This window comes from Nicotiana sylvestris, chromosome 12 (genome assembly GCF_000393655.2).
Source record: "Nicotiana sylvestris chromosome 12, ASM39365v2, whole genome shotgun sequence".
Classification (NCBI taxonomy): domain Eukaryota; kingdom Viridiplantae; phylum Streptophyta; class Magnoliopsida; order Solanales; family Solanaceae; genus Nicotiana; species Nicotiana sylvestris.
In genome coordinates, this window is record NC_091068.1 from 105,999,570 (window position 1) to 106,071,658 (window position 72,089).

The 72,089-nt window shown below is 37.3% G+C and overlaps 2 protein-coding genes across 6 annotated transcripts; one reads left to right on the top strand and one right to left on the bottom strand.

Moving 5' to 3' along the window:
* The first annotated feature begins 17,599 nt into the window (after positions 1-17,599).
* Positions 17,600-27,969, top strand: LOC104213662 (B3 domain-containing protein At2g36080). Its single transcript, XM_009763193.2, has 3 exons — positions 17,600-18,320; positions 19,613-19,884; positions 27,517-27,969. Exons 1-3 carry the CDS (start codon positions 17,666-17,668, stop codon positions 27,565-27,567), a joined length of 978 nt encoding a protein of 325 aa, XP_009761495.1. The 5' UTR covers positions 17,600-17,665; the 3' UTR covers positions 27,568-27,969.
* Positions 27,970-28,649: 680 nt separating this feature from the next.
* LOC104213661 (uncharacterized) lies at positions 28,650-46,964 on the bottom strand. Of its 5 annotated transcripts, none has more exons than XM_070163190.1 (6): positions 46,791-46,958; positions 43,150-43,327; positions 34,301-34,455; positions 34,043-34,199; positions 30,058-30,274; positions 28,650-28,891 (listed from the first exon to the last, which is right to left on the bottom strand). In XM_070163190.1, exons 2-5 carry the CDS (start codon positions 43,175-43,177, stop codon positions 30,075-30,077), a joined length of 540 nt encoding a protein of 179 aa, XP_070019291.1. In that variant the 5' UTR covers positions 43,178-43,327; positions 46,791-46,958; the 3' UTR covers positions 28,650-28,891; positions 30,058-30,074. The 5 variants fall into 5 exon arrangements, with proteins under 5 accessions (XP_070019291.1, XP_070019293.1, XP_070019292.1 ...); XM_070163192.1 differs by lacking the exon at positions 28,650-28,891 and adding an exon at positions 41,785-41,831 and having other exon boundaries at positions 29,682-30,274; positions 43,154-43,327; positions 46,791-46,953; XM_070163191.1 differs by lacking the exon at positions 28,650-28,891 and having other exon boundaries at positions 29,682-30,274; positions 43,154-43,327; positions 46,791-46,964.
* Between the last annotated feature and the right edge of the window lie 25,125 nt (positions 46,965-72,089).

Here is a 72,089-nt window from a genome sequence, read left to right on the forward strand (position 1 = left end):
ACCAGTATGACTTTGATCTTCATCATATTTAAAAGCAATAATACGTTTTTGCATACAAAAATTATCATCTATCCAATGGCATGTAACAGTCAAATAATCATTTCCATTCACAGCACGACCAATATCAGAAGTAAGAGAAACTTTACAAGGAAGACTTGCGAACAAATAACGTATATATGTCTGATATTGTCCAAAAAGCCTAAAGATATCAGCTCTACAAGTACTTCTAGGAATACCTTTAAACATAGGGTTATAAATTCTTTGAATATAAGTAACAAGATACGGTGAAGAAGCAAAACTAAAAGGTAAACAACCTAAAACAATCATTTTAGCTAATTCTTCTCGATCTTTCTTAATATCGTATTTCCCAAATAACCTACCAGTACTCGGGTTAAGTCTTTGTTGCCCAGATAACTCATCTACTCCCCATTCAAGAGGGTGTTTCTCTTCCATATGCCTACGAAGTTGACCCATTCCCCCTCCTTTACCGGGCTCATGTTTATAATGTTCACTTCAAATTTTACATTTTACATATTTTTTTGATCTTCTAGTCTTTCAAAAAACATCCAACACTTACTTCTTAATCGTCGATTCTTCTTAATAGGGAGAGGAGGCCTACTTGTTGCACTTGCACCCCTAACATTTTGAGTTTAACTAGCATTACCAGGTGTAGGTGGTGGTGTGTCAAGATTATCGGGTGATTGAATATCATCTAACAAAGCATCTAAATCATCATCTACACCATAATTTTCTTGCATTCGCTCATAATCTACATTTAAATTTTCAGGTGAACTTTCAGAAATATGTGTAAAACTACTAGAAGAACCAACACCACCTCTTGTTCTTTTTGAAGTTTTCTTACTACCACCTCTAGTGCACGCTTTTTTGGCCGCTCTAAGTAAATCTATTATATAAATTAAAGTAAGAAATTAAATTAAGAAATTTAAGTAAGAAATTAAATTAAGAAACTAAATTAAAAAACTAAATCAAGAAACTAATTAATAAAATAAGTGTACACCAAATAAGAGAAAGAGATGGAACAAGTGTACCGGGATTCCTTATGCCGCACTAATTTTGAATTTTTGATATCAAAATTCAAACTTCAATTGATAGACCGAAACTTGATAGTTGATAATACTTGAATACTTGATAATTGATACCTCACTTCACTTGAATAATTAATATTTGATAATAATAATTTTGTAATGACTAAAATAAATAATTGATGAAACTTGAAATAATAAATAATTGAGAATTTGATACTTGAGAGAGAATTAGAGTAATAAGAGAGTGAATTTGTGAGAAAAAATGAAGAAGAAGGGGGGCTATTTATAGATTTTGGGGTGGGAGGGCTATATTATTAATGAGGGGGCCGAAATTGGCCATTTCTGCAATTTCTGGCCGTTCCCCAACGGTCATTTCTGAATTTGACCGTTGGGAACGGTCCAATATAATTAAAAAAAAAATTCAAACGGAAACCGGGCTGCTAACGGGCTGCAGCCCGTGTTCAGCCCGTTAAGGAAATTCGGGTTTAACGGTTTCAGGGCACCGTTAGTCTAAACGTGAACATACACAACCCGGCCCTCGTCCCAACCCGTCCCAACGTGAACAGTAGCGGGCTGAACCGGGCTAACCCGGGTTGAAGCGGGCTAAAAACGAGTCAGCCCGGCCCGATAAACACTCGTAGTTGAGGCTCCTGCTGATGATGTTGCTGCTGATATGGCAAGTGGCATGCATGAGACGGACATGCCGTCTTACAACCTTGGAATTTATCGCACTCCAGTGCCATCGCAGGTGACCCCATCGGGTCAATTATTGATCATGGGCTCGGATATTCAAGGAGTGGATTGGGGTAGATACTTTCCAGACCCGTCTACCACTGATGAGGATCGACCGACCCGAGAATTTTATAGTGGGTGATCACAGCAGACTCAACCTAAGGATGAGTGGGCGCTAATACCTTTACCCAATAGCGATATCGGGGTCGATTTTCCACAGGGAACTTCAAATTGGAGTCGAGTATTTGTATGGTCTAAGATAGTATTTTAGCTCATAATTGATCTTCTAACATTTTTGGTTTTCTTTTGTTTAAGAGCTACAATTTATCAACTACAGTTGTAAAACTAGGTTATGCTAAAATTATGATTCTAAATTGTATGCAAGATAGATAAAAGCACTAGGGATGCAGCATTTACCTAGGTGGTCCACTAACGGGTAGAAATTTCTAATGCAAGAATGACAAATATGGGGCTTATGTTATAACCGTTGCACCTTTTACACACTCTCACACCTCTCGGTAGAGAGAGTGATTTTGCCCAATTGACTCTCTCGAGACCAATCGGGTAGGCTAATTTGCCCAAGCAACTTATGGTTCAAGTTGGGTAATTACTCTCTCGAGGTCTAACCCGTTAATTGGGACTACCATTCTCATGGGTCCATCCCGGTTCCTTGTTGGAGTTAATCTTGAGGTCATAGACTCTCTTTCTCAAGGAGAGTCAAGACCCACTAAGCTAGACTTAGTGTTTGGAACCACCAAATCTTAGTGAAAACTTAAGATTAATTCAAATAGCAAACACCCACATCATTCATGCACTAAACAATCACACCCATCAATTTCCCACACTAGGGTTGAGCCACAACCCTAGCTAATAGGTTTAGCTAGACATAGTAGTAACAAAAATCAAAGAAATAATAGATGAAATTGACAAAATAGTTAACTACAATGTTAATCTACTTGATTCCCCTTTAAAACTAGAAGAAATGGCCCAAAATAGGCTGATAATAGGGTAACACGAGTTCAGCTGCTCTCTACTCTCGAACTGCCTTTTTCCCCAAAAAAACCCATACTAAAAAGTAAAATGTTCTATTTATACTTCACAGGAAAAACCGGACAAAAATACCCCTGAGGGTCTGGCGCGGACCGCACACAAATGACGCGCGACCGCGTAGGGCTCTGGGTCTTCATTACTTGCAACTGGTACTGGGGGGCGCGGACCGCACAAAAATGACGTGCGGCCGCATGAACTTCATCCACGCGGACCGCACTGATTAGGTGCGCGGCCGCATGATCTTTTGTCTCGAGTGATTGCTTCTCTGATTCTCTTAGGTGCGGACCGCACAAAAAGGGACGCGGACCGCATTGGAACTGGGTGCGGACCGCGCGAGAAGAGGCGCGGACCGCACAGCTTATCTTAAAAATATCATGGCCTCTGAACTTTCCTGCGCGGCCGCGTGGCAAAATAGTGCGGTCCGCGCAGGTTGAACTTGGATATGCCCAGCTTCTGAACTCTCCTGCGCGGCCGCGTGACAGAACAGTGCGGACCGCGCAGGGCCTTTTTATCCCCCCTTTCAGTTGTCTCTTGACACTCGACAGATTTCACTCCTTTTTGAGCTGATCTTTAGTATTTGTCATCTTGTCGCTCAAACCTGCAATCAAGTGTCATTTGTAAGCATTTTGGGACTATATATGGCAATAAATGCACAAAGCTCAGGTAAGAATGGGTATAAAAAACATGCAGAAATCGCAGTTATCAGTGGGCGCCGACTGAGTTATGGCTCCACATCACATGCGCAGGTATGAGTTTATTAGTATTGAATTTGAATTTGTTTTAACTGTAACTTATTTATTTTCTTTAACTTTATTAATTTTCTTTTTAAGGCTTCATCCGATGCTGCGACAGATGACTACATTCAGGATCCAGACATGATGATGGTAAGAAAATATAAATTGTTGTGAATTGTTCTGTAGTTTTCTGTACTAAGTTTCATATTATTATGTAGCCTTCTATTGGACCTGACAACACCACCGATACATGTCATCCTGCGCCGCATCCGGCTATAAGGAGACGACTTGATAGTGATGATCCTGATAGCGCACCCGGGTGGGAGGGGATGCGCCTCAGGCCAGCGGCTGCATTGAGACACACTGAATGCGGGACACATTGATTCGGCCTTCCTTTTTTTTAGTTGGTGTAAATAATATTTTTGTATACATTAACAGCAATATTTAATTGAATATACCCATTACTTTTTTTAGTTCCCCATTCGTTTGATAGTTTCATATAACAACACAAGCACTTAAACTTAACTTTCACTTCAATTAAAATAAAATTTAGTACGACAAACAAGAAAAACATTACTACAAGCACAAACACAAACATAGCAGGCCAACATAATAAAAATACATGAAATATGAAAAATACACTAAACACATACATGCCAATGTTTAGCCCCGGTTGCCATTTATTCTCCGCTCCAACCACTTAAATCGTTCTACCAGTTGTTCTTTTTCTTCTTCTACCTCTTTCAGTTTCGCCTTCACCTCTGCAAGTTCCCGTTTATATTTTTTTTACGTTCCTTTTGTGCTTCACAATTCCATTGTGTTTTCCATTTTTCTTTTCTCACTCCTTCAGTTTCGCCCTCAAGTCTGCATTAATTTTATTGCTTTCATTTTCATGTTCCGTTGTCTTAAACACACATTATGAAGATATTGCAGTTGTTCTCTGTAGCATTCCTGATAACATGGTTCATCAACCCATTCCTCAAAATCACAAATAGGTTCGCCGGGAACCTTGTAAAACTGGTTCATATAGTGCCAGTAGCGGTGTCCAACTTCACCACCGTCCCAATAATTTTGCATCAAGCATGCTTTTCCACACTTTCACTTTGGTGGACGAAGAGGTTGAGCCATTTGTGAAATATTTGCTTTTAGTAAAAAAACCTTATTTTTAATGAAATATTTGCTTTTAGTAAATTTTGAGCACACAAAATAACTACAATGAGCCCGTTATTTATAGACGAGACAACACCCACATAATGTAGTGTTTAACCGGGCTAAATACATAACGTACTATGTAATGGCGCTATATTTTGTGTGTTAAATATCATAATGTTGACAAGACAATTTTATGTCAGTTGGTCAGCTTTTTCAGTTTGACAAGACAACACACACATAACGTAGTGTTTAACCGCGCTAAATGCATAACGTACTATCTAATGGCGCTATATTTTGCGTGTTAAATATCATGATGTTGACAAGACAACTTTATATCAGTTGGTCAGCTTTTTCAGTTCGACAAGACAACACACACATAATATAGTGTTCAACCGCGCTAAATACATAACGTACTATCTAATGGCGCTATATTTTTCGTGTTAAATATCATGATGTTGACAAGAGAACTTTATGTCAGGTGGTCAGCTTTTTCAGTTCGACAAGACAACACACACAAAACTGTATATTTAACCGCGCTAAATATACAGATAATTTTATTAAATTATTATTTAAATAGGTAAAATGGGAAAGTACAAATCATAATTAACAAGCATAATTTTATTTCATAAATCTTGCAACATAGACATAACAACTAATTATTACAACATTAACTCATGGGTAGTTAGGTATACTAGAAGAACACCCACCACGAGCTTGATTAGTTTTGCCACCCAAACCAGCTGAAGGACATTTATGACGGTCATGTCCTGTTTGCGAACATATACCACATTTGCGCGCATAAACGGTATCACTAACATCCATTTGGTTCCGTATATGTGTTTTCTTCTGCACCTGTATTTTACACAAATAGGACTTGTTATACACCATTTTAAATGGTTCCGGAGGCCAATAATGCTCAGCACCCACTAACTGCAACTGACCACTATATGTGTTTAGGTACTTGGAAATACTATATTGTTGATCAACATAGTTGGTCTCCGCATAACCAACACGTTGAAAACACTTGATGGCATGTGAGCAAGGCATGTGGTAGATGGACCATTTCCCACAGGAGCATAACCTTGCAGATTCATTTATAGTATGTACATTATTACCCCGATTATTATGGATAGCGGTGCGAACTTCAAAAACACCTCTTTCGTTATCATACTGCAAAATAAATGCCAATGTGCTCGCCGTCTGTATTTCTCAAATCTCTGCATCGACACTGGCATAAATTTAACACCCCTTTCTATCAATTCCGTTGCAACTGCAGACCGTTCAACAAACATCTCCGCCATCTGCTTGAACGACATCCGCACTATGGCTGTGACGAGCAATCCTCTTGCCGACTTCAATAACCCGTTGAAGGACTCTGACAAGTTTGTAGTAAGAATTCCCCATCGTCTGCCACCATCCGCATGCAAAGACCACTTTTCCGAGTGATGTCACATTAACCAACAATAGGCTGCCTCGTCTTCTTGCCTGATAGAATCCATATGCCTCCGGAATTTATGCTGTTGGTGGTCTGTTACTGCTATCCACATCAAATCATGTAGATCCTTGTTAGGATGTGCCTTCTAGAAATTGGCCTTAAAGTGCCTCACACAGTAACAGTGGTATGCATAAGGTTCTTGCCATGCAGGCAAGTTCTCCACAGAACTTAATATACCACTGTGCTGATAAGATATTAGACAAATACCTGAACGCTGTTTGACAACGTGCTCTTTCAGGTGGTTCAAAAATAGCGTCCACGTCTCTGTGCTTTCATTGGCACAAACAGCAAAAGCTAGAAGAAATATCTGTCCATTAGCATCCACTGCCACCGCTATCAATAGCTTGATATCGTACTTTCCATAGACATGAGTTCCGTCTACGGATATTGCGGGCCGGCAATGCAAAAAACCATCAATTGCTGGCTTAAATGACCAGAACACGTAATTGAATATGTATTCTGGTGTTCCCAGACTCCGCTCAAGCTTCCATTCAACAACTGTCCCGGGGTTAAAGTGCTACAGTGCGACCATGTACTTTGGTAGAGATACAAATGACTTATCCCAATTACCGTAGACAATTTCAAACGCTCGTTTGCGCCCGAGAAATGCCTTTCTTTTCGTAATGGTATGGCCATATTCCTGGTGGACTGATGTAATGCACTCTTTGATTTTATACCTTATGGACGCTTCGAGGTGCAGAATAAGTACAAGAGAAATCAAGTCAATATCCAAGTTGAAGTGATTCCCGTTGAATGTGTCCATTTCGCATGTGTGGATGGGAATGTATTTACCCACTTTCCACATACCTGTGTTCTTCTTGGTAGCACGCAACATCCAATTACATGGCCAAAACCACCTACGGCAAACAGCCTTGTATACCATTGGACTTGACTCCCATACCTGCATCTCACTACACTCTTTTACGTTGTGCATTTTACAAGCCCTACTTATGCACGCTTTATCATGAAAAAGCATTCCTTTTGCAAGCACCGTTGGTTTAGACTCATCCCACATTGCTGTCCGGATTTCATCAAAATCCCTTGTGATAGCTTCCACATCCGGCACGGTTGGCAAGTTATCAATGTAAGGAATCTCCCTTGAATGAAAAGGCACTTCAGACTCGTACACTCTTCGTCTAGGGGGGTCTCTCTTCAAATCAGGTCCTTCCTCCTCATCCTGCGCATCACCATCCTCACGAGGAAAGGGTGTCTCATCTCCGGATTCATCGGCATTGTTATCGTAATCACTGTTCCGTTCCTCACTCTGTACATCTGCCAGATCCCGATGAAATACATTGTTTTTGGGCAATTAAGTGAGTACGGGTGGTTCAACTTGCTTGTTTTCACTGCACAACCAACAAAAATATAACCTACTGAATTAATAAATGCTTTCCATATGGCTATATCACTTCACTTACAAGTCGTAATGTGATGAAATTCCATGATAGACGTTTTCAATTAGGTGATGACTACCGGATGAGCCATTTGTAAAATTCATATCCGGCCAGTACCCCCTATTAAATATATGAGCGTTAATACAAATTCAATACACCAAAAAATACACATAATTAACACAAATGAAAATTGAAGTTTACCACTCGTCTTGTGAATTATGGAAAGCAGGGTATAAATTATTTTCTCGCTGCTCATTCGCCGGCAGTGATAAGTTTAAATCAAGGAAAACTCTTTCATCCGGAACCTGTCCGGCAAAAACTGCTCTAGAATAACCACCCGATGACTGGGGGTTATCTCTACTACGCACAACCTCATTTTTTAGAACGTCTTCGACCTTCACGTACATCTCCAACATTGTGATTACAAGAAATTTCCAGCATTCATCCGGAGTCCTCAGAAAATCACTCAAAGTTTCATCATCGTCGATGTTAAACTCCGAGTAAAAAGCAACCCCTTGCGGAGTGACAGAATACGAATATCTTCCGGTTACTTTAAGTATCACTGAACGTTTCCTCAGACTCATTTTTTTGCATAACAACGATATCAATTTATCGTACTCCATTGTAAGTGGCAATTTAACATGACACTGAGCAGGTAAACGTAGCCCACAGAGTTATTCTCCATCATAATCTCACCCCCCAATATAATGAAACTCTTATTCTACGCTTTTCAGACATAATGAAAAAATGCTAGAGAAATTAACAACAATAAACGTTTCAAAAAGAGTATGGAAATGGCTAGCCGGGAAATTTCTACGCTATACATCTTTTGAATGAATTTCTATACAATCCTAACCTCTTTATATAGGAAATGGCTAGCCCGGATTTTTTTTATATAGCGCCCAAAAAGTGAGCACTATACGCTTTTGAATTATTGAAGTCATGAATTATTGGTGGGGCCAGGAAAAAGGTGCATAGCGCCCAAATACTGGACGCTATACATAAAGTTTTATGTATAACGTCCAGTATTTGGGCGTTATACCTATTAGTGTCAGCTTTCTTTATATAGCGCCCAAATACTGGGCGCTATACATTAACGGCACAGTTAACATTAATGTATAGCGCCCAGTATTTGGGCGCTATATATAAAAATGTCATCTTTTTTTTACACCTATTAAGGTGCTACTTGTCCAAAAGAATCACATTTTGGTTCCGGACTCCAGGAAAGGTTGGGATTCTGAATCTACCTGGAATTTGAGGTGTGATTTGTTACACCTCATGTTTTTATATGTGAAAATACGCCATAAATAAAGTGATGGAATTTCGGAAATGAGATGTTGCATCCCGCATTTTTCATACGATAAGGTTTTGTCTTAAGTTATCGACGTAAGTTCGGGAATGAGATTATTTTGAGATTATAAGCATTATGCTATTTTAAACACGTGATGAGTAAATTCGTGAAGGAGAAAGGGTAAGCAAATCAAAAGAAATGAATCTCGTCGAAATTTGACATTTTGGGATAAAATACGATCCGAGCTAAAATACCCGATATTTATGGACTAGTACCATGCAAGGTACCACATGACCATGATAGTGAGGTGTATAAGGTTTGTTAAAAGTGAGTAATATTTTAAGTAATTCGAGATAATTCTTAATTATGTGGATAATTAGTTAATTACTGAATTAGTGGGGATTAATGAGTTAATTAAGGAATTAGGCGGATGATTTTTAAATAAGCCTTATAACCATTTATGTGGCAGCCATAGAGGTCTTGAATGATGACTCTTAATTTCATATGAAAGGTGCCAAAGATGGGAGAAATTATTGGCCAACTAAGCCATAAAGTGGGGTCCACTCCTAAAGGTTAAGAAAACCTTTCCAAATTCATTTTCTAGTCTCTACAATGACATGAAAGCTTCAGCAACTCAATCAACATGTTAGCAACATGAGTTTTGCTACAAAAATCACATGACACTACGTTATGTTATAGCGACGGGATTTTGCGATTCTAAAGGAGTACGGTGCAATCTTTCTCAAGAATATCATATGGATTTCCCCCAACTTCGATCTGCCGATACGTGTTGTCGGAATTAACAGGTGTTAAAGGGATTGTCAAGAGAATCGGTTCAGGTATGTTAAGGCTATCCCTTCTTTCTTTTGGCATGATCTATACGACACGAACGAAATAAGCAAATACACAGTTTCCATAAATGAATCTATTCATAGAAATACTAGAGATGCTTATGTTCTTGATTCCCCATGTGTCATATTATTATATCATCTGTTCATGAGTCTCAGCAAATACGTAAGTTGATAAAGTTTATTTCATAATATTACTCGAAGGCATAATGGTCTTATGACATTCCAAGAGATTTGATTGACGTACTTCTCATGCATTGCATTCATGTACATTGATCCATGACCAGGTGATGTTATATACGTGGGATATGAGAAAAGGTTATGGCGTTATATACGCACCACCACCTGATCAGCTGGTATACGTTGATGATTTGCGTACAGTGGCGGAGATGATATGATGGGATGCCCTCAGAGGCTTGATGATGTTATGAACGCATATACCCCTACATAGTATGAAATTTATAAGCATATGCACGATATTATAATATTAAATAATTTACAGAGTTATTCAGATATACATGTTGAGTCTTTTACTCCATGTTTCTCTCTTGTCTACTAGTTACTAATTTTTATTCCTTACATACTCGGTACATTGCTTGTACTGACGTCCCTTTTCCCTGGGGACAATGCGTTTCATGCCCGCAGGTCCTGATAGACAGGTCGAGAGTCCTCCAAGTAGGCTATTAGCTCAGCGGAAGGTGTTGGTGCGCTCCATTTGCTCCAGAGTTGCTTCTTTGGTTAGTATGATTAGTACATCAGATTGGTATGGTGGGACCATGTCCCGACCTTTATGATATTATGTATTCTTAGAGGCTTGTAGATAGATATCATGTACGTAAAAGATTGTATGGCCTTGTCGGCCTATGTTCAGTATACAAGTGGATATTTGGTTTTATAGGCCCGTATGTCTTATGCATAAGTTGGTATCTCACATTATATTCTACTTATATCACGGCAGCCTTCCAGCTCAGTTATCTACGATAGTATGATACGTTTTGTTGGTACTCGATTGAGTACGGTACCAGGTGCCCGTCGCGGCACATCGGTTTTGGGTCGTGACACGATTTGTCTCAAACTTGCATAGCAAAATTAACTGGAAAATTCTTAAAACGGGAACAAAAATTTCCAACTATAGTACATGTCAACGGTGTTTGATGACAGGAATAGATTTTTACGCCTCAAACTAAGGACCCGTTTGGCCATAAATTTTGCCAAGATAAATTTGAATTTTATTTGACAAATACATGTTTGGCCATAGATTTTGCCTATATTTTGGCAAAATCTCAAATCCCAAATCCCAAAACCAACTCAATAGCTGGTTTTGGGCCAAATCCCTAATAATACATGTTTTTCCAAAATAAATTTGGGAAATATGTTTTGAAAATGTATGTCCAAACACACTCATCTTCAAACTAAATTTCACCCAAATCAGATTTTTTAAAATAAATTTGGGAATGTATGGCCAAACGCTAGCCAAGTAAGTTGAGGTCGATTATTTAAATCTTAATTGTTCATATCATTCAATTTAAATTCATTTCAATCCAACATTATAAGAGTTAGAGAGTGGATTTATATTTAAAAGAAGGATGCGATCACTTTATTCTCTAGGTATGGCATAAAGAAGGATAAGGTTGCGTACAATGAACCTTTGTGGTCCGGCCTTTTTCTGGACTCTGTGGATAGTGGAAGCTTAGTGCAACAGGTTGCCTTTTTATGTAAGACAAAGAAGATTATGTGAGATCTGCCTTATGTCTTGGTGAGATACGGGTTCGATCGAACTCAGTATCTTATTTGGTCCAAACTCTGCATTTGTTTTAAAAATTCTATTACATATGTATAAATTTTAATTTAAAACCTAGTAATTTAAATATACTATAATCTCGAACCATAAAATTTAAATACTGGCTCCGCTCCTTCTTAAAGAAACAAAGCTGAAGATGTAAGTTAAGTCGTACAAAGCTCAAAGCTGCAAGATAAGTCGTCATCTCCTAATTTATCCTGTGAATCAAACCAGTGTAATCAAACTCATTTTACCTTATGTATCAAGCTCGTACAATTCTCCAAATCTAAATTTCATAAATTCAATACCTCCTAAACCAAATATAAAGAAATGTCAAGCAAATAACGGAATTTTAAAAAAAAAAAAAAAAAACAGGAAACTGAAACAAGTGAGTGTGATAACATGACGAAAAGACAAGTGGAGGAAATTGAAACACGAAAGCAAAAAGGAAATATGCAGTCTACCATTGGACAAATCTTATCTCTTTATTAAATTTCCTTGTGCTTATTGGAAAGTGAAGTAGATCTGGGGATTTCTCTATTTAATTTTTCGTCTCTTTTTGCCTCCTTTTTGTTATTTTCCTCATCCTATCATATCTCATAACATTAATTATAGAACCAGGAAAGTCCAAATGTCAATGATGTTGCTGTCATGCACGTGGCAAAATTTACCACTAGTATTCCAATTTTTCATCCTTGATAAAATTTGTGGAATTTCTTTTTACCCTTTTACATGTTAGTACTTTTTTTTCCCTTTCTGTTTTAGCACTTTCTTTATCTAACTTTGAAATTGTTGAGCAAGTGGTACTATTATATTTCTGCAGGGAAATAGCAAAATTTGTTTCTACAAGTAGATCTACTGAAAAAAAAACATACAAGTTGTTGCTTTATGATTGACGCCTGTATTTTTGAATCAGTCTTATGATTATTTATGGCATATATGACAGCACCATCTTTCTTGAAGTTCTCCTACTTTTGTTTGCTAATAGTAATAGGTCATCCTACCAAGAAAAGGGCATTTTGGAATCTACCTGCCCAAATAAGTTTATTCACTCAAGTAAAGCTGCTCTCCAAATATATATATATATATTATATAAATTATACAAATTTTATATACTTTTTTGACTATCAAATAAAAATAATTTTAGCGGGGGCTAAAAGAGAAAAAAACCCTTTTAGGTGGTTGATGGGCTATGACTATATATTAAAAAAGGAAAATTTTACCTCTTATAGCAAAAGTATATACCCTTTTTATTATAAACCAAAATTATTTTAAAATATTATTTTCTATAACTACCTTTTATATTTTATAGCAAAATAGGTATTTATTGTATATACTACCATTGAAGCATGAATAACGCTATTTATGTTCTTCCTCTCTCTTTCTTTCAATTAACACAAGATTATCTCTCAGATTTTTTCTTCTTTCTTTCTCTCTTCCTTCTCTCTCTCCGAGCAACTCAAGCCCTAATATTGATGGCCGACGAGAAAGAAGAATCTCTCTCTCTTTAAGCAACTCAAGATACACGCCCTAGTATCGATGGCCGACGAGACATTAGAATAGAGTAAAAGGCAGTTAGAAAACAGAAAATAGTGAATATTTCGAACGGAAGAAGCAATGTGATGAACTCTTATCATAAAATTGTTGTACATATCCGGCGAACTTTCGTCTCTTCTTGGACGGAAAACGCCATCTCCGACGAACTTTATTCTCTTTTTTGCTATTTAGTCACATACAATGATACAAATACATTGTATTCTGTACAAATTCACTCAAACACATTTTTTTTATATAAATATATTTTTTTGCTTGTATTTATGTATTTCGAAGATCTGTATTTTTTCAATACAACTGAATACACATGTATTCATGCATACTATATACAATATACATGAATACAACGTACAAACATCCAAACACACTGAATACTAACATTAAAATAGAACAGAATATAAACAGTGAATACATTTAATTTTAAAATAGTGAAATACAGTAAAATACATTAAATACAAATAGAAATACAGTGAATACAATCAATGAAATATATTGAGTACAACAGTAATAACATGTATTAGGAATAACTAAAATACTGTTAATACAAATACATTTGAATATATTGAATATAAAATAGTGAATACAGTAAATACAAACGTTGAATATAATGAATGCAACAATAAATAAAGAATAGTGAAACACACTAAATACAAAAGTTAAATACAACAGTTATATACAACTGAAAAATTATTCTAATTAATTGGGTTGATAATGAGACATGTTAGAATAGATTTTGTTGAGTTATATTAAGAGTGTATCACGCTAATTGATATTATTTCCGTTATTAGACACGCGAACATACCTATTTTTAAGGTGATTGTCGTTAATATATTCATGAACACATGGCGCGAATACATTTGAAACATGGGCGTACAACTGGACTGCCCTAATTTTAGGCGCTTTTTGCTGCTGTATTCATGAATATAACAGCACAAATACAGCGAATACACTACCGTAACAACTGAATAGTAACTACAGGAAATAATTATGTATATAATAGCTATAAGAAGTTAATAGCCACTAAATAATAATGGTTACTGAAAATTCCCCTAGAAGAAATGGTAGAACACATTGAAATGGCAATTCGTGAATTGTGCACTACTTATTCTACAATATTTCATGTTTTAATTATGGAACATGGTTCCACAACTAGCACTAAGTGTAGTTATGCAATCCTCTAAAATATCAAATGTAACACAATAATATGAAGCCCAAAAACTTGGAATAATTATGCACACCGACTTCGATCGGTCTATTATAACTTTTATAAGTGGTCCATTGTGTAAGCAGGGAAAGCATGTTCAATTTTCACTGCTCTTTTGTCTTTCTTCAATCTCCTATGTGCTGGTTTGGTAGGATGTATAAGAATAATGTGGAGTAAGGTGTATTAGTAATGCATGGATTAGTAATGCATGTGTTAGTAATGCAAGCATTAGTTGTGCATATATTATTTCTTATCTACTGTTTGGTATGGTGTATTAAAATTATAATGCATTGCATAATTTTTAAAAAAAATAGTTGTTTACAAAAATTCTCTCCATATTCTCTAACTTTAAAGGACTTTAAGGACAATTTTGTCTTTAAACATACTAATGCATGCATTAATAGCCTTGGTATTACTAATGCCATGATTTTCTATGCATTACTAATGAATAGGATAATACCAAGTATGATGTATAACTAATACACATGTTGAAAAAATGTAAAAAGCAAAATATTAGTAATGCATAGAGTTAATGCTTGCATTACCTTTTTCTAATACCTCCAACCAAACGACCCCTATGTGATGGAATAAACTATAGAAAAAAAGAACACACACGCAACCTCAGGAGGCCCCCTCTGCTTCTGGGTATGCCCCCAGCCTTGCCCTGCCGATGGATAATAGTAGTAGGATTTGGTATAGTGTCAGCTGGCAGTCCCTACCCACTTCCATCATCTGTTTGTTTGGTTTAAAGAACAAAGCCTTATGCCAGCCAGCAAACATAGTAACATGGTCCTGTTTCTTTGCCAAAGAATTTACTCTGATATTCTATCCTTGTATTTCACTATTTTTACCCATTCTGCATGAAAATATTTTTATCGGATCCTCCAAAAATACATTGCTTTTGGAGGATTTAGCACGCTCTTCGAAGAATCCGAGCAATAAAATTTCTGCTGCTGCTAAAAGAAATCTAAAATCTCATATTCGTAAAAATACTTGTTTTGCCCAATTTCAATGCCACCAGAAAACGTGTGTAGTTCGAATTCACGATCCTTAAGTGTGACTAATAGGAATTGAACTAGCAACCTCCAGTGGCGGAGCCACTCATTGGCAATCCGTCACTCATCGAGCGAACTCTCTAAAATGATTCATTTATATTTGTGTTGAATTTTTCAGAAATATATTACTTTTAGAGGATGCCCGATGATTTTCAAAGGATCCCAGCAATATAAATTTCCGTTGTTGTTAGAACAATCTTAAGTCTCATATTTATAAAGATTTATACATGTTATGTCAATTCCAATGCCACCAGAAAACGTGTATAGTTCGAATTCACGAACCTTAGTTATCAGGGGCGAATCTATGTACGGCCAAAGATGGTTAACTGAACATCCTTCATCGAAAAATTATATTATGAATAAAGTAAAATATTTTATTAAGTAAAAAATAAACTTTAAACACCCTTATTGAATTTTCTGGTTTCGCCACTATTAATCATAATGTCATATACTCGAATCATCAGTTGGGTTCACGTAGAATCTAAAAGAAATACTATCTACAATTTCTGTCCATTGTTTATTTTCATAATTAATCAAAGGGTCTGATAATATCTATGAGTGAACCTGTAATTTTCACCAAATTGTGTATCTAAGAGAGTGAACCTATAATTTTCACCTTGTTGTGTATGTATTATAATATGTGGACCAAGCACGTATAACAACAACAACAACAACAATAACCCCTACCCTGGAGTAAAGAGGCTGTTTTCAAATAGACCTCCGGTATCCTTCACTCCAAAAACTTCCCACCTTGTTCTTGGGGAGACTCAAACTCACAACCTCTTGGTTGGAAGTGGAGGTTGCTTAACATAAGAGCAACCCCTCTTGTCTAATGGACCAAGCACGTACGTGGATATAATTTTGATCCTCAGATCTTTACCCGCTCTTATATTATATTGAACTGTACGAACTTTTGTTAAAAATAACAGACTTTTAATTACTTAATTATATGTCCATATGTATTTACCTATGTTTTTGTACTTGCCAAGCAGTAAATTGCACCGAATACAAATGATTGATTTTGCTTATCTCCACACCTAAAAACCATAATCACACACCCGCTATTCAAATACATCCCTCCTACCTGCCCCTTCCACGTTCCTACATCACTGCATAGGTAATTTATAAGTATTTAAGTTAGTGTGTAATTTTTTTACATTATTAAACCTCGTAGTACAGGGATAAGGAAAAATTAATCTCAAAATTAAATTTGAGATTAATTTATTCCATGTTTGGTAGGAATAAAATTATGGTATAAGGGCATCTCCAACCTTTACCCCATTTTTGGTCCCCAAAATAGAGATTTCCCTATTTTTGGTCCCCAAAATGGGGAAATCCCCATTTTGGGGACAACTTATTCCAATCATTCCCCCATTTTTTCCCCAAACTTTTTTATATTCTTCTCTCTCTTCTATATTATATTATTATCTTTCATTTCAATTTCATTTGTTAATTTCCATTAAACAAATTCCATATTTTATTTTTATTTAATTTGTAATTTCCATAATTAAAACAATTCTACAATAAAATTAACTTATAATTTTACATAAAAATAATAAATGCACGAAAGTTAATTTATCAAAATTATACACCAAAGTTAAGATATAATATTAATATTATAAAGACATTACATAAACATAATTAGATATATATAAGAGATAAATTAAAAGATTAAATAATAATAAAAATTGATGAATAGTAATGAGGGAGATGAATAGTGTACCCCATATTTGAGGGAACACTATTCATCCTCCATTTTGGGGACAAAAATGGGGGAGAGTTGGAGCTAAATTCCCCCAAAAATTTCCCCCATTATGGGGGATGGGGGCAAGGTTGGAGATGGCCTAACTAATCCTGTGATTAGGTATCCCAAGATAGTAGTGTTATTTTAATCCCTATGGGAAGGTAGCTAAGTGAGATAACAATCCCAGGATAATTAATCTTGTGATAACTTGTTTACCAAACAAACCTTTAGTACTCCCTCTGTTTCAAGTTAGATGACACACTTTCTTTATTAGTTCGTTCCAAAAAGAATGACACATTTATATAATTGAAAATAATTCAACTTTAAACTCTTCATTTTATCCTTAATGAGAAGCTTTTATAACAATGCAAATGTCATAGTCCCACAAAACTTTTATTCTTTAAACTTTTAAGACCACAAATTTCAAAATTCTTTTTTTCTCTTAAACTTTAACTACCTCATCTAAATTGAAACTGAGGTAGTATAATAGTATTATAATTATCTTTTAAGTGATTTAATTGTATAAATATTTGGAGCAAATATGTGAAGCTCCATTTATAACCCATTGCTCTCTCTCTTTCCAGAGATGTCCATAAACCATTGTCCTTCACAACTTACAGAACCATTCTGGTGTAAAACAAAACAACATTATATCATGGAATCAACTAGAAAATCCTCATCTCCAAATCACCAAAACCAAACTACACCTACTTCTCTCTGTCCTAATAGCAACCAATTAGAAGAAAATGAAATCCCAAAAGAACACTTGTTTGAAAAGCCATTAACACCAAGCGATGTAGGGAAGCTCAACAGATTAGTCATCCCAAAACAACACGCGGAAAAATACTTCCCTATTAATGGTACCCAAAATGACTCGGGCGAAAAGGGATTTTTACTGAATTTCGAGGACGAGTTAGGGAAATTATGGACTTTTAGATATTCATATTGGAATAGTAGTCAAAGTTATGTATTAACTAAAGGATGGAGCCGTTTTGTGAAGGAGAAAAAATTAGACGCTGGTGATTTTATTTTGTTTGAGCGCCACCGGTTAGACGGCGACCGGACATTTATTGGGTGGAGGAGGAGGAATACCGCCGCTGGAGCCACCGTTTTGGAGCAAGAAAGTGGGGTTGCTCCGCCGGGAGGCGGTGGTGGTGGGTGGGGCCAGGTGTACTACGGTGGGTCTGGGCATCCTTATCCGTCGGCAGGTGTTCCATACCAACCTGACTGTCTTCATGCAGGTATTATTTTCTTTTACTTATCTTCTTTTTTATTTTTTTCTTCATTTTCGATGTAGTACTGTACCTACATGCAGACAAATACTACACGTTTCTATCTTTTCCGTATTGCTGGTATAGTTATATTATTTTCCAGTATGTATATATTTAATTTTTCTGTGTAAAGAAATACTTTACATAAATGAATAAATTTAACAACAACCAAAAATAATACGTGACAACAATAATAATAATAATAATACTTTTTATAATTGGCGATTTTATTGGAGTAAAGTTAGTAAATTAAGAATTTTCATCAAAATTCAACTTGTCTTAGGGAGTGGAAACATTTCTTTTCTTTCTTTTTGTGGCCTTGTTGTGAAGAGTTGTACATTTTTGACACATTGTATAAATAATCTTTGCAGGTTGTTTATAACATGTAGTTTAGTTAATAACAACAAGCGGCATGCTACTTGCTTTTGTTTTTTTCCCCATCTGTTTCAACTCCATTTGCTTCTTTTTTGTTCCAACCATTCGATATTCAGAATTAATCTATTGACTCAACTAATTTAGATTTAGCTTTGTAAAAAGCACACTTTGAGAGTTTTTGTGCTCCCTACCAAAAGGTCTTCATTTATAAAACTCAAATCATAAGACCTCTCATTAAAGGTGGAAGAACTTTACTGCAACTTGCTAGCTAGCCACATAAATAAACAAAAACTGCTTTTATGTTCTTTTATTATGGGTATAGACTATAAAATAGAGTGTGTGCCTGATATATACACCAACCAACAACCAATCAGGTCTATTTCATCTTAACACACTAACTTTTCTTCCACGAATAACTTGGGCACACAATATTTGATCTTAACTAATACCCCAATGGGTCGTTTGGTAGGGTGTATAAGAATTGTAAGGTGTATTAGTAATGCTGTAATTAGTTCTGCTGTGATTATTTCCTATCTGTTTGGTTTGGTGTATTAAAGGTTTTGAAAGGCCAATTCTGTTTTATTACATGCTTATCCGTGTATTAAAAAGTCATGGTATTGCTAATGCCAGGTTTATAAGAATAATACTAAATAAGGTGTATAACTAATAAGTTAAAAAACTCTACCAAACAAAGGGATTAATTACCAAGTACATGTACATACATCCTACCGTACCAAACGACCCCTAGCCTTATATACCTTTGATATACGGTTTGCATTTAGGCACATAATTCATATAATGCCTATATACATGTGCAAATTCACATTTGAAAAATGGTTTTTTGTTTTGTTTATTATTTATTGATTTTTTCCGTGATAAATATATAGGAAGTAGAGTAATGCACAAACAAACAGCAGCAAATGGAAACAACACAAGGAGACAAGTAAGGTTGTTTGGGGTGAACCTAGCAGAGTGCGAGGTAGATGAGTCTTCCTGGTCCGAACCATCGACCTCAGATGGTTCGTCGACACCGAGCCACCACCAACAGAGTCATGAGTATCAGGGTCAAGCTGGCCAGCCGTATTACCAATATCAAGTCCATTGTTCCAATCCTCCTGCTGCCTCTTCCTATGCTAAAAATAACCATCACAATAACATGGTACGCTCTTTATTTTATTATTTAAACTTTAACTTTTCTATGGGAATTATAGATATGACTAATTTCCCACTTTGATTTTCCTGTTTCCTTTGGTGAGACAGATGTATACACAACTCTACAGTCCCCCCACATAATATTTAATTCTGAAAATACAATGCACCTAGCTAATATGTGTATTGTAGTTAAATCGGAAATAGGTCATAGTAAAGGACTAAAGGTCAAGAAACATATATTGAAATAAAACAATAAAGAAGAAGAACAATATTGCAGAGAAAGAGAGTAATTCTTATTGAACTTTGGGATGATTTACAATGGGGTAAAACCCCTCTATTTATAGGGGAGGGGAAAAATGACTTAGCCACAAAGTAAAACTCTCTACAAGATAGACATTCACTCTATTTACAATTCTATTCATAACACCCCCCTTGAATGTCTACTCAATAAGTAACGTGCCTCGTTAAAACATTAACTAAAATAAAACCCAATGGGAAAAAAAATTCTAGAAAAGGAAAAAGAGTACACATATCTAACAATACGCCTTTTGGTTACCTCGTTAAAAACCTTGCAAGGAAAACCCAGTGGGACAAAACCTTGTAAGAAAAAAAAGAGTGCAACGCATATTAAACTCCCCTAATGAGAGCATCATTTCACATTCTTGAGCCTTCGCATCCCGATCTTGTACACTAGCTTCTTGAAGGTTGACGTCGATAGAGACTTGATGAACAAATCAGCTATATTATCACTTGAACGAATCTGTTGCACATTGATATCACCATTCTTTTGAAGATCATGAGTAAAAAATAACTTTGGTGAAATGTATTTTGTCCTATCTCCTTTTATGAATCCTCCCTTCAATTGGGCTATGCATGCTGTATTGTCTTAATATAAAATCGTGGGTAATTTGTCACATTTCAAACCACATTTGTCTCGAATAAGATGTATTATAGACCTCAACCACACATATTCTCGACTTGCTTCATGAATAACAATTATCTCAGCATGATTAGATGGAGTAGCTACAATTGATTGCTTAGTCGTTCGCCAAGATATGACAGTGCTTCCACAGGTAAATACATAACCTGTTTGAGATCGAGCCTTGTGTGGAAGATAAATACCCAGCTCAGCATAACCAACAAAATCGGGACTGCAATTATTGCCATAAAATAAGCCCATATCGCTAGTTCCTTTTAGATACCGTAATATGTGTTTGATTCCATTCCAACGTCTCCTTGTAGGAGTAAAGCTATATCTTGCTAAGACATTAACTAAAAAAGTCATGTCATGCCTTGTAGTATTAGTAAGATACATTTGTGCACCAATTGCACTAAGATATGGTACTTCAGGACCAAGTAGCTCTTCATTCTCTTCTTGAGGTTGGAATGGATCCTTATTCATATCAAGTGATCGAACAACCATCAGAGTACTTAATGGATGTGCTCTATCCATGTAAAAACGTTTCAATACCTTTTCTATGTCAGCAGATTGATGGACAAAAATTCCGTTTGCCAAATGTTCAATTTGCAAACCGAGACATAATTTTGTCTTTCCGAGATCTTTCATCTCGAATTATTTTTTTAAATAATCAATTGCCTTTTGGAGTTCTGTAGGAGTTCCAATTTGGTTTATGTCATCGACATATACGGCAAGTACAACAAATTCCGATGTTTTCTTTATAAAAACACATGGGCAAATGAGATCATTTATATAGCATTCCTTTAATAAATACTCACTAAGACGATTATATCACATTCGTCCTGATTGGTTTTAGACCATACAAAGATCTTTGCAATTTGATTGAAAATATTTTCCGGGACTTTGAATTATTTGTGTTAGGCATTTTAAATTCTTCGAGAATTTTCGTGTATATCTCATTATCAAGTGAGCCATAAAGGTAAGCGGTAACCACATCCATTAAATGCATGTCAAGCTTTTTATGGACAACAAAACTAATGAGATAACGGAACGTTATAGCGTCCATAACATGTGAATATGTCTCTTCATAATCGACACCAGGCCTTTGTGAAAATTCTTGTGCAACAAGGTGTGTTTTATATCTTTGTACCTCATTTTTCTCATTCATCTTGCGTACAAAGACCCATTTATAATCACCAGGCTTAACACTATTAGGTGTTTGGACTACAGGGCCAAAAACTTCACGTTTCGCAAGTGAACTCAACTCTGATTGGATTGGTTCTTGCCATTTTGGCCAATCACATCTTTGTCGACATTCTCCAATAGATTGAGGTTCAAGATCCTCACTATCTTGCATAATGCTAGATGCAACATTATAAGCAAAGACATAATCCACCACTATATCCAATCGATTCAAATTTGTCTTAATATCGTTTGGATTTATTGATAGTTCCTTATTTTCTTGAGTCTCAGGCTCAGTGATTTCCTCATGAATATCAGGACTGGTTAAATCGTGGATTTCTTCATAAGGCTCTTTCGTTGTGTCATTTTGATAATTTGTTTTCCTTTTTCTAGGATGTCTATCCTTAGAACCCAATGGTCTGCCACGTTTTAGGCGTGCTTTTGACTCATTAGCTATGACACTAGAAGATTGTCCAACAGGGACATCAATACGGATTGGAACATTCTCTGTAGGGATATGTGATTTTGTTATCCTTTTCAGATCCGTAAATACGTCTGACATTTGATTTGTTATTCTCTGCAAATGGATAATCTTTTGTATCTCTTTTTCACAAATAGAGGCACGTGGATCAAGATGAGACAATGATGGATTTTTTCACAAAATTTTCCATTTGGTTTCACCAACTTCTCCCCTAATTTTGGGGAAAGTGTCTCATCGAATCGACAGTCTGCAAATCGTGCAGTAAACAAATCCCCCGTTAGTGTTTCGAGGTAGAGAATAATGGAGGGCGATTCAAACCCAACATATATACCTAACCTTCTTTGGGGACCCATTTTGGTGCGATATGGCGGTGTTACAGGCACATATACTGCGCATCTAAAAATTCTTAAATGGAATATATTAGGTTCATGACCCAAAATTAATTGCAACGGAGAATATTTATGATAATTTGTCGATCTGAGACGAACTAGCATTGCTGCATGCAAAATGGCGTGACCCCAAACAGAAGTGGGCAACCTCGTTTTCATGAGTACCGGTCTTGCTATCAATTGCAGACGTTTAATTAAAGACTCTGCAAGGCCATTTTGAGTGTGAACATGAGCTACAGGATGTTCCACTTTTATCCCAATTGATAAGCAATAATCATTAAATGCTTGGGATGAAAACTCAGCAGCATTATCAAGTCTAATAGACTTAATTGGATTATCAAGAAATTGTGCCCGTAATCGAATTATTTGTGCCATTAATTTTGGAAAAGCAAGGTTGCGAGATGACAATAGGCACACATGAGACCATCTAGAAGATGCATTTATTAAGACCATAAAATATCTAAACGACCCACTAGGTGAGTGAATAGGTCCACAAATGTCCCCTTGTATACGTTCCAAAAACGCAGGGGATTCAATCCCAACCTTTGTTGGTGATGGTCTAATAATTAACTTGTCTTGATAACAAGAAGTGCAAGAAAATTCATTATTTGAAAGAATTTTTAAATTCTTTAATGGATGCCCATTTGAGTTTTCTATAATTCGTCTCATCATAATTGATCCAGGATGTCCCAATCGGTCATGCCAAACTACAAAAGTATTGGAATCAGTAACCTTTTAGTTTACGGTAGAATGTGCCTCAATTGCACTAATTCTTGTCCAATACAGGCCACAAGATAAAGATGAGAATTTCTCAATAACCCTTTTCTGGCCAGAGACATTCTTGGTAATGATGAGATATTCAAAATTATTCTTATCTATTGTTTCAATATGATATCCATTTCGGTGGATATCTTTAAAACTCAACAAGTTCCTCTTGAACTTGGAGGAGAACATTGCATTCTTTCTGATAAGTATTGTTCCCGTAGGCAGAGTTATAGTAGCTCTTCCAGAGTTTTCAATTAATTACTACTACCAGAAACTGTAGTAACATCTGCCTTACACATACTTAAATGAGAGAAATATTTCTTCTTTTAATATTGTATGTGTCGTATATGAATCAACTACACAAATATTTTTACAATTAAACTTTGATCCAAGTTTGTTTTGAGAGATATCCATATTTTCTTAATCTTCTCAATAATTAAACGAACCAACAATTCATAATTAAATCTCATGCATCATTAGTTTCATCATGCCAAGGTTAAATTGTGGAAGATACTGATGTCAGAAAATGAATTTTTATATATACTGAAATTAGTACAATTTGTTTTGTTAAGTTTCATAACTTATTATTTATTAATATACAAGTTAGTACAAATGTAAAATTCCTTTAATATGAGAAATGAAGAGACCACTTCAGAATATCACACGGTTCACCAATCACTATTAATCAAAGCATGTATGATTGGATTGTAAAACTGAGTAAAGAAATTAGTTGGCTGCTTATTGCCTTTTCTGGATTCCTAATATGGTAGTAATACTTTTGGAAAATACTACAATTGTGAACTAGTAGAGTCTTAACCAAACATGAAACACTACTAAAGGTTTGCTATGTGCAAATAGGTGAATCTCGTTAGTAGTTCAATATGCTGTCAACATATGCACTTATACCTTCACTAAAAATTATGATTTTGAACCACTAGACAATTTTACGCTTCTGTCAATGTATATTCAACACATAGATATGGAGACTACATACCTTCAATTTTCTGGAGAAGAAAATTAAACTCCACTTACAAGTGATGATGGGATTGATAAGAGTCTAGTGCAGAATCTTAAAAATATTCATTCCAAGTATGATATTGAATTTATAATGGCTTTCCATGGTTAGGTAATTATCAGTTAACGGAACAGTCCATAGTGACAGATTCATAGCAAATTAAATCTCTAGACCAACTTTAAGTTGTCATATCTTTCATTTAAGCTGTTCCACAGAACAAGTGGATCTTTGGCTGTGAGATATATTCTATTTTCAACCCTTTATCAAGGTGATGACGCAAGAAAATCAAGGCCTTAGCACAATCTTGGGTGGATGCTTTATTTTTGTCTTTAATGACGTCTCCAAGACCCATTGCATCTAAATGGATTTCAGCATCCAACACCCATGTCATATAGTTCTTGCCCGAAATTTCAAGGGCAACGAACTTTCTTTTCATAATGTCAGTCATAATTAAAAAGAGGAGAAATCTTATACCTTAATCTTCTCAAAAAGCTTCTTGAGACGGTAGAGTTTCGCGCTGATAACGTGTAATAAAATAATAAAGAAGAAGAACAATATTGCAGAGAAAGAGAGAGTAATTCTTATTGAATTTTGGGATGATTTACAACGGGGTAAAACCCCTCTATTTATAGGAAAAAAATGACTTAACCACAAAGTAAAATTCTCTACAAAAGACATTCACTCTGATTACAATTTTATTCATAACATATATAAATATCTCACAATTTATAAGTAGTCTAGTTGAACAAGTAATTTCTTTCGTCATAGAAATCAAATTTGCTACTATTTGAAATCAAGTAAGCTGTTTTGGAACTTGTAGTGAGCTATTTTCTCCTCCCTACTTTTAGTTCCACGCCTGTAGAAATTAATGATGGATAAGTAAAAATATTCATGGGATAAAAATTTAGTATCGTTTTATCTCTTGTTTGGTTATTAATATTGAGATAAAGGCATGATTAAAAATAGTATCAGGATAATATATACCGATCAGGGGGTGGAACAATAATTCTAGGATAACTTAGGATAAGTTATCCCACGATAAAACAATAAAATTGATAATTTCAAAATTAATAAACATATCAAACAGTCAATAAAAAATAATAATAATACTGGGATAACTAATTTTTGCATGGCTAATCCAACCTAACTTATCTTCAAACCTAACGACAGATAAGTTTATTTGAGAAAATAGTACCGAACTGGAATGTTAAATGAGGAGTGGAAATTTTTAATACAACAGAAATTTCGACTCGCGAGAGATAAACATCTTGAACTACAATGATTAAGCTGTTAAATGAACAGCATTGTAGATATTACTCCTGCATTCTATTTTATATGATATTTTTCCTTAGTTTATTTTTAAAATAACATTTGTTAATACATTAATTCCCCTGTTTGGTTTAAGGTGAAATTCTCTTTTCTCTTGTGGGATCTCTAGAAAATAATACTCTCCTTCACTCTCTCTATTTCTTTCCTTCCGTTTTAGCAGAAATAAAAGGAAAATTTTCTTTTCTTCTTTCGCGTTCCTTGTCTTCTTACCATCTACTTTCTGTGTTTTCCACATGTCTGGAATCGTACACCTTGGGAATAACATCAATAGAATGATTGCTAAGAGTGTCATATCTTTAAATAGTGTGTTAACACATCAACCCTTGCAGTTGCAGAAGACCGACTTGGGTCTGCTCCGTGGACCCGACCCAAAAGATATTTAGATTGATGAGTCAAATGAATTAGCTTTGGCCAGCTATCTTTTGAAAAAAGGCATACTATATAGTCAACTTTGCTGGTCGACCTCTATTTACAATCAAATCAAACTCTCTTCTTCCTCAAGAATAAATAGAAATCACACCTAACATATCAAAAACTTATGAGAAAAAAGTATTTTTTGGTGAAAAAAAAGAGGAAGCACTTTTAGCCCTAAGAAGCTTGGCTAAACAGGCTATTAAGCTAGTTTACTAAACTTTTTGTTCTTTTGTTTGATATTATTTCCTTTTAATTTATTTCAAAAAATAATAATATATTTTTATATTTAAAAATAATTAAGTTTAAACTTCGTATTTTACTTTTAGTGACATAATTTTATAGCTACACAAATATCATGATATGTTTAAAACCATAAGTTTCGGAAAATTTCGTTTCTCAAGTATATTCATATAAAAGAAAATGAAACGGAGGAAGTGCTATTTTAACTTTGGGAAGTGACAGCAAACAACTTTTTGTAAGAGAAATAGACATTTCTTACCCTTTTGTCAACTAAAGAAATCCTATATATAGTCATAGTAATCTTTTCATGCCTAGGTAAATCTTCTAATTATAAACTCGGCCAACTTTCCCACTATTAAAAGAAAGACTTGATGGGGTCATTTTGACTAAAGATCAGTAACAGGAGTAGGATTAAGAGGTCCAAGGATTGTCAAAGTTTTATAGTCAATAGAAAACACATGTATTGCTTCAGATAAAAATCTTTATTATATACCATTTAATGATGCATGAGTAAAGTCAAGTGCATGACGATTTCAACCCTTTAACATGAAGCAACTATGCTACAACTTTTGATTCTTTCAAAAGTGGTGTATCCATTTCGATACTTGAAAAGTATAAGTTTAGCTATCTCTAAACAACAACAATAAACCTAGTATAATCTCACAAGTGAAGTCAAGGAGAGACTAATGTGTATACAGCCTTATCCCTACCTATCTTCCGAAGATAAGAACACTTGTTTCTGGTAGACACTCAGTCAAGAAAAGTTTAGCTATTTCTATCACCAAATAACCAGTGGACCATATGCACACACTACAATAATTACTTCTATTTTTCCTTTTATTCTTTTTGAAATATCAAACCTTTATGATGGAATTGCTAATAATTATGCTGTATGGTTGTAACAGGATGTGGATTACTCAAGAGATGTCAACCAGATGAGATATCATCAGGGATAAGATCTGAGATGTGACATAAGAATTGACCTTTATGGGCCACTTGAAATGTCAAAAACAAGCACAAAAAAAAAGGGAAAGAAAACTTGAAAATCCCAGATTTTCTGGCAACTTGCTCTCCTGAGAAAAGGTGGTGTATATCAACTTCCACACCTCTGAATTCCCATGTCCAGGAATTTTGAAAGAGACATCAGGGTGTTTGAGCTATGGGGCGTTGGGCAGTGGAGCAAAGGTGGATAGACTAAGATTGTAGGTGCGTCACCCAAGTACAGATTGACGTAAGTAAAGACCCAAATGAAAGAATATGAGTTGTTTGTTTTCAAGAATCTAAAAACTGACGGTTATTAACATCCTTTTTTACACATTTCGATCATAATTCAATGGCAGAATTCTTTTAGTTCGACAGTACTGTGGTCAATGTACTCTATGTATTGATGATTCAAATGAAAAACTGATGAAAAGACTCGTCAATCTAACCTGTGAAACTGTAAGTTCAATTCTCAAGAAGTCAGTCAAAGTAAAAATGACAGAATACAATATCAACAAGACCTTTTGCATCAAACCTTACGCATGCTTCTCAAATTAGTTGACAAATAGTGCTCGCACATGCTTCAGATTATCTGAGTATCTAACCAAAACTTTGGAGTGACAGGACCAACCATTGAAACCTCTTTGGAAACTTGATATAAGAGATGAGTGACAAGTGCAGTAGTCTAACAATTCTGTTAAGCAAAATCATTGTTTGTTATTGGGATTATACTAGTTAATAACAAACTATTAGTGAGTGAAAGTGATTATTTTTAATAAATAATGTTATATAGTATCAATTTTGATAGTCAAACACACTTGTATTGGTTTATGATTCAGACCAAGCAAAGCACTTATAACAAACCACTTGAGATGTATCGGGGGATCTTACTGGACAATGGTGGAAGAGGTTGATGGTAATAAGAGCATACTTAACTAGGTCCAGGCTGATTATTCGAAAATCGAAAGCGGTAGACCTTGACAAGTCAATTACCAGGTAAACTTTATATTCACAAACCAAAAAATGCACCAGCATATAAAAATGAAAACAACTCCTGAAGCACCTCAACTACTCCTACTTAAGGTATGATACAGGCTATAGCCTATTCATCCTGGTCACATGTTCCGAGTCCAACATAAGTTGCAATGTGTTTATAGAGTTCAACAGTATTGACAAAAAAACAAAGATGCAAAGCAAGGTAGCATTACCTCTGTCAAAATCAACCAGTAATTAAGAATGAAGACTGGAAGATTACCACCATTGACTTTTGACATAGGAGTCTCACGAAATCTGGTGCTCCTGCAGTGGGAGGTCACCAGATGCATATTAGAATTTGGACCTGAGGACCAATTACAAATTCGACTCCTCTGGTAGCACTAAGTCAATCATCAAACGATGTACAGGAATAAATCTAAGAGAAGTGAAGTATTTTTGTTGCCTTTACTTCAATTTCCTTCAGCTTTATGCTTTTATAGCAACTTCCTTGCAAGCAAATGGTGTTTTTTCATTTAGACAGATTAAAGGTTTAAGTCACGTTAATAACTCTGGATCAGAAAACCTTTAATCCTGGAAAGGATAACGATATTCACATGAAGATGCAATATACGTTACAAACAAAGTAATATCAATTGTTATGAACAAAATAACGACTAACGTAACTAGCGCTAATTGGAGAACAGGGACTATTAGAACAACTCTTAATGCCTCCCTATGGAGGAGCAATATCAAAGATAAATTATGATTCCAAGGACATAGTAGAATTTGCTAAAATAAAAACTGATGTACTTGAGGGATTTCAGTTAAGCAGCCATCCATGACCCAGGCAGAATAAGCTAATAAAGATGCCACAGACAGTGACAGATGGGCCGAGTTAACAGAGATCTATCTTAATGGAGAAACCAATAGCCACTTCCTCAAGATGGCATGAACTTTTTAGAATGTACAAGCTTTATGAAGGAGTTTCTGCAGCTTGGAGAAAGGCCCTTTGACAATAGAATAATTTAACAACTGTGATGAATCCCATTTTTGCCCTCTCTAAATTCAGACCACATACCCTCGATGAATATATTAAATTCAAACATATACAATGTTGTAAAGCATAGAGATGGAGTTCCCTTATTGTATCAAGTAATACATCAACAGCACTGTTAGATTGAGCAATGCATCTATACATAGCCACTAGCAAAACTTTAAGAAAATTTGGGGCGTGAGATAAAGCCAGAACATTGCCACTCTAACTTCCAACAACAGTACAACGAATATAGAAAAATACAGCAGTCCCAGAAACTGTTAGCAAATACCCAAGTATCGTTCATGTAATATCACCCCTTGTACCTACACCATTCTGGTTATGTAAAAAAAGGGGGGGGGGGAAGGGGGGAATTGTGATACTCATTAACATGATCATCTCAAGAGAACAAGGGAGGACACTGTTCTTGCAGCTGGTATTGCGAAAGATAACTCACAAATTTTCCGTTGGAACTCAAGTTGGTCCTTTGGAACTGGATGCATCAGTGTCTTCAGAAGATTTCGAGTCTTTAATTTTCTCCATGGTTTGTTGAATACCTTCTTGATATCCTTGTATGAAACTTTTAAGTGCATCTTTATATGCAGAAGCTCTTGTCATGTAGACTCGTTGCAGTGCTGGTCGTAGTGTCTCCATTCCGCCTCTTGCAGCCACAGCTAGGGATAAAATGTGCAAACGTGTCATACCTCAATTTAGAAACGATTTGAACACGGCTGAAAGCGTTTATTTACTAATGAAGAAACTACAAGAAATATACAATGACAATATTGAAAATGTCACACAATCGGTTATACAGTTAAATGAAAAACTTTATCTGGAAAATTAACTCTTATGAGTAAATTCTCAAGAAGCTACTTGATTGTTAACACCTACAATAATGAACAAAATTCAAAAGAACAAAGCTTAAGTTTATCCAGGAATATGTCCTCAAAAGTTACCCAAGCTTTCAGCTTTAAGGGTTCACTTCTTAGACTTGTTATGGATGATATTGTTGGAAATATACAAACTATAGTTATATGTTATTTTTGGAGAACATAATCTTAAAACTCATTCTGAGTTTCAAAACTTAGGACTTTAGAGAATAGGATCAAAGATTCACAGGATCAAAATAGAATGCACTTATTGATGAATGCTTAGCACCATTTATGATTTCATTCAAGAAGACTGGAGAGTCCAGAAAACAAGGTGACTAGTAGAAATTCAGGTCTTGAAATTAAAATACAGGACAACAGATGCCACTGGAAATTTCACTAGAAATAGGATAAGAGTTAAGTGGCTAGAAGTTTTGAATAATATGAAGTTGCGAAGAAAAATATATAGAGCTTAACAGAAGAATCCATGTGGCTTCTGGCCTAAAACTAGAGCATGTCAAACAGTAAAGCAACACATGCCATAAAATAAGCATGGTTGATTCAGAATTTTGAGATGGATACATGATAAAGTAGTAAGATATGCCACACATAATTAACAAAAACAAAAACATGTAAACAGAAATTAGATTATGATGTTACAATGCAACTTTACAATTATTATTAATTAGAATTAGGATTACCGATATTTGATATGGAAAGAGGTTTTCAAAACAGAAAATGAACAAATAGATTCAGAGGCGGATTCAGGATTTAAATTTTATGGGTTCAGATTCCCAATTTTGACCACATCTCATCTAATTTAATGGGTTCAAACTTTAATTATTTGTACATGTTTAATGATTTTTTAGGCAAAAATACAGGGTATGAGCGAAAGCTATGTGTTCAGTTAAACCCATAGCTTCTACACTGCATTCGCCTCTGAATAGATTAGTGATTGACATGGGTATTGACAGAACTAAACGAATTAAACGGATTCTTAGATAATTGTCTAAACCTGAGAAAAAATTGGTTGCATCAAGTCAACCATCAGGTGTTTGAACATCAAAAGATCATCGGAGCATCAAAAAGCATGACAAGAAATCTTTGGTTATTTTTTCCACAATTTAATATACCAAAAGCTTCACATAATCCTCCCATTTAAAAATACTTTACCAATATGAGCCGAACAATGATAATTCAATTAGCTGCCTACATTCAACCACATGGAGTTTAACATCAAACAGTCATCAGAGTATCAAGATAGTATGACAAGTTTTTCATTGAATTATCGTGGTTCAGGCTCATAACTGTAACTATCTAGGATCATATTAAGCTTTTGGGAAGGTAGAGTAATAAAGGGGAAGTAAATTCAAAGGAAAACTCTAAGAAAGACTTACACAATCCCAAGAAAGCGAACAACAACAACAACAACAACAACAACCCAGTATAATCCCAAGAAAGCCAAAATGGTGAAAAACAATTTATTCAAGAGACTCATCACGAGATAGGCAATTTCTACTGGCAGTTAACTTTCTCAATCTCTTTCTTAAATAGGCAGAAAATTTCACTAGATCTAATCAGACAAAGGCTTCCTACGCCAATGCAGTATTGCCACAGGTGAAAGAAATGTGTCAAGTGTCAATTAGGGCTTTAAGTGCAAAGGGCAATTAAGGTGCTCTTCGGTAAACAAAGATAAAAATGAAAAAAGAAACTAAAAATCATATAAGTAATGCAAGACAATATTACTATAATCACAAACAACAATTATATGGACCACGATATTAAAGAAACAGGTAAATTAATATAGCTGAAGTAAAACCACGTTAATCAAGTTCAGAGACCAATTTAAATCTCTGATAGTCTGATTAAAAATGCAGTTATAGGTTTCTAATTTAGACGAGTGATTAGCTTTCTCATAACCCCGAAAATATGAGCAAAGCACAGCAGTTCCCATTTCCAGATAAAGAATAAAGGTATATGTTAGGTAGATGGCTAATGTAAAAATAGTCAAACTATGATGAGTCCTCTGAAAAATGAAATGAACTTAAACAGAGTGTAACGGATATAGACGCTCCTTGCAGCCAACCTGAACTGATTCGGGATTGATGTTAGTTGATTGATTGCATCAGTAACACGGTCATTCACTACCCTTAATAATTACTAAGTATATCATTTTACCAACTATATTTATTGTTTAGTGTTGCATGATAGAGCCCGTGGGTGTTGAGGCACACTCCTGTGTGTTTTGATGCTTGCACTGAAGTGCCACCTAAGCGAGGTAAAACACCCAACCGTTGCTGCACCTAGCTTCAGAACTTAAAGCGGATTTTTACAACTAGCATGGAAAAGTGCATTTAGAATAGCTAAAGTCCTAGTTGCAAAATTTAACATGTAGAAGAAATGAAGTGCTGCTCATATTATCATTCTAGCGGAAACTCAGAGCAAATACTGTTTATTTCATCACAACAAGAACAAAAAAAACAACTAAATGTGACTCCTTGACCAAATACGTAATTAACCAATCTAATAAGGATAGAGAACCTACCGAGACTGAAGTCAGCTTCTATATAATCCTGGATTGAATCTAAGGTATCTTCAGAAGGAAAAGAAAAATGTGTAGCGAGCCACAAACTTTTTTTGGGAATGTCGTGAGCCGCAAACTATTCAGCACTATACAGAGCTTTTACGAGCATATATCGAAGACCTGGTGCTTTTGACCTTCTAGACTTCAGTCATAACGGGAATCTCAGCAACACTTCGTTGAAACTTTATAACTCAGCAACCTCTACAGTAACAAGCTCTATTGTTAAATAGTTACAGAGGTTGTCTCTGTTACCCTTTTTTCTCAAGAATCCAGAATCCTTATAAATACCATTTCCGGGGGAAAAAAGACCCAAAATCAAAACAGTTGCAAAGTGCAAACTACTTCCAAATTCCAACTAGAAGAAAGAATTTATGAAATGAACATCTTCCAGGGATAGAAACAGCCTCCAGTTGATGTTTTAGAACTTTCAACTAGCTCGGATCTAGAGTGTCATTTTGCAGCTCAGTTCTACTAAGGAAAACAGCCAGAGGCCCAGATTACGGGCAGAACAACCTGGTAACAGGAAGGTGTTTCCTGGTGACTAACTTTTTATGAATAGATTAATCGAGTAAACATGACATCCAATCTTTTTCGATAAGGAGGACAAAAAAGATTGACAGAATGGTTCTGCCTACTCAGACTGACAAGGGCTTGCTGACTTCCTTTTTTTTTTGGCTGTCCTATGGCTTTTTAAATAAAAGGGCATGTAACCAAAAAAATATCTAACTTTTATACTGTACATATTTATGAAAATATTTGCCGCTCTTATGTTCTTAGAAACACTCCCACCATTCATATAAAGATATCATTCTTACCAGAAAGAAGTAGGGGGATTGTCCTAGAATGTATAAATGGACATATCTTTTTAGTACAATAAATTGGATGAAAAGTATTGCTATTCATCCAGCATATCTCTGGTAAAGTTTCCGTGTATAAAAAAGTAAGAGAAGAGCAATCATATATGAAAGACAATTGGTCAGGTATTTTACCTAGATCCTCTAATGTTGACGGTTCCTTATGCTTTCTGCTACCATATTCTTCGTCCACGAGAATCTCACGCTTCTTTTTGTAATCATTGGGCCGAAGTTCTGGACCAATGTCCCTAACCCAACTTGCAGCATAAAGTCTAGATGCTTCCTTCAGCACCTGAACCAAAGTTACCAAGAACAAAAGGTAATTACTGATAAATGCATCATCATAATTCATTACCACAAGATCTTACCAGAAAGAATAAAGAGAACACTCACAAGATAGCGCTCCTTCAAAGATAGTTTCCTGCGTTTTTTGAAGTGGGGAGGGTCCGGTAAAGATGAAGGAAAAGCAATCTCCTTCAAATCATATCGAACATAATCAGATACTTTCCTCCAGACTGTCTTCAGCTTCATTTTGAATCTTGAATTACCTTTACATATAATGCATAAACTCCAAGTTAGTTCATGATCAAACAATATAAATACCTACATACACGTGTGCATGCATATATATGTTGGACTTTAAGCCATTGGGCTTTAAAAGAGAAGAAGTGTGAATTGGAAATGGAGGGAAATAAAATGGAGGGAAAATGAAAATTTGAAGAAGTGAACTTTTGTCTTGCACTTTGTCCCTTATTGGTGAGGGACAATCACATTTATGTGCTTATATATAGATTCACTTCTTAAAGCTCTTAAAAGGAGTTGAAGAGAATGAACCCTCGCGCCGTCGTCGTCGCTCGCTCGACTCGGCTTTGGTTTTGGCTTTGGCTTTGGCAAATGATCGATAAGATTATTTTTGGACAAAATTTATTTAATTATTTAATAATTAATTAAATGCCAAATCACTGCTGAACGTTCAGAGGGCCTCACTGGCCGCGGTTCTGCCGCGACCGCGGTAGAATCGCGGCAGTCAGATTCAGAGAAGCTCTCTGGCCGCGGTTCGGCCGCGATCGCGGTAGAACCGCGGCATGCCGCGTATTTTCTGAAAAGGCACCTTTCCAGACACCTCTTCTGATATTTACCTATAAATTCTGAGGCAAGGCTGCATCTTCCATATACGAAAAAGACTCTAGAACTTCTTTCTTTCTGAATATACTGCATCCTAATTCGCAGTCTCTCTCTCAAATTCGTAAGTGTGATTTTGCTCCGTTCTTTGAGTTCGTTGGTATCCTGCAGTTTGTATTGCCACTGTTGCAGGAAAGGTTTATTCCGTTTTATCCTGGGAGGATTTAATCCATTACCTTGACAACGTGTGAGGGGGTTAAAATTCCTTAAGGACGCACAAGAAAATTGTGGACTCGGAATATTTCTGATTCTTTACTATTTGATATATTTCTTTATTCTTCTAACAGTTTCCTGAATTTTGTTTTAACTCAGTCACTTTAATAAGCTTAAGGAATTTTATTTACTAATGTTTCTGTGTTGATTATTAAATTATTTTCTTTATACTTTGTTGGAGACTAAAGCCTTGTTGCTTTCTACTCCTATAATTGTTTATGTCCGGTTTAAAGTACATAAAAACTTTGCCGGAATAATAAACGTACGGGTTTGAAGTATATAAAAACTTCACCATTGTTACGTGTTGTATGGTTAGTTTGGTATTCAGTTTGAAGATATCAAAAACTTCACTGATTAACAAGTTCTGTATTGTTTTCAACTTTACAGAAATATGACGAATGAAAACCAAACTAATGGAAGTGTTGCGGGAACGGTTGCTGCTGTTACAAGCCGTTCTACTCCTGCTCATGCTATGGCACCGGCAGAAAAACCCGGAAAGTTTTCCGGGATTGACTTCAAACGTTGGCAAATGAAGATGCTCTTCTATCTTACTACGTTGAGTTTGCAACGTTTCATCAAGGAGGATCCTCCGGTCATGGCTGAAAATACTCCGGATGATGAACGACTTGTTGTAACTGAAGCATGGAAACATTCTGATTTCTTGTGCAAAAACTACATATTGAGTTGTTTGGAAGATGGCTTGTACAATGTCTATAGTGTCATGGAAACTTCAAAAGCATTATGGAATGCACTAGAGAAGAAGTACAAGACTGAGGATGCCGGACTTAAGAAATTCGTGGCTGCAAGGTTTTTGGATTTCAAGATGATTGACACTAGGTCCGTCATAACTCAAGTCCAAGAATTACAAGTCATTGTGCATGACCTCCTTGCTGAAGGTATGACCCGAATCAATAATTTTATTAATAAGATTTATCTTATTATTAATTATGAATTTGTTATTGAAGGTATGGTCATAAATGAGGCCTTTCAAGTCGCTGCTTTCATTGAAAAGTTACCTCCGTTGTGGAAGGATTTTAAGAACTATCTTAAACACAAGCGGAAGGAGATGACACTAGAAGACTTGATTGTTCGTCTGAGGATAGAAGAAGACAACAAAAATGCTGAAAAGAAGTCACGTGGAAACTCGACAATAATGGGGGCAAACGTTGTTGAGGAGGCGCCACAAAATAAGAAGAGGAAGAAGGCTTCTGGACCAAAGAATTACCCAAGCAGGAAAAAGTTCAAGGGTAATTGCCACAACTGTGGAAGATCTGGGCATAAAGCCGTGGATTGTCGTGCGCCCAAGAATGATAAGAAGAAAAAGAATCAAGCTAATATGGTTGAAGATGAAATGGAGGACTTATGTGCCATGTTGTCTGAATGCAATTTGGTAGGAAATCCAAAAGAATGGTGGATAGATTCTGGAGCCACCCGCCATGTTTGTGCTAACAAGGAGTTATTTTCTTCTTATGCCCCCGCAGGACCCGACGAGACAATCTTCATGGGAAATTCATCTACCTAAATGAGGGCCTTTTTAAGCTAAATGTAATAGCAGTTCCTATCAATAAAGTGAATGTTTCTTCTTACTTACTTGAGTCAAACACTTTATGGCATTCGCGTTTAGGTCACGTAAACTTCAAAACATTGCGGAAGATGATAAATCTAGAAGTATTGCCAAAATTTGATTGCATTAATTCCAAATGTCAAGTATGTGTGGAATCAAAGTATGCTAAGCATCCTTATAAGTCCGTTGAAAGGAATTCAAGTCCTTTAGACTTAATTCACACAGATATTTGCGACATGAAGTCAACACCATCACGCGGTGGGAAAAAGTATTTTATTACTTTTATTGACGATAGCACGAGATACTGCTATGTTTATTTACTTAATAGTAAAGATGAGGCAATTAATGCTTTCAAGCAATACAAGAGTGAAGTTGAAACGCAACTAAACAAAAAGATCAAAATGATAAGAAGTGATAGGGGTGGCGAATATGAATCTCCTTTTGAAGAAATTTGTTTGGAAAATGGCATTATTCACCAAACAACTGCCCCTTACTCTCCACAATCTAATGGAATTGCGGAGAGGAAGAATCGAACATTGAAGGAGATGATGAATGCATTGCTAATAAGTTCTGGCTTACCACCGAACTTGTGGGGGGAAGCTATACTTACAGCTAACCGGATAATCAATCGTGTACCTCATAGTAAAACACAGTCCATTCCTTATGAAAAGTGGAAAGGAAGGAAGCCTAGCTTGAAATACTTCAAAGTGTGGGGGTGTTTAGCTAAGGTACAAGTTCCTAAACCTAAAAGAGTTAAGATAGGTCCAAAAACGGTTGATTGTGTGTTTATTGGATATGTAACCAATAGCAAGGCATATCGTTTTCTGGTTCATAAATCAGAAAATATCCTGAGATTCACATTAATACGATAATAGAATCAGATAATGCTGAATTCTTTGAAACTATTTATCCGTATAAAAAGGAAAGTGAAGTGACCTGCCAAAAGTCAAAACGACCTCGGGAGGAAATAACAGATGGTATGCCTAATGAAGAAAATCCAAGAAGAAGTAAACGTCAAAGGATATCTACTTCATTTGGTTCAGATTTTCTGACTTTTCTGTTAGAAAATGAGCCTCGTACCTTCAAGGAAGCAATGTCTTCCTCAGAAGCACAATATTGGAAAGAAGCTGTCAACAGTGAAATAGAATCTATATTGAGCAACCATACCTGGGAATTGGTTGATCTTCCTCCGGGTAACAAAACGTTGGGTTCTAAATGGATTTTCAAGAAGAAAATGAAAGACGATGGTACTATTGACAAATACAAGGCAAGACTTGTTGTCAAAGGATTTAGACAACGAGAAGGTCTTGACTATTTTGACACATACTCGCCGGTAACAAGAATTACATCTATTCGGATGCTAATAGCGTTAGCCGCCTTGTATGGTCTTCAAATCCATCAAATGGATGTAAAAACAGCCTTCTTAAATGGTGATCTTGAGGAAGAAATTTACATGAACCAACCTGAAGGGTTTGTGGTTCCGGGAAAAGAAAAGAAGGTGTGTAGACTTGTTAAGTCTCTTTATGGATTAAAACAAGCACCCAAACAATGGCATGCGAAATTTGACCAAACAATGTTGTCAAATGGTTTTAAGATTAATGAATGTGATAAGTGTGTTTACATTAAGAACGTTCAAAATCATGTAGTCATTGTTTGCTTATATGTTGATGATATGCTAATAATGAGCAAAGACATTGCCGACATTCAAGCTACTAAGCGTATGCTTGCTAGTAAGTTTGATATGAAAGACTTAGGAGTTGCCGATGTAATTCTAGGAATTAAAATCCAGAGGACTCCTCAAGGTCTAGCTTTGTCTCAATCACATTACGTGAAAATGGTACTTGAAAAATTCAAACACTTGGAATTTAGAAGTGCAAGGACTCCAATTGACTTAAACCATCATCTTATGAAGAATAAAGGCGAAAGTACGTCTCAATTGGAGTATGCTCGTGTGTTGGGAAGTCTAATGTACATCATGAACTGTACACGACCCGATATAGCTTGTGCAATAAGTAAACTTAGTCGATTCACAAGTAATCCCAACAAGCATCACTGGGTGGCTATGAAACGAGTTCTGGGATATTTGGAGTATACCCAAGACTACGCTTTGCACTACAATAAATATCCTGCGGTTATTGAAGGATATAGTGATGCTAATTGGATAACCGGCTCATCAGAAACAAAGTCCACAAGTGGATACGTGTTTACTGTTGGTGGAGGAGCAGTATCTTGGAAGTCTTCCAAACAGACATGTATCGCTCGCTCTACAATGGAATCAGAGTTTATAGCATTGGATAAAGCCGGTGAAGAAGCTGAATGGCTTCGGAATTTTTTAGAAGACATTCCGTTCTGGCCAAAACCTTTGGCTCCTATTTGCATACATTGCGATAGTGAGGCTGCAATAGGACGGGCAGGGAGCGTTATGTATAACGGAAAGTCTCGTCATATACGACGAAGACATAATACCGTTAGACAACTACTTTCTAGTGGAATTATCACTATTGATTATGTAAGATCAAAGGATAATGTTACGGATCCACTTACAAAAGGCTTAACTAGAGAGGGAGTTGAGAAATCATCTAAGGGAATGGGACTATGGCCGAGGACAAGTCAACATGGCGGTAACTCTACCTAAAATTTTGGATGTTCCGAGATCTAGGTTCAAGGAGCTCAAACAAAGTTGTGATTGACCGGTTCAACATTGTCAAAACAAAATCTTTGGTCCATTCTCGTGATGAAGACAATGTTCAGTAACAAGGATAGAACTTTACACGTTCTTTAATGATTACCTAAGTTTGATGAGGTATTTATCAAATAATGTCAATCTAAAGGATTACACGTTTAGGAATCACTTATGTAAGTGTGAAGAAGAAGCCGCTTCAATGAGAATTCTGTAAGGCCAATTCTCTACGCACTTATGAAACCAGGCGGTGTTCATGGCTGAAACGAACACAACAATGAGAACCAAAAGACGGTTAAGGGTTGGTTGTGTGACATATGGCTGTCTAGGTATACACTAAAAGTTCGACGGTTCAAAGATATCAAATCTACCGATTGACCGAGTATATCCGACATATGTTCACTACGGAAAGTTCAAAGGGAAACCTACTTATCCAGATGCAATTAATCCTTACTTGCAAAATCACATAGCTTTCATCTATGATCTTTCTTGATACAGCCATTCCCATTCATGTGGGGGATTGTTGGACTTTAAGCCATTGGGCTTTAAAAGAGAAGAAGTGTGAATTGGAAATGGAGGAAAATAAAATGGAGGGAAAATGAAAATTTGAAGAAGTGAACTTTTGTCTTGCACTTTGTCCCTTATTGGTGAGGGACAATCACATTTATGTGCTTATATATAGATTCACTTCTTAAAGCTCTTAAAAGGAGTTGAAGAGAATGAACCCTCGCGCCGTCGTCGTCGCTCGCTCGGCTCGGCTTTGGCTTTGGCTTTGGCTTTGGATTTGTCAAATGATCGATCGATAAGATTATTTTTGGACAAAATTTATTTAATTATTTAATAATTAATTAAATGCCAAATCACTGCTGAACGTTCAGAGGGCCTCACTGGCCGCGGTTCTGCCGCGACCGCGGTAGAATCGCGACAGTCAGATTCAGAGAAGCTCTCTGGCCGCGGTTCGGCCGCGATCGCGGTAGAACCGCGGCATGCCGCGTATTTTCTGAAAAGGCACCTTTCCAGACACCTCTTCTGATATTTGCCTATAAATTCTGAGGCAAGGCTGCATCTTCCATATACGAAAAAGACTCTAGAACTTCTTTCTTTCTGAATATACTGCATCCTAATTCGCAGTCTCTCTCTCTCAAATTCGTAAGTGTGATTTTGCTCCGTTCTTTGAGTTCGTTGGTATCTTGCAGTTTGTATTGCCACTGTTGCAGGAAAGGTTTATTCCGTTTGTCCTGGGAGGATTTAATCCATTACCTTGGCAACGTGTGAGGGGGTTAAAATTCCTTAAGGACGCACAAGAAAATTGTGGACTCGGAATATTTCTGATTCTTTACTATTTGATATATTTCTTTATTCTTCTAACAGTTTCCTGAATTTTGTTTTAACTCAGTCACTTTAACAATATATGTACTAAAACTAGAGGAATTATTTTCTGATATAATGGTCAAATAACTGTTCACGGGATGGAATGTGAGAAATAAAAGGTCTTCAGAAACTGGTTCTCTTTCTGACCCAAGAACTACCTACTTTCCTTAAAAAGAATATAACTGACGAAAGGGTGCAAGGCAGAGAAACTCATTTTAACTGTTGAATCAACGTATAGCAATAATCATGATGGATCAAAATTATGTCTCCTTGATTAAAGCCTCCTTTTTATGTTTATTGCGAAAATAAGTTCTAATTAACATCCTAAAGTCATGTATGAGACCTATTAATCCATTGTTAGATGTTTACAGTCTACTAATGAAGAAATCATTACATGTTACCATTGAAAAGATTGCAAATGGAACTACAACAAGAGTGCCACTTTGCCTGTTCAATTCATCTGTTTTCTTTACCCCAGATACCTTCATCAGCAAAAGAGACTACTACTTCTTGAAGAGTTCAACCTAAAGTATCACGTTTAGTTCATGTCTATTCATCTATCCTTCTGTGAGTTCCTCTTTCGGGCAATTTATCAAACACTTTGTAAGCACAATAAAATCTACAGAATATGAATTCCTACATTCATTATTACCACCGATTGTGGTTTGTCATTGGAAATTGGAATGAAATGAAAATGAAGAATGGGATGCGCGAGATAACTCACCAATAGAAAGCGGCTCCGCAAAAAGAGATTTGCGCACTTTTTATTTTGTAGAAATGTAAACTAACAAACTTTGGAATTTTAATTTCTTTTACTGCCAGTGTAAAGTGTAAAACTTTTAATATATTCCAAATAAGGCCTCGTACCTGGGGCTGGGGGATCACAATTTGATTGCTCTATGCTCGACCGTTTTCTTCAAAATAAAGGCAAGGCAACAATATTTGATTATTTATAACTCGTTCTATTCTTGATATTCATTCTTTTTCTTTTTTTAAATTGGTCGCACTAATTTAACATTATTACAAAGGGGCAAAGCATACAATAAAAGTTTTAGAATACTACGAAAAAGTTCAATAAATTTAGATTGCTAGCATTGCCATCACCAGTTGAAATAAAAGTATTTTACAAAATTCATTCCGATTTCTAATATTTCAGAGAATAAATAAAAGTTGATAAAAGAACTAGAACAGAGTCAAATCCAAAGGAAATTTTATGCAATCAAATCTAAATTGTTTTTATGTCATCAAATTCAGCGAGGACGCTGAGTCCATAATAGGGTATATGTAACACCTCAGACTTTAGATAGAGTCCCACATCAGCAAAACACAATAGAAATGCTGGGTATATAAATTAACAAGTCTTAGACCCTAGTGACGCATTTTAAACCCGTGAGGGTCTAGGCCCAGAGCTGACAATATCACTAGTGGGCTAGACTGTTACACCTAGCAATCTTGGGTTGCAGGTTAATCGGGTGTAAATTTTCTTCTTATTCTTCCTAAGTTCGATAATAACTTCAATTTATGGTCTTTTATAGACTTTTGTTTTGGAAAGACAAATATAATATTCTGTGCTTAATATTTTTTTGATCAAAGTTGACCTTTTTTTAACTTTTCTGTTAAACTTCCTTCAAAGTCAAAACAATGACTCAAACAAATTAGTTTTATTATTAGATTATACACAAGCCATTAAGGAGTATTAGAAATAGTATTATAGGAATGTAAATACTATTTTACAATGAATATTAAATTAATACATAAGGAGTCATTTGCGTTTTTCACAATGAGCAACAAATATCGTTTTTTTTTAATTGTAGAATTCAGTACATAAGCAACAAAAAAAAACTTTCAATTTTTTGGTTGATTAAATTGAAAATTTCGGTCAAACTATAAAAAAGAAATAAGCAAACAAAATGGAAAAAAAGAAAATACTTATACGGTGCGGGTGGATGCGGGTGTATGTACGGGGCCGATGAATGCGGATGAATATGCGAGGTGGGGCGGGGCGGGACGTGTTAAAATGTTCGTGGGTTTATGTGGGTTTGCCCCGCATAACTTGCCATCCCTAGAAATCAACACTCTTAGTGGAAAAAAATCGTTGAAGTACTTGACAAACAAACTCTTAAAATAAATAGAAACATGGCTACTGGAGAAATACTTATAAATTAATTCAACCATTTCATTTATCAGAATATAATTCAGAAGTATAAATAAAAGATTTTCGCCTGAACTAACTTACTACTGTTGCCTTATATGAGATCATAAGGTGCAGATCCAGATGAAAATATTCAGGTGCTCTGTAGATTGTAGATCATACTAACTAGTTTAACTGCCAGTTTACTTTTCCTCCTTCACTCATCGCCACTTTTTAATTTACTCATCACGTGCACATAGAAAACAAACCAGCAGCAATCTGCAAGCACCATCACTAAAATTATTTCTATATGTACATATGAGAGACAATAAGCAGAAGCTTTCCAAAAAAATACTGAAAGCGATTTATATTATTAAAAAGTATGACAAGTTTTCTGGAATATCACCTTTCACTCTGCATGTGATATTAAGAACAAAATGAGAATAAACCTACGAGTTCACTAATTAGAATGCCTTCTACATTGTCATCTACTTGCTATTTTCTTTTTCTTCATATTCCATATCTTATCAACTTTATTTTTTATTTGTGGGATCTAAATTTTCATCAGATTATTCATCAGACAGAGAAGACAACAAATTTTAATAAGTTTGAATAGCCTTCAAGCTGATATATGGATAGTGTAGTTGAGATTTTTTGGGAATATCAATAGATCTTAATTAGCTCCTTTATATAGAGTTGTTGAGTCGGTTATAGTTTCCGGTCTAAATTGAGTTCACCAAAGACTAAGTTTACCAATTTTATTGGAGCAGTAAGCCTAACCGAAAATAGCAAGATGACAACAAGAATACGACAGAATAGAGCAAAATCAAAAAGAGAATGCTAGAATGAACGAGGTAAGAACATAAATTCTACACAATAGAGCAAAATAAGAAGCATACAATGCAACAACTAAACTTTAACGATCCGATAGGTTGTTTTGCTTTTTAGATCCCCATTCCCCTAAATAAGACTCCCGTATGTGCTCTAGCTATTTTATGACTTGCGGGGATGATTAGTTCGGAATTTGAAAAGGTTCGGATTGAAATCGGAATACTTGGTTTCTTAATTTAGGCTAAATAAGGCTAAGTTTCACTTAAGTCAACGTTTTAAGTAAACGACCTCGGAATCAAGATTTGACGGTTGCAATAGTTTCATATGATGATTTCGGACTTGGGCGTATGTTTGGATCGGGTTTTGGATGACACGGGAGCATTTCAGCGCTTAATAGTGAAAGTTGGCTCATGGAAGGTTTTAAAGTTCTTTAAATTTTCTTTGGAGTAGGTTTTGGTGTTATCGAGGTCCGTTTGGGATTCCGAGCATGGGAACAGTCCCGTATGGTGATTTAAGACTTGCACACAAAATTTGAAGTCATTTCGAGTATTCTAAGTATAATTCGGCGCGTTCGGAGCGAATTGGAAACTTGAAGTTCATAATTTGATTTAATTTAGTTTTGGGGTGCGATCTTTAGTTTCGTTATTATTTTACGCATTTCGAGAGTTCGAGGGGTTCCATATTATGTTTATAGACTTGTTGGTGCATTTGGACGGGGGATCGAGGGGCTCGGGTGTGTTTCGGACCACCCGGAGCTGAGTTGGAAAAACCAAATTTTCAGTTCTGGTTTCCTTCTTCGTGAATGTGGTAGGACTCTCGCGTTTGCGAGGAAGGAATTGGGCTGGGGGAATTTTCGTGCTTCGCGTTCGTGTGATGGGGTCCGCGTTCGCGAAGGGTAAGGCGAGCTGGATAGGGGTGGCACCGTTGTTCTTCGCGTTTGCGAAGGTGCCTTCGCGTTCGCGTAGGGCAGGGTAGCGCAGGTAAGCCTCCGCGTTCGCGAGGCCCTGGTCGCGTTTGTGATGGTCAAGTTTTTTGGGCCTGGGCCGTTTGCCTTCGCGAATGCAAGGCCTTTTCCGTGTTCGCGAAGAAGGGGCTGCTGGGAAGTGTCTTGTTTTAAATCAGGACTTAGGCTATTTTGAGCTTATTTAATACACTCTTGGACGATTTTGGAGCTTTAGAGAGGGGGATTTCAACCTATATTTTGAAGGTAAGTTATTCCTACCCAATATTAGTTTAATATATAGATTATGGGTAGATTTTAACATGTAAAATTGTGGAATTTATAGGTTTAGATAAAAAACCTAGGTTTTAATAAAAATGGGATTTAACCATGAAAAATGATCATGAAATGGCGTAAAATTTTTATATTTGAGTTCGTGAGGTTATAGGTAACATATATCTTCGAAAATTTTCGGAATCCGGGTACGTGGGCCCGGGGGCAAATTTTAGGAACCTTTCAATTGGGGTTGGGTAATCACTCTAATAGTTAGAATATGAACTTTTGAACATGTATTGATTAATTTATATAATATTTGACTTGTTTCGGATTGTTCGACATTGAGTTGAGGCCTTAGAGCAAAATTTGTGACCGGAAAGTGGGCTTTGAGATGAGTTAAGTCTCGTGTCTGACCTTGTAAAAGGGAAATTACCCCATAAGTGCTTTAAATTAATATTTGCTTCTAATTGTTGGGGCTACGTACGCACGAGGTGACGATAGTCTGTGCGTAGCTACTACTTATGCTTATGTCCGGGTAACTTATGACCCAAGTCATGAATTACATATAATGTTTGTACCCTACTTGTTAATTAAGGTGCCTAAATTATATTATAAGTTGTTAGAGGAATTGTAAAGGACCGAATCTCACTTGCTAGAATTATAAGCGGATTACTTCACCGTTAATGAAAATTGTATTATATCGGGTATTACCTTTGTGATAACGTTTAAGTCAAATGCTTATAAAGTATCCTCTCTTCTTGTGGAACGGGCCGAATTCCTCGACAGTAGAATAGATGCATCTATGGATCGTGCCGCACATCCCTCGACAGTGTACACGTTATTCTGAATCGGGCCGTACGACCTCGGCATAAAGCGTGCTTAATAATACTCGGAGCCTAATCATACTTGATATTATTTTGTGGCTTGTGGGTAAAAATCATTTAATGACAGAATTTACGTGGAGGTTATTAATTTATGAAAGAATTATTTGTTTCTGCTTGATAATGAGTTATTGTTATCATTTACATAACCCATGCTTAATTAGAATTTCTGTATTTATATTGTCAGCCAATAGTAAGTGTCGAAGTCGACCCCTCGTCACCACTTCTTCGAGGTTAGACTTGATACTTACTGGGTACATGTTGTTTATATACTCATGCTACACTTCTGCACTGATCGTGCAGGATCTGAGGCAGGTGCATCTGGCGAACACACCAGCACACATCCCCATTACCCAAAGGCCTAGTGGTTAGCTGCTTTCCTGAGCCGTTCAGCAGCACCTAGAGTATCTCCTTTACCTTCATTTCTGTCTATTTTTATTTCAGGCAGTAGCTAGAGTTTTGTATAATCTATTAGTGCCCATACACTTGTGACACCAGGTCTTGGCACTCACACTAGTAGACTTATGGTTTGTGATTATTACTATGGTTATGATTGCACTCAACTACTTCCGTTTTATTTATTTAACCTGTTGTTTCTTAAATCTTTTAATTAAGAAAAGTTTAATTACTTGGAAATTCATTAAAAAGGGAAATCACGTGGTTAGTTCACTGTTGGCTTTCCTAGCGGTGGTACTGGGTGCCATCACGGCTTGTAAAAGAATTGGGTCGTGACATAAACGTACAATACATAAAACATATATTAGTAGAGAGAGAGAAGTAGAAAATCGAAGAGAGAAGAGAAGAAAGTACTCACAGAGATTAAACTACCATAGCCCTAAAATTTGGCTAGGGTTTTCGACGATTAGAAGCAGCAACTGACTAAGTTGACTCTCTCTGTCTCTGGGATGCCTCTGTAATTAGGAAGAGAATGAATTTGGGGAAAGAATATAGATGAATTGGGGGCAGGAGGAATTGGGAATGAAAAATTAATATAGAAATTAGCGAAATAGCGGGTACCCTTATTTGCCTTTTCAAAATGGGCGAAAATATTTTATTAAGAGGTTGGGAAGGAAATTTTTGGTGAAAATTTTTAGTAGGCGTTTGGACATAAAAATTATAATTTTTGAAAAAATTTAATATTTGTTGTAGTTTTGTGACTGGAGAAAAAAGTTTTCTGAAATTTTTGAAAAACTCATTTTTAATTTTTTTTCAAAAACTTGCAAAATTTCATGGACAAACATATTTTTTTAAAAGAATTATGGACAAACGGGGCCTTAGACCACACTTAGGAAGTGTAGCTTTTAGGATTAAAAAATAGCAACGATTTAGAAGTGTTATAATGTAGGTGAATAAGTGTTGCCAATTATTCTATGATTTGAAAAAATTTAAAAGAGCGTGATCTTTACTTTCTAAAAGCAACCTTTTAAAGCTTAACCTAAAAAAAAATCAATATTAGAAGGGATATTAGTAGTGACGGAACTGATGTAATGTATTTTACTATTATATAGAAGTGAGACTCTGGTGTACGAACAGAATTTTGGGTGTACGAACAGGGCTATTTTTGAAATTAAAAATCACTTTAGGGATAAATTGGTCATTAAGTTAGGTGTAATTTCATATACTACATATAAAAAACGTGTCCTTCTCCTTGACAGACACACGTCTAATTTACTTTTTTTATTTTACCTTTGCTCCATTCCACCTCTCTCTTTCTCTAATTTTTCTTAGCTTTTCTTCCTTTGTTGTTCCAACTTCTATGACCGTCTCAGAATGTCTTCTGTAGTTATTCTTACTTCCTGAAGTGTTGCATGCAATTATGCAGGTAATTTATTTTATTTAATCCTTTTCGGGAAGCAATTTGACATTTAACTTAGGGTTTAAAATTAGTAATTTGAGAATGGAGCTTTTCTTCTAGAGATGGACCAAATAATTGAAAGGTCTCCTACTGTGCATCCGATTTCTTGGAGTTCAAGGGAAAAAAACTGGTGATGACTTCAACATAGGATCTACTCGATAGTGATCTTTGGGTGGTGGCTCAAATCAAATTTTTATGATTACTTTGGGTTGACTGGTAAGATAGCAGATAAGAAGCGGAGAACTCTTTCTGTTTTACTATTTTTTCCTTCTTCTCTCTCATCATTGATCTCTTTCGCCCTCCACTTCATGGTTTGCATTTGCAATTTCTTCTCTTTGTCAATGTTTCTCTTTTGTTTCTTTCTTTATTGCTATATTTGTTGCTTATGAGAGTTTGATGGTCATTTATTAGTAGTCCCCTTCTTTTTAGAGATTTTGTTGCTTAATTCTGTCGAAGTAGTGTGTTCAATGCATGTGTATCTTTGTGTATCATTTTCACATGGATGTCATTATTTAGCTGAAACGGTAAGAATATAAATCTTTTGCCTCTTACTATTATTTTGCTGAAATTGATAAAACTCTAATAGTAATCCTTGCCTATTTATGTACATCCAAGTGACCTGTCACAACCCAAAATTCACCAAGGGTAATGATGGCACCGGACACCACTGTCAGGCAAGCCAACACTAAGAAATTAATTATATTCCTATTTTAGTATTTATTAAAATTATTTCTTTTATACATTAAACAATAAATATTAAAATTTTACTGTATAAATAATGATGTCTTTAACAAACTAAATATTGAATAATCCCATAATCATCCCAGAACCCGGTGTCACAAGTGCATGAGCAATCTCTAGGAAACAATGTAATACAATAACCGTCCGGAATAAAAGTTGGACAGTAGAGAAAAAAATACAATACAATACTTTGAAGGAGACTCTGCTGGCTGCGGGTCGTCTCGAGAAATGCAGCTCACCTAAGTCCCCGTATCAACCATGCCGCTGCGCCAAGCTAGGCCACTAGACATTCATGTGCCTGTGCAACAAAAGCTGCACAACAAGTGTAGCATGAGTACGAAAACAACGTGTACCCAATGAGTATCCCGTCTAATCTCGAAGAAGTAGAGACGAGAGATCGACTTCCACACTTACTAATGGTCCAATATCGGGTACAGTAAAGGGGTGAATAAACATGAAACAGAGAAAATATATGAAATAAACAAGTATAAACACATGATACAATTCCCCTCTTTATAATTTTACTCGAGCTTTCAACCAACAAGTTCCCTCCATAACTGGAGCATATACATAGGTATGGTGGATTTCATTAAGGAAGTTATCATGATTCAAATCAGGAAAAGATCTCCCAGATTCACTGGCTTCTGGCCAAATATCATGCACAATTCCATGAGAATAGTGTATATATATATATATATATATATATATATATATATATATATATATATATATATATATATATATATATATATATATATATATGCCGAGGCGTACGGCCCGATCCAACATAAAAGTAAACTATGCACTGCCAAGGGTCGAACGACGCAAACCATAGATGCAACTATTAACCTGTCGAGACGAACGGCCCGCTTCCATGACAGTGTGGTACATAAATCCTGCCGAGGCGAACGACCCGATCCCATAAGAGTAGTAGAAGGAAATTGTTACAACCCATATTCACGTACTTTAGTTCATGCCATACGGTAGTCGACGTAAATCCATGAAGAAATTATCTTTAAGATGATAAGAAGTTAATCCTATTGGTCTTGGATGATACAAGGGTGTATAAGGGTGGTTAACAAGTATTAAAAGTTAAACGAATCAAGGATGTTGTAAGCCATATTTTCGGGTAAACCTAGAAGTGATTAATATACTCAAAAGGTTGTGTTTTAAGGTATTTGAATCATATAATATCCGTATCATAAGTTTTGAAGTCAAATGAGTTATGAAACAAAAGTCGACAAAAGTAGTCGCAACTTACGTTCATAATTTTACTTAAACATTAGGTCAAATGTTACTAAGCTTTTCTCCCAAATTACTTGGAATTACGAGATGATCTATCTACCAAATTGAAGATCTATGAGTCTAGTTTCCAATGCATTAAACCGTTTATCAATACGATCTCGGAGTAGAGAGATATTCTTGTTTTTGCGAGACTATGCCAAGCAGCTCTCAATAGGGCCCACATAGGCGGTTTGAGATATATGGATATAAATGAGATGCCTAAACCCCATTTTTAGTCATTCATTTTTATTATATTCAGAACTTAGAACCCTAAAAATATTCTCTCAATTTTCTCTCATGATCCAAGACCCAAACAAAGGGCAAACAACACAAATCAAGTGCCGGGAATCCCGTGGCACTAGTAAGTTTCTTGTTCTTCTTGTTGTTGCTCATTTTTTGTGTTGTTCCAGCTTATGTGGGAGGTTGTTTTAAGTGGTTTATATTCTGTAAATACTCCCTCAAGTTTTTAATATCAACCCTAGGTGATTTCAAGTTTTCTAAAGTGATTCTAGTGCCGAAAACCCCTAATTGATTGCTAGTTTCGCTTCCTTGTTCTTGTGGCACCTTTGGAGGGATATTTCGTGGAAAATTAAGGTCAAATTGGAGTTTTTCTTTCTGTTTAAAGGTAAGAAAACTCTTACTCTACATGTATTTAAGATTATCCAAGTTGCGGCTAAGTCGTTGAAGCTAGAACTTGTGATATATATATCGAAAGGCTTGGTAGTAGTGTTGTTGGTTGGTAGATTATTTTGGGAGGCTCAATATGATTATTATTGATATTGTTTGGGCTGTTTGGTGATTGTTTTGACTTATGATAAGTCATATAAATAAGGGAGGTATTGTCCGTTTCCTCGTAAAATAGGTTGTGGATGATACATAATAGTTACGACACCTAAACGATAACGATAGTGTCATTTCTCTTATTGTAGACTAAGGAGTCGTGAAATTTGCATAGATTGAGATTGGGCAGTATATACAAGATATGTGAGGCTATCCCTTTCCTTCTTTTGCACGACTCCGATTGTACATAATGTAATGAACGAGCTTCCAAAGATACTCCACTCTTAGAAGCTAGCAATACTTACATTGTTTCCCTTCTTATGGAATGATTGATGTTGATGTTGCTTGTCTTATTCTTATGTTATCAATATTGTTGGTACTTCCTGATTCTTATAAGATTCATGATGAAGAGTTAGTCCTAATAATGTGTATGGAGGATACCGACCTTACATCACTCCGAAGTTTAGAATGTGATTCTCTTGAGTCCAACACACATTATATATATGTGCCTATTTTACTCTACCGAGCCACGCTATAGTCGGCCGGGTATGACACTTATTATGCAACCACTGATCAGTTGGGTTTTACCAAGCTCCACGTGGCCAGGTACGATTCTACCGAGCCTTATGATGGCCGGGTACGTTTTTACCGAGCCTATTATGGCCGGGTATGATATGATGATGATGATGCCCACAGAAGCGTATGTTTTAAAAGTTTATGTATATATACATATGTATCATGCATTACATGTCAGTAGCCCTCAAAGGTATCCAGATGTTACAGGTTGTATATTTTCTATCCCTGCTTACATTATTGTTCGTACTTATGGTTCCCTGCCTTACATACTCAGTACTTTATTCGTACTGACATACTTTTTATTTGTGGATGCTGCAGGTCTTGATAGACTGGTAGACACAGCTCCCCCACCACAGTAGGCTGCCCAGTTCAGCGATATTGGCGAGATCCCTTCTCCGGACTTGCCATCGTCTTGTTATGCATTTTTGTTATAGACATCATGGGTATGTCGGGGCCCTGTTCCGGCAATGTTGCAGCACTTATGTTCCTTTAGAGGCTCATAGACAGGTGTCGACTCATGTATAGTTTGGTATGCCTTGTCGGCTGATTTTTTGTTGTATAGTCTTTTATGGCAGCGTGGTAGCTCGTACCTTATATATAGTTTCTTGACTGTCTGGTCATCCCATGTTATGTATGTTCATGCCATTATCTTTTATTGTTGGTTGTTCATGATCCATGTCTCCCATTTATATTGATCTCGTCGGCCCTTAAAGATAATAAAGAAGGTTAGATAAAATGTACGTTGGTGCTCGACAAATATGGCCCGAGTGCTAGTCATGACCCTCTAGTTTAGGTCGTGACAAACTTGGTATCAGAGCAATTCTGTCCTAGGGGTTGTCTATGAGTCGTGTCTAGTAGAGTCTTGATTATGGATGTGTAGCGCGCCACATTTATAATCAGGAGGCTACATGACATCTAGGGTTGTTACCTTCTTCCTGAATCTAGATCGTGCGTAGAGTTGAGTCGTAAGTGTTCGTCTCTAATATTCACCTTGTTTTCTTTTAGTGATGCCTTCGACTAGGAAGCAAACGATTAGTAGACGGCTTGATACAACTGTGGGAGAGGGTACCAGTCATGTGCCCCAAGACAGAGCAAGCCAAAGTGAGGCTCAGAGTGATATGCCGTCTCATACCTCATCTACTCCGTCTCCTCTAGAGGATATTAAGAGGCACCCATCACCACCAATTCCTTCGTCTGGCACTATAGACTAGGATATGCGGAATGCGGTGCAGTTGTTGACTAGCTTGGTAGTTGCTCAGTCTCGGAGGAAGAATACCGGTGATGTTGCTAAACCGGTTAGTACGAGAGTTCATGATTTTATTAATCTAGACCCTCCAGTGTTTACCAGATCAGACCCCAAGGAGGACCTGCAGACTTTTATTAATCAGGTTCATCATACACTACGGGTTATGCATACTAGTGATACAGAGGCAGTAGAGTTGGCTTCTTATCGGCTACAAGATTTAGCAATTTTCTGGTATGATAGTTGGGAGAGATCTAGGGCTCCTAACGCTCCTCTAGCTGTTTGGAAGGAATTTTCTGAGGCGTTTCTTCATCACTACTTGCTAATTGAGATACGACGAGCTAGAGCTGATAAGTTCTTGAACCTTCGACAAGGTAATATGAGTGTGCGAGAGTATAGTATGCAGTATGATTCTTTAGCAAGGTATGCTCCCCATATGGTGTCCGAGATGAGCGATAGGGTGCATCTGTTCATGAACGGGTTTGGACCACATCTGATAAATGAGTGCACAACAGCCTCCTTGGTGGAGGGCATGGATATTTCCCGTATTTTGGCTTATGCCCAGACCATAGAGGATCGTAAGCGCCAGCAAAGGGCAGCTAGGGAGCAGGATAGGGGCCAGCATAAGAGGGCGAGATTTGCAGGGTATTCTGATGACTTTAGAGGCAGTGTCAAGCCCCAGTCTTCGAGGAGTTCGGCGCCACCTGTAGCTAGTGCTCCTCCAATATTTCAGAGTCCTCAATATGATCGATTTACCTATTCTAGTCCATTTTAGAGTTCGTGGGCTTCAGGCTCGCAATATCACATGGATACTAGTCAGACGAGACCCCCCAACACCACGTTGTGATTAGTGCGGCAAGGCCTACTTTGGACTTTGCCATCGAGGTTCTGATGCGTGCTATTCTTGCGGACAGCCTGGCTATATGATGCGAGATTGTCCTAACAGATGAGGTGGTGGTATGGCTCAGCTGACTAGATCTGTGTCTGGTTTTTCCTTATCAGTTCGACCTCCAGTACGGGGTTTTCAGCAGTCGACAGGTCGTGGTAGAGGTGCAGTGCTGAGTTCGAGTGGTGCTCAAAATCGAACCTATGCTCTAGTAGGTCGACATGATCTTGAGTTGCCTTTGGATGTTGTTACAGGTATATTATCTGTGTCTTCTTACAATGTATATGCACTAATTGATCCGGGATCTACATTATCATATGTTGTACCCTTTGTGGCTAATAGGTTTGGCATTGAACCTGAATTGATAAGTGAACCACTTGCGGTATCTACTCCGATAGGAGATTCTATGATTGGTAGAAGGGTATATAGAGGTTGCACAACGATGATTTGTAGTCGTCAAACCTCGGCAAATTTATTTGAGCTAGAAATGGTTGATTTCGATGTGATAATGGGGATGGACTGGTTGGCCTCATGCTATGCAAATGTTGACTGTCGTACGAAGATGGTTAGGTTTTAGTTTCCTGGTGAACTCGTTATTGAATGGAAGAGGTACATTGCTACACCGAAAGGTAGGTTTATTTCCTATCTTAAGGCAAGGAAGATGATCTCAAAAGGTAATATTTATCATCTTGTTCGCGTTAGGGATGCGAAGGCGAAGCCACCTACTCTACAATCAATCCCTGTGGTCAATGAATTTCCAGATATTTTCCCAGATGAACTCCCAGGCCTTCCTCCTGAAAGGGAGATTGAGTTTAGCATTGATGTGTTGCCAGAAACTCAACTCATATCTATTCCTCCATATAGAATGGCGCCGACAGAGTTACGAGAGTTGAAGGTGCAGTTAAAGGACTTGCTGGATAAGGGCTTCATTAGGCCTAACACTTCACCTTAGGGTGCGCCAGTCTTGTTCGTGTGGAAGAAAGACGGGTCGTTAAGGATGTGTATCGATTATCGACAGTTGAATAAGTTTACTATAAAGAACAAGAATCCATTTCTAAGGATTGACGACCTGTTTGACCAACTCCAGGGTGCCAAGTATTTCTCCAAGATTGACTTACGTTCAGAGTATCATCAGGTGAGGGTTAAGGAGAAGTATATTCCAAAGACGGCCTTCCAGACAAGATATGGGCACTTTGAGTTCTTGGTGACGTTCGGGCTAACAAATGCCCCAGCAGCTTTTATGGATCTCACGAATACTGTATTTAGGCCATATCTTGATGTGTTCGTGATCGTATTCATTAATGACTTTCTGGTGTATTCTCGTTCGGAGGCGGAACATGCAGGCCACTTGCGGATAGTATTACCGACGCTTCAGGATCGTAAGTTATATGCTAAGCTCTCCAAATGTGAATACTGGCTGAACTCAATAGCATTCCTTGGCCATGTGATATCTGACAAGGGTATTAGTGTCGACACTCAGAAGATCGTTGCAATAAAGAATTGGCTGAGACCTACAACACCATCAGAAGTCCACAGCTTCCTGAGGCTAGCAGGATATTATATGCGATTTGTAGAAGGGTTTTCCTCTATATCAACACCATTGACTAAGTTAACATAGAAAGCTACTAAGTTCCAGTGGTCTGACGCTTGTGAATGAAGTTTTCAGGAGCTAAAGAATCGATTGACATCCGCGCCAGTGCTCACTCTCCCAGAAGGAACAGAAGGTTATGTGGTATATTGTGATGCCTCAGGTATAGGTTTGGGGTGAGTACTGATGCAACGTGGGAAGGTGATTGCTTATGCATCAAGACAATTGAAGAAGCATGAAAAGAATTACCCGACCCATGATTTGGAATTGGTTGCAGTAATATATGCTTTGAAGATATGTCGACACTACTTATACGGCGTCCATGTTGACATCTACACATATCACAAGAGTTTACAATACATCTTCAAGCAGAAGGAGTTGAATTTGAGGCAGCGTAGGTGGCTTGAATTACTGAAAGATTACGATGCCGAGATATTGTACCATCCAGGTAAAGCCAATGTTGTGGCAACCGATCTCAGTCGTAAGTCAATGGGAAGCTTAGTACACATTGAGGCAGGTAGATAGGGGTTGACTAAAGAGCTTTATCAACTAACTAATATGAAAATCAGATTGTTAGATTCTGATGACGGAGGTGTTACTGTACAGAATACATCAAAATCATCTTTGGTAGCCGAGGTAAAAGCACGACAATATGAAGATCCTATCTTAGTACGATTGAGAGAGAGCATTCAACAGTGTAAAATTATGGCTTTTGAGATTGGAGGAGATGTGATATTGAGATACCAGGGCCGATTATGTGTGCCTAATGTGGCAGGGTTGCGAGAGAAGATTATGAATGAGATTCATCAATCCCGATATTCCATCCATCCCGCTCGACAAAGATGTATCATGATGTCAAGGAGCAGTATTGGTGGGATAACATGAAGAAGTCTATTGCAGAATTTATATCCCAGTGTCCTAATTGTCAACAAAGATCGAACATCAGAAACCCAGTGGATTGCTTTAGAATATAGAGATTCCGACTTGGAAATGTGAGGTGATTAATATGGACTTCATTATTGGATTACCTCGCTCCTATCATAAGTTTGACTCTATCTGGGTGATAGTTGATCGACTTACAAAATGTGCCCATTTTCTGCCAGTTAAGACAACTTACACGGTTGAAGATTATGCGAAGTTGTATATCAAGGAGATTGTTAGGCTTCATAGTGTGCCGGTATCTATTATATCAGACCGAGGAGATCAATTTATGGCTAACTTTTGGAGGTCTTTTCAGAAGGGTTTAGGCACACAAGTGAATCTCGGCACTGCATTTCATCCGCAAACTAACTGACAGGCTGAATGTACCATTCAGACACTTGAAGATATACTACGAGCATGTGTTCTAGATTTCAAGGGGAATTGGGATTACCATCTTCCACTCATAGAATTTGCATACAATAATAGCTACCATTCCAGTATTAAAATGGCCCCATATGAGGCACTATACGGGAGGAGATGTAGATCACTAGTTGGATGATTCGAAGTCGGTAAAACAGAATTATATGGGCCAGATTTGATTCACAGAGCCATTAAGAAGGTGAAAGTGATACAGGAGCGATTGAGGACGGCACAAAGCAGGCAAAAGTCTTATTCCAATGTTTGACATTGTGATCTAGAATTTGAGGTTGGTGATTGGGTTTTCCTGAGGATCTCACCGATGAAGGGTGTTATGCATTTTGGGAAGAAAGGTAAGCTAAGTCCATGGTATATCGGGCCGTATAAAATTCCTGAACGAATTGGATAGGTTGCTTATGAGTTAGAATTGCCGTCCGAATTGGAATTTGTCCACCCGGTATTCCATGTATCTATGTTGAGGAAATGTATTGGAGACCCTTCTTGGGTTGTCCCTATCAAAGATGTATAAGTTACAGAGGATCTATCATATGAAGAAGTGCCAATGACTATATTAGATTGACAAGTCCGTAAGCTGAGAACAAAAGATGTAGCTTTCGTCAAAGTATTGTGGAGGAACAAGAATATGGAGGAAATGACATGGGAAGAAGAAGAGGAGATGAAGTCTAAATACCCTTACCTATTCCAGAATGAAGATAATAAGGATGCCGGTGGAACGCAGGATACATTAGAAGGTGAAACGACTCTACTTGAGAATACTCTTCCTTAATACAAATGGTGATATGCAGATAATGTACATATCCATAATGCTTTGTGTATCATTGTGAGGCAATACGTTGGGTTTGACTGCTTGCAAGTTTGGCTAGTGTCCATATTATAGGGGAAACTCGATCGGAAATTTTCGTTCGAAGCCACAATGATTTAGACTCCCCATAAACCCTTACATTCGAGGACGAATGTTCCTAAGGGGGGAGGGTATTACAACCCATATTCATGTACTTTAGTTCATGCCATAAGGTAGTTGACGTAAATGCATGAAGAGATTATCTTTAAGATGATAAGAAGTTAATCCTATTGTTCTTGTATGATACAAGGGTGTATAAGGGTGGTTAATAAGTATTAGAAGTTAAATGAATCAAGGATATTGTAAACCATATTTTTGGGTAAACCTAGAGGTGATTAATAGATTCAAAAGGTCGTGTTTTATGGTATTTAATCATATAATATCCGTATCGTAAGTCTTGAAGTCAAACGAGTTATGAAACAAAAGTCGACAAAAGTAGTCGCAAGTTATGTTCATAATTTTACTTAAACTTTAGGTCAAATATTACTAAGCTTTTCTCCAAAATTACTTGGAATTATGGGATGATCTATCGACCAAATTGAAGATCTATGAGTCTAGTTTCCAACGCATTAAACCGTTTGTCAATACGATCTTAGAGTAGAGAGATATTCTCGTTTTCGCGAGACTGCGCCTAGCAGCTCTCTATGGAACCCACATAGGCGGTTTAAGACATATGGATATAAATGAGATGCCTCAACCCCGTTTTTAGTCATTACTTTTCCGTATATTCAGAACTTAGAATGCTAAAAATATCCTCTCAAGTTTCTCTCATGATCCAAGACCCAAACAAAGGGCAAACAACACAAATCAAGTGTCGGGAATCCCGTGGCGCTAGTAAGTTTCTTGTTCTTCTTGTTGTTGCTCATTTTTGTGTTGTTCCAGCTCGTGTGGGAGGTTGCTTTAAGTGGTTTATGTTCTGTAAATACTCCTTCAAGTTTTTAAGATCTACCCTAGGTGATTTCAAGTCTTCTAAAGTGATTCTAGTGTCGAAAACCCCTAATTGATTGCTAGTTTCGCTTCCTTGTTCTTGTGGCAGCATTGGAGGGATATTTCGTGGAAAATTAAGGTCAAATTGGAGTTTTTCTTTCTATTTAAAGGTAAGGAACCTCTTACTCTACATGTATTTAAGATTATCCAAGTGGCGGCTAAGTCGTTGAAGCTAGAACTTGTGATATATATATCGAAAGGCTTGGTAGTAGTGTTGTTGGTTGGTAGACTATTTTGGGAGGCTCAATTTGATTATTATTGATGTTGTTTGGGCTGTTTGGTGATTGTTTTGGCTTGTGAGAAGTCATATATATTGGGGATGTTCTGTCCGTTTTCTCGTAAAATAGGTTGTGGGTGATACATAATAGTTACGATGCCTAAACGATAATGATAATGTCATTTCTCTTATTGTAGACTAAGGAGTCGTGAAATTTACATAGCTTGAGGTTGGGCAGTATATACAAGGTATGTGAGGCTATCCCTTTTCTTCTTTTTCACGACTCCGATTGTACATAATGTAATGAACGAGCTTCCAAATATACTCCACTCTTAGAAGCTAGCAATACTTACATTGTTTCCCTTCTTATGGAACGTTTGATGTTGATGTTGCTTCTCTTATTCTTATGTTATCAATATTGTTGGTACTTCCTGATTCTTATAAGATTCATGATGAAGAGTTAATCCTAATAATATGTATGGAGGATACCGACCTTATGTCACTCCGAAGTTCAGAAAGCGCTATAGTCGGCGGGGTAAGACACCTATTGTGCAACCACTGATCAGTTGGGTTTTACCGAGCTCCACGTGGTCGGGTACGATTCTACCGAGCCTTATGATGGCTGGGTACGTTTTTATCAAGCCTATTACGGCCGGGTATGATATGTTGATGATGCCCACAGAGGCGTATGTTTTAAAAGTTTATATATATATACATATGTATCATGCATTACATGTCAGTAGCCCTCAGAGGTATCCAGATGTTGCAGGTTGTATATTCTCTATCCCTGCTTACATTACTATTCGTACTTATGGTTCCCTGCCTTACATACTCGGTACTTTATTCGTACTGACGTCCTTTTTATTTGTGGATGCTACATGTCGTGCTGCATGTCCTGACAGACTAGTAGACACAGATCCCCGACCACAGTAGGCTGCCAGTTCAGCGGTTATTGTCAAGATCCCTTCTCCGGATTTGCTTGGTCTTGGTATGCATTTTTGTTATAGATATCATGGGTATGTCGGGGCCCTGTTCCGGCAATGTTGCAGCACTTATGTTCCTTTAGAGGCTCATAGATAGGTGTCGACTCTTGTGTAGTTTGGTATGCCTTGTCGGCTGATTTTTTGTTGTATAGTCTTTTATGGCAGCGTGGTAGCTTGTACCTTATATATAGTTTCTTGACTGTCTGGTCATCCCATGTTATGTATGTTTATGCCATTATCTTTCATTTTTGGTTGTTCATAATCCATGTCTACATTTATATTGATCTCGTCGGCCCTTAAAGATAATAAGGAAGGTTAGATAAAATGTATGTTGGTGCTCGGCAAATATGGCCCGGGTGCTAGTCATGACCCTCCAGTTTGGGTCGTGATAGAAATACCCCGCTCACGAATCATACGTGCGATGCGGTCAAAAATAGATTTAAGGTAAGTTCCCCGCTTGCGGATCATACATTCAACGCAGTCAAATATAAATTTATTAATAAATCATAATCCTTTTCTTGCTTCGTTTAAAAATAAAGACAATTCTACGTGAATCTTTTAAGGTAATTCTTCCTTGCTCGCGAATCATACCTGCGACGCGGTTACACACAGATTTCTTAAGTTATTATAAGATTTCTCACTTCTTTCCGAAAATTATAAGTTTAATGGAAATACTTAAATTCTTAAATTCCTCAATTTCAATCCCTTTCAACATAATTATTACGCAACCTCAATCTTATTTCTTCCCAAGGCAAACAATACACATAAATCAACAACAATCTCAACAAGGCATGATGTAGCCTAAAACTACCCGGATATAGGCATAATAATAGCTATGCACGAACTCTCATCACCTCGTGCATACGTAGCCCCCACAAATAGGAGCACATATCCAATTAATTCACCTATGGGGATAATTCCCTCTTACAAGGTTAGAAAGGAAACTCACCTAGCTCCAAAGTTCTATAATCGACATTCCACGCCCTTCCGAAGACTCAAATCGATGCACAATGTTCCAATACTAGCCAACAATTATGTAAACCTATAAATATATGTTAAATTACTCATAATAATCCAATTTATAACAATTTCTAACCCCGATTGAAAAGTTGACAAAATCGCTCTCAGGCCCACATGCCCGGATTCCAAAAAATTTCGGAGATAACGCTTCCCATAACCTCACAAACTCAAATATATAATTTTCTCTCAATTTCATGCCCAAAATCGTGGTCAAAACCAAGAATACCAAATTTCTAGGTTTTCCTCAAAATCCCAAATTTCTACAAATTTTCTTGTCTAAATCCATATATAAACTTTGTATTTACTCAAAACTAGTAGAAATCCCTTACCTCATGCTTGGTGATGAAAATGACACTCCAAAGTTGCTCCAAAATCGGCTCTCATGGAAGAAATGAAATGAAAATGAGCCAAAACTCCGATTTTAAAAGAACACTGCCCAGGCGACCCTTCATCGCGAACGCAGAACATCCCTCGCGTTCGCGAAGCTCAGAAATCTCATGCCCAGAAAATCCTTCTCCGCCTTTGCAAAAGCCAGCTTTCCAGACCCATCGCGTTCGCGTTATCCTCTACGCATTCGCGTAGGCCAAATGGCCTTGGGCCTAGCTCTCCCTTACCTTCTTCGCGTTCGCGTAGCCTTAGCTGCGTTCGCGAAGGCTTAACCAACTACTGCCTCGCGTTCGCGTATACTATCTTGCATTCGTGAAGGCCAAACTCAGCTGCCCCATAAACCCCTCTTCGCGAACGCGGGACTTACTTCCCGTTCGCGAAGAAAGAATCCAGACACCAGCAATCAGTAGTTCCATAACAGCCCGAAATGCTCCGAAACCATCCCGAAACACACCCGAGGCCCTTAGGACCCCGTCTAATCACACCAACCAGTCCTATAACATAACACGGACCTGCTCGAGGCCTCAAATCACATCAAATAATGCCGAAATCACTAATCACAACTCAATTCAACCTTTATGAACTTTTTAGAACTTCGAATTTCTTCATTCGATGCTGAAACCTGTCAAATCACATCCGATTGACTTCAAATTTTGAACACAATGCATATTCGACATTACAGACCTACTCCAACTTCCAAAATCGGATTTTTACCTCGATATCAAAAAATCCACTTCCGGTCAAACTTCTCGAAAACCTTCAAATTTCTAACCTTAGCCAAGTGACTTTAAAATGACTTACGGACCTCTGAATCCACTTTCGAATTCGTCCCCCAATACCAGAATCATTATACGGAGCTATTCCCAGACTTGGAATCCCAAATGGACATCGATAACATTGAAATGTACTTCAACCCCAAACTTATAAAATTCTTCAAAAATGATAACTTCCACAATAGGTGCTGAAATGTTCCCGGGTCTTCCAAAACCTGATCCGAACATATGCCCAAGTCCAAAATCATCATACGAACATGCTGGAACCTTTAAATCCCGATTACGAGGTCGTTTACTCAAAAAATCCAACCTTAGTCAATTCTTTCAACTTGAAGCTTTCGAAATGAGAATTCTCTTTCCAAATAAACTCCAAACTTCCCAAAATTCAATTTCGACCATGCGTACAAGGCATAATACCTGAAGTGAAGCTGCTCATGGCCCCAAACTGCTGAACGATGTGCTAGAGCTCACAACGACAGGTTGGGTTGTTACATTCTCTCCCACTTAAACATATGTTCGTCCTCGAACGTGCTAAGAACTGCACTGGAGTTGTCTGAAATCACTGTTTAACACCTCGTACACCTACCTGTGTTACTGCAACCTAGTTGAGCACATTAGCTCGATCAATTCTGAAGATATTACCTTTTATTCAAGCAAATAAGCTTAGAGCCCAATTCCAACATCCGGAATTCTCTGCCAGGCCTACTTCTAATATATGAACACCGTATTAATCACTACATGAGGTACTAGAACATGACTGCATACCTTTGTTAAATCCTTACCATGCACCGCATCATTCGTAGGACCATAATAAGATTCTCTGATCATAATAACCAACATTCCCCGAATCTGACGCTCACAATGCACCTCATGATATATATAAGTCTTGTTCCAACTATCGCAATATCGCCACGATGGAAGAGATGTGTAGAAGTTTATAACCAACTGCCGAGTCAACAAACTGTCGCGCCCCTTTTTTCCCCCTTCACATAGAAAAATCGGGTTTATGACATTTTGGGTATGGGACAACTCATTCCTTTTGGGAACTGTGTTTGCATTTGAAGGGTCGTCACCTAATAATTAAGGTGCATTAGGACACCTATAGGGTTCATTTCTGAGTTTGTTTGATAACCAGAGATAGGGTAAGGGCTTGAAATTATCCTAAGGGGAAGGTGTTAGGCACCCCTCAGGATCCACTAGTGTGGTTCCTGGCAAGACAGTTTTGTGAATTTTTACAATTAGCAAATAGACAAGTATAGGCTCAAATAGTAGGGGTTTAAGTTTAAACACATAAGAGTTTAAAACAATTATTAAAAGGCGAATTTTGAAAAAAAGAGTTACAGTTTTACAAATACTTGAGAATGTAAAAGGGAGGGGGGTCCTAGGCTTGTTTATAATATGGATCACATCAATGCGATACCCGGTATGACACTCCTTAGAAGAGGGGATACACATGGTATTAGCGCACCAGTCATCATATCCATATCTACCCTTCCCACCCCGTTAAGGTATTAAAGCGCGGATTGGTCTCGACCTCTATTGCATGCTATTACCCGTCCCATTCCTATCAGTTCCGGAGGAATTTAGGACTACTATTCCTATAAGGGGGAGGATTTTAGGCTAACTCTTAGGTTTTAAAGGTAAAAGGCTAAGGCAACAAACAAAAACACGTAGGACTGCATTTTTAAGGGGAACATATAAACAATTAAAGGGCTCATATATACCTCCGCAGACAATGCATATAAATAACATGAGTTAAACACAATTAGGGTCTGAATTATAAGACACTAAAGCAGAGTGTTTAAATTGTTGAAGCACATATTTATTACATAACTCAGATAAGAAGTCCGAATCAGGCTTGCCTGCTGGTTGTAGCAATGCTAATTAAACAAAGGCGAGTTCAGTTTTATCATTATTACCTAAGGCTTGCCTAGGTGTGATAGTGATGTCCTATGTGCATGATGTCTATTACTGATTAGGAATGCAATAGAGCAGTGGTTAATTTTAAACAGGCGATTCAGATCCTATAGGCATGCTTTCTAAATCGTATTAATTAACACGAAAAGAGTGAGTTATTTAATACGATTTAGACAGGCATGAATCAAATTGATTTTAACCAAACTGATTTTAGATCCTACAGGCGTGATCTCTATTATAGCTGATTTTAATTCCTATAGATATGGTATCTAAGTATTTAAAGGCTAATTTTGGTCCTATAAGCATGGTATCTAATTGAACATGCAGTGAAGTAGGCAGGATTTATTTGATCAAAGTGAAATTCCTATAGGCATGACTTCTATTAGAATTGATTTTAATCCGATAGGCATGATCTCTATTTGTGAAGGTAAAGCATGCAGGATTTTATTAAACCAAAGCAGATCCTATAGGCATGTTCTCTAACAGATCATATCGAGATACACCCTATAGACATATTATCTATCCTTCTAACAGCTAAAGCATGTATAATCACCCCATCCTTTTCACTAGACAGCCCCTATATTTGTTACAAATTATTACAGACCAAATAACTGAATTACATCAGAAAAAGTGTAAAACAAGAAGTTACAACCATAGGAAGCCTGATTCTGACTTCATCTTTGAGTTATGGAATAAACCACCTCAAATGCCGTTATTGTTTCAAAGCCTTTCTCATATCTGGGTGTGTCAGAGTTCTCTAAGGACCTCTTGGGATCCCGGGCGATACTCACACCCAGGTTTGCATAACCATACAGAAATGAGTGTACTGTGGAAGGGCCAGCCCTTATGTGTCCCAGTTCAGAGGGAGCTCAAGGGTCCTAAGGCAAGGCTCACACAAGGGGGGCAGAACCTAATTTCTAAGAATATAGTGGAAGTGTAGAACCTTTGTTGAAAGAGATTTATTTAAATCTGGGTTGAAAATAATAAGTGGTAAGGGTGATTTGAAAACAGTTGTAGTAAAACTCAAACGGCACAGAATCAATAGTCATTCAAAGGGGCAAGGGATTTTGGGAATACACTATCTGTAAGCACATGACCCCAGCAGGGGTCTTGTTTGGCCATGCACAGCAATAGCTGATGCTGGTATGGTCACAAACCAACTAGAGAACACAAACACATAGAGGGGATATGGGGGTTTGGGATTCATAAGCCAGAAAACACATAACAAGTGACTGACAGAGTACACACATAGGGAAACATTAATTTAAAGGGGAAGGGAACATATTACAACATGCTAGTAAATAACTTAACTGCAGGAACATAAGCAGGAGTAGACAAGAATGAGATAAATTGGAACAATCAAAGAAAAATGTTGTTGTTGAGACTTTAAAAATTAACTAGGACGTACTAGTAGAGAAGCAAAGAGCAGAAAGAAAAAGTAAGCAAGATTCCACAGTCTAGCCTTGGCTTTCAGTCGGCTAGACAATGCAGTAGCGCAAGTAGTAGTAAAGAAAGAGAGAGTTTTTGAGTGTATGTGTGTGTTCTGAACTCAAATTGTTCGAGTCTTTGAAAGAAAAGAGGGTGGGTATTTATAGTTTTGAAAACGAGTGAAGAATAAGGTAATAAGTAAAGTATTAACATAAACATGGAAACAATCACAATCAGAATCAATTAACCCAAGTGACTCCTTTTAATTAAGGAATCGCTGCTTAACAGATACTAACAGGTTTAATTAAGGAAAGAAATCAGTTTGGGGACAAATTGATTATTGCCATATAAGGGGCAGTAAAAGTATGAAGTAAATAATTGAGATTAAGTTCAAAATATGCTTAGTTTTGGGAAAGGATTCAGCAAGATCAAACATCACAGTAAAGGAAATGAATCAATTAATTTTAAACAAATGAGTAAAAAGTTAGGGTTTACAAGAAAACTTTTGCAGTCAGTCGCAACATTGAGGGAGTCAGAATCAATCAAGAGAGAAACATAATTCTGCACTTCAATGTATAAATAGAGTGAACAGAAGCATCAGACATGCAGGGCCAAACACATTGGCAAAAGAGATAACACAAACATTCAGCAATAGCAGGAATAAGCTAGGATTTAGTAGTAAAAGAGATCTATTGGAAGCACAGTAGTCAACAAGGTCATGTAGTTATGCAGAATCAAAAGTGAAGAAAACATAGTAACATGTAAAGAGAGTCAGAAACAAACAAGTGAGGAAAACTTTTTTAAGAAATTAGGGTTTTAACAACAGTAGTCGAGTTTAAGAGATGATAAGAACCAAGAATCAAATAAGTCACACAAAGAAAAGAGAATCAGAAACAAAGACAAGTTCAGACAAACAAGGACAAGTTCAGAACTCGGATAAGACCAAAAGAACTAGGGTTTTCAATATGCTGAATCGAATAAAAGGAAAGCATAAACAAGTTGTTTGAACATAGTAAAATCATGAAACAACACCAAAAATCAGAGAAGAGATCTTCAAAAAGAGGTTAACAGAAACCCTAATCGTGAAAAATGAAGAGTTATTTTGAAAGAAAGTCGAAGAACCTTCAAGAAAACACTTAAGAAGTTCACAGTAAGCACAGATCTAAGATAGATCTGAAAGAAAATCAAAAGACCTTAAAGCTAGGGTTTTAAAGAACCCAGAAAAGGTGAGAGAGACGTTGAAAAGTTACCGATCTAGCTGGAAAGGTCAAAGATCTTCCTTGAGCGACCATGGATGGCCGGAGAAAGACCAGAGACAAAGGTTGAGCAAGGACTGGACCAGATCTCTTTGAGATTCGGTCATGAAATCACGGAAATCAACACCCAGGAGCCATAGGAGGCCGATACATATCTCAAATGGCCATGAGAGTCCATGGACAAGGCAAGGATTGAGGTGGATTAGGGTGGAATTAGACGGCGACGGCTAGGGTTCATGTGAGGTTGCAGAGAGAATTGAGAGGGAAGGGATTCAGAGATGGTGGGTGGTGGAAAATGAGTTAGGTTTAGGGGTCGTTCAGGGTTAAAAATGGTAAGGGGTAATGGTGGCCGTTGATCTGAATGATCAACGGCCTAGATTTAAAAGGGTAGGTGGGGAATCCGGGTTGGGTTGGTTTAATCGGGTTAGGGGTCAGGTTAAAATGGAAATTGGGTTGGGAAATTGGGTCTGATTTGGGGTTCAATTTAGGCTAAAATTTAAACACAAATGGGCTGTTATTTAAATAGCCAATTTCCCCCTTTTTGAATTATAAAAAATAGTAAATAAATTTCTGGAAATAAATTGAAAGCACTAAAATGATTTATAATATATAATTAAAAATTTAAAATACAGGACTTAATTTTATGAATATAAAACACAATTAAACCTTAAAAGGCTAATATTGCAATTATATGCAATTAGCTTTTGAAAAATACTAAATAAAATTGTAAAAATTCTTTTAGCCATATTTTGGCATAAATATGAAAATCCAATAGATGAATTACTAAAAATAATAATTTGGAACTAATTATTGGGATTTTATGGATAAAAAGGGGAAATAAAAAGCCTTTAAAAATTATGGAAAAATAATAAAACATTTGGACATGCTTATATATGCGTATATATGCTATTTTGAAGGTATTTTGTATATTGAAAATATATGGGAAAAATTGGGTATCAACAGCTGCCCCTCTTTACCCGGGAAGGATGAAAGAGTTCTCGGGTAAAGATATGATGGCCAATTTTGACCGAGCGAAACGGTTTGAAGAGGTTTAGGCCGCACCCTAGCTTCTGAGCTACCTACATATCCCTGATTTTATAGGAATCAGGCCATATGTAGTTCAGGATCCGTCGGCGGAGTATGCCGATTAAGACTTTTCAAGAACGGACGCAATATCTAAGGTCGGGTGAGTGGCAGGTTTATGGGAATGGTTAAGGCTTGATATGGCTGCGGGAACTGGAGCGGTCGCTCATGCCGGGATGGCCGTTGCTCGCCAGTTTACCTGCAATGAAACAATACAAGCGTATTCTGTGCATAAATTTAAACATGATGCAAATTCCCGTCGGACCATGAATGTCGTCTTTGGATGGTTAGGATGATGTCCTTAGACCATGACGTCCTAGGCCGTGAAGCGTATGATAAAGGATTCGCAGTCCATGAAATGCTGCTCTCGGGCTATGAGGATGGTGCCTCTGAACCATGATGCCTTTGAATAATGATATGCAAAAGATTGAAAGAGATCCTCAGGCCATGACATGATGTTCTCGGGCTATGAGGATGGTGCCTTCGAACGATGACGCCTTTGGATGAGTTGGCGATATTTCAGCCCATGAAAGGTACAGTAGATGCAGACAAGATAGAGCTTAGTCTTGCGAATTGAAAGGTGGAGCTTAGCCCGTAAAAGAAATAAAATAAACTATGCTTGAGATAGTGCTTAGCATTGAAGAAAAATAGAGGCAGAACTTAGCCTCGGAAGGCAGAGTGATAGCCTTATGCAAAAAAAGCGAATGCGGATGGAGGTAGAGCTTAACCTCGAAGGCAGAATGGTAGTCTTATGCAGAAGTGCAAATGGAGACATCGTTTAGTCTCGGAAGGCAGAATAGTAGTCTTATGCAAGAATGCAGATGCAAATAGAGACAATGCTTAGTCTCGGAAGGCAGAATAGTAGCCTTATGCAATGCAGATGGAGACAGTGTTTAGTCTCAGAAGGCAGAATGGTAGCCTTATGTAGGAATGCAGATGGAGACAACGTTTAGCCTCGAAAGGCAGAATAGTAGCCTTATGCAGGAAAATAAGATAACCAATGGAAGTAGAGTTTTCTTAACTGATAGCAGATCGTGGTGTTGTGATTACTGGGAGCATTGTGACGTACGGGACATCACTGGTATATGCTGATAGCGAATGTTTGCAAGTGCAACAGTTCGGAGAGTCGTATCTTTGAACAGTGTTCGTTCCGTGGGCGTTCAGTATGTTTAATGACTTTGCAATCCTAATGCCTGCATCCAAAGAAAAATCGTCAGTTTTTTAAAGGGGGATGTTAGTTCGTATCCCCACTAGCTTTGCTTGACTCGTTCGTCTTTGATCTGGTGACACTGTATGTATCATTGCGGTAGAGTTGCTAAACAAAGAAGTCTCGATAATAAACATGCACGATTTTGTAAAAATATAACATAAGTGCATAATTAAAATAATTTTTAGATGAACCGACGACGGTGACGTGGTTCAGGACATTGCAACCTCTCTTGCTACGGAATTTTGAGGGTCCTCCTCAAAATTCTACCCCAGTTTGATGGGTTGACGCTTCTGACTATTTCTTGCGATGATCGGCTGAAATTACTTCGGAATTTTGAGGATCCTCCTCAAAATTCTGCCCCAGTTTCCAGTTGCGAGGGGGGGGGGAGGGGAGAATGAAAATTTTATTGAATTATGACCGAACCCATAGGGTTGCCTACGTATCCCCTCTTAAACGGGAATCAGGTCAGGCGTAGTTCAATTTACATCATATAAGGCAAGCATAAAGATTACACATAGTAGCGCTTGACTGCATCTGAATTGATCGGCTTTGGCCAGACTTCTCCGTCCATTTTTGCAAGTATGAGGGCTCCTCCTGTCAAAACCCAATGAACCATGTATGGACCCTGCCAGTTGGGAGAGAACTTCCCCTTGGCTTCATCTTGATGCAGAAAATTTTTCTTTAACACCAGCTACCCCGGTGTGAACTGTCTTGGCTTGACTCTTTTGTTGAAGGCTCTGGACATTCTGTTCTGATAGAGTTGACCATGGCAGACCGTATTCATTCTCTTTCCATCTATAAGGGCTAGTTGCTCATAACGACTCTTTACCCACTCTGCGTCGTCAAGATTAGCTTCTTGTATGATCCGTAGGGAAGGAATTTCTACCTCAGCAGGAATGACAACCTCTGTACCATAAACCAGCATATAGTGGGTTGCCCCGGTTGATGTGCGGACTGTGGTACGATACCCCAATAGAGCAAATAATAACTTTTCGTACCACTGTTTATGCTACTCTATCATTTTCCTCAATATTTTCTTGATATTTTTGTTGGCGGCTTCTACAGCTCCATTCATTTGAGGCCTGTAGGCTGTGGAATTCTTATGTCTGATCTTGAAAGTTTCACACATAGATTTCATCAAGTCACTATTGAGGTTGGAGCCGTTATCAGTAATGATCGACTCTGGAATCTCGAATCGACAAACAATGCGGTTGCGGACAAAGTCTGCCACGACTTTCTTAGTTACTGCTCTGTAATATGCTGCTTTGACCCATTTTGTAAAATAATCGATGGCTACTAGGATGAACCTGTGCCCATTGGAAGCGGCAGGCTCGATTGGTCCAATAACATCCATTCCCCAGGTGACGAACGGCCATGGTGAGCTTGTTGCATTAAGCTCATTTGGAGGTACCTTTATCATGTCTGCATGTTATGACATCGGTGACATTTCCGGACATACTGGATGCAGTCCGTTTCCATAGTCATCCAAAAGTAACCAGCTCGGAGTATCTTCTTTGCTAAGACAAAACCGTTCATATGTGGACCACAAGTCCCAGCATGAATTTCCTCTAGTAGCCTGGATGCTTCCTTTGCGTCGACACACCTTAATAATCCCATATTAGGAGTCCTCATATACAGGATTCCTCTATTGTGAAAGAAGTTGTTAGACAATCTCCAAAGTGTGCGTTTCTGAGTAGGATTTGCAAGCTCTGGGTGCTCTCCTTTTGCCAAATATTCCTTGATATCATGAAACCACGCCTTTTTGTTTGCTTTTTCTTCAACATGGGCACAATAAGCTGGCTGATCATAGATCTTTACCGGAATGGGATCAATGAAATTTTTGTCTGGATGCTGTATCATTAATGATAGGGTAGCCAATGCATCAGCGAACTCATTCTGGACTCTAGGAATATGTTGGAACTCCGTCTTCGTGAACCTCTTTCTTAATTCCTGTACATGATGCAGATACGAGAGTATCTTGGAGTTCTTGGTTGCCCATTCTTCTCGCACCTGATGTATAAGTAGGTCCAAATCTCCAATCACTAGCAACTCTTGAATGTTCATGTCAATGGCCATTTTAAGCCCTAAGATGCAGGCTTCATATTCGGCCATATTGTTGGTGCACGGGAACCTAAGTTTGGCAGACACCGGATAATGCTGACCCGTTTCTGATACTAGGACTGCTCCTATGCCAACTCCTTTGAGATTTGCTGCTCATCGAAAAACATTCTCCAAACTTCATAGGATTATGCAATGTCTTCTCCTATGAATGATATCTCTTCATCAGGAAAATACGTTTTTAGGGGTTCGTATTCTCCATCTACGGGATTTTTGGCAAGGTGATCTACTAGTGCCTATCCCTTGGTTTCTTTCTGAGTTATGTAGACAATGTCAAACTCACTCAATAGGATTTGCCACTTGGCCAGCTTGCCCGTGGGCATGGGCTTATGAAAGATGTACTTCAGAGGATCCATCCTTGATATGAGATATGTAGTATAGCCACAGAAGTAATGTCTCAGCTTTTGGGCTACCCAAGTCAGAGCACAACAAGTGCGCCTTAATAGAGAATACCGGGCCTCGTACGGGGTGAACTTCTTGCTGAGGTAATAAATGTCCTGCTCCTTCCTCCCTATTTCATCATGCTGCCCCAAAATGCAACCGAAAGCTCTATCCAATACTGCAAGGTAGAGTAATAAGGGTCTACCTAGATCGGGAGGGACCAAGACTGGTGGTGTTGATAGGTACTCCTTGATTCTGTCAAAGGCCTTTTGGCAGTCGTCAGTCTATTTGGTAGCAACGTCCTTCTTTGCTCATAAATAACTGTAGATTGTGCTATGAATTGGCTGATGTAGTTAAGTCTCCCCAAGAAACTCATCATATCCTTCTTGTTGTTTGGCAGTGGCAGTTTTTGAATGGCTTTAACTTTTGATGGATCCAGTTCTATTACTCGGCGACTCACAATAAACCTGAGCAATTTCCCAGCAGGAACCCCAAATGTGCACTCGCAGGGTTCAGTTTCAGGTTGTACCTCTGCAGCCTATTGAAGAACTTCCTCAGATCTTCCATATGATCAGTGACCTTCTTGGACTTGATAATAACATCATCTACAAATACCTCTATCTCCTTGTGTATCATATTATGAGAAATGGTAGTCATGGCCCTCATGTAGGTGGCCCCTACATTCTTCAGGCCGAACGGCATCATCTTGTAACAGTACATTCCCCACGGTGTAATGAAAACTATTTTCTCAGCATCTTCTTCATCCATCCAGATCTGATGATAACCAGCGAAGCAATCTACAAATGATTGCAGCTCATGCTTAGCGCAATTGTCAATCAGGATATGTATGTTCGGAAAAGGGAAGTCATCTTTTGGATTGACCCAGTTGAGATCCCGGTAGTCGACACAAACTCTAACCTTCCCATCCTTCTTTGGAACTGGCACATTGTTGGCTAACCATGTCGGGTATTATACTATCCTGAGAACCTTAGCTTTGACCTACTTGGTGACTTCTTCCTTGATTTTTACACTCATATCAAGCTTGAACTTTCTACGTTGTTGCTTTACCAGTGGACACGTCGGATCAGTTGGCAGTTTGTGAGCCACAATAGACGTACTCAGACCAGTCATGTCGTCATACGACAAGGCGAATATGTCCTCATATTCCTTTAGAAATTCTGTGTATTCTTCCTTTTCTGA

Coding starts and splice junctions, on each gene's coding strand:
- LOC104213662 (XM_009763193.2), top strand. CDS start 17,666: ATGTCCATAAACCATTGTCCTTCACAACTTACAGAACCATTCTGGTGT. Junction 18,321..19,612: donor ACCTGACTGTCTTCATGCAG/GTATTATTTTCT, acceptor ATAAATATATAG/GAAGTAGAGTAATGCACAAA. Junction 19,885..27,516: donor ATAACCATCACAATAACATG/GTACGCTCTTTA, acceptor TGGTTGTAACAG/GATGTGGATTACTCAAGAGA.
- LOC104213661 (XM_070163190.1), bottom strand. CDS start 43,177: ATGATCTCATATAAGGCAACAGTAGTAA. Junction 34,200..34,300: donor CTTTGAAGGAGCGCTATCTT/GTGAGTGTTCTC, acceptor ACTTTGGTTCAG/GTGCTGAAGGAAGCATCTAG. Junction 30,275..34,042: donor GTCAACATTAGAGGATCTAG/GTAAAATACCTG, acceptor TTTTATCCCTAG/CTGTGGCTGCAAGAGGCGGA.